The sequence below is a fragment of the Ischnura elegans genome (assembly GCF_921293095.1).
Source record: "Ischnura elegans chromosome 13 unlocalized genomic scaffold, ioIscEleg1.1 SUPER_13_unloc_1, whole genome shotgun sequence".
NCBI classification, from domain to species: domain Eukaryota; kingdom Metazoa; phylum Arthropoda; class Insecta; order Odonata; family Coenagrionidae; genus Ischnura; species Ischnura elegans.
In genome coordinates this window covers 10,584,951-10,651,852 of record NW_025791657.1, presented here as the reverse complement: position 1 = coordinate 10,651,852, position 66,902 = coordinate 10,584,951, and the positions used below count along the sequence as shown (strand labels likewise).

General features: G+C 36.7%; 3 protein-coding genes across 3 annotated transcripts; 1 reads left to right on the top strand and 2 right to left on the bottom strand.

The window, feature by feature from the left end:
* Positions 1-23,577: 23,577 nt before the first annotated feature.
* LOC124172252 (putative nuclease HARBI1) lies at positions 23,578-26,851 on the top strand. Its single transcript, XM_046551671.1, has 4 exons — positions 23,578-24,990; positions 25,561-25,708; positions 25,999-26,137; positions 26,425-26,851. The coding sequence occupies exons 1-4, from the start codon at positions 24,869-24,871 to the stop codon at positions 26,805-26,807; spliced, it is 792 nt and encodes a 263-aa protein (XP_046407627.1). The 5' UTR covers positions 23,578-24,868; the 3' UTR covers positions 26,808-26,851.
* A 1,842-nt stretch (positions 26,852-28,693) lies between these two features.
* On the bottom strand, positions 28,694-36,803 carry LOC124172054. Its single transcript, XM_046551461.1, has 5 exons — positions 36,723-36,803; positions 30,614-30,772; positions 30,211-30,402; positions 29,699-29,900; positions 28,694-29,563 (listed from the first exon to the last, which is right to left on the bottom strand). The coding sequence occupies exons 1-5, from the start codon at positions 36,801-36,803 to the stop codon at positions 29,370-29,372; spliced, it is 828 nt and encodes a 275-aa protein (XP_046407417.1). The 3' UTR covers positions 28,694-29,369.
* On the bottom strand, positions 36,318-54,453 carry LOC124172350 (oocyte zinc finger protein XlCOF6-like). The gene is made up of 2 exons (XM_046551798.1): positions 54,387-54,453; positions 36,318-41,099 (listed from the first exon to the last, which is right to left on the bottom strand). The coding sequence occupies exons 1-2, from the start codon at positions 54,415-54,417 to the stop codon at positions 38,632-38,634; spliced, it is 2,499 nt and encodes an 832-aa protein (XP_046407754.1). The 5' UTR covers positions 54,418-54,453; the 3' UTR covers positions 36,318-38,631.
* Positions 54,454-66,902: the final 12,449 nt, after the last annotated feature.

The following is a 66,902-nucleotide window of genomic DNA, read 5'->3' as shown; positions in this document are numbered from 1 at the left end:
AAGTAAACAAAGACGTAAATGTGAAGGTTATCGCTGAGCTAAATATATGCTTCTGCAATTCATTCTGAAGGTACGCTATATAAAATGAAACGTATTGCGACATTAATGATTAATTCATTATTAATAAACCATTAAGCGTATTAGTTATTTATATTTACGTAGCATTAGCCTCTTATTCTTCCATATGTGATCCATATTTTTCGGTAAATGATCGTTTTCTTATATAGTAATTATTTTTTACGGAGTGATTAGCTTAAATGAGACGTAAAAATAACTACTTACTCAAAAATAGAAAAATATGTAGCATCGTATATGTTGCTGATAAACTATATGCTTCCATAAATTGCCATTTAAGAATCTCATAACATTTGTTGTGATTAATAAATTTTCCCTCAGCGTTGGCAATATTTGAAATCTGCCTCTATAGTAGCGTGTTGCATGCGTGAGGGCACCCAGACTGGGAGTGAAGCCCTTAAATTTAGTGAGCTTAATCATATTAAAAAAACGTATGATAGCACTGATAGGGAAGAATGCGACACACGGGCATGGAGACTTGCAGGAAATACTAATCATTTTCGATATTGAGGTAATACTAACATTAGCGTAGCAGACTCCAAGTGTAACTAAGTTGAGTATGTCACAAAATAGAATCATTGGTTATTTCAGCAACAGAATTCATCAGAAAGCCATGTAGATGAAGAAAAAAATAGTCAATCTGTAGATTCAAGTAATCTTTCTTCCTTTGACCCGATCCCATCAACCTCAAAATCTCCTTCCACATCTACTAAGGGTGCGATTCATAGACGACACTGAAATTGCTCACTTTACAAAGTCTCTCTTTACGGTAAAGTGAGACTTTAGCTAAAGTTCGTTTCAGAGTCGTCCCAAGGATCTCACTTTATAAAGTGGCACTTTATGCCTGTTCTACACGCTCGGATCAGCTCATCCGGCTTAGCTCAGCCAAATAGCTCAGCGCGAACCCATTCTTAACGAGAGGCTTAAGTCGACCCCTCGCCATCTGATGGCAATAACTGAAAGCTTAAGAACACTGGAGAATCGGCGAGCGCTGAAGCATTTTATGGAAAAATTTCTAGCAAAGCAGATAATTACCGGATTTATTTTGGCAGATCAGTGTATTCCCGAGTTATTATATGTGGTACTTCTACGCAAGGATATGAATTTAGAATAATTCAGATGATTTTTCGTCGGCTAGGGCGATAATACTTCCTCAGGTTTTGTTACAGGTTAAGTAGAAAATTTTGAAGTTTTTACATCAAAAAAAGTCCTAAATGTATATTTGGTATATTATGACTCCGTTAATTAAATATTACGACTGTTTTGGATCATCAATGGAATGGCTATGAAGGTGACCGCGAGAAGATTGCAAGAACGCTGACGAGAAGGCGACGACGGTAAAGGCTTTCAAATTTCTTGTTCACTGTGAACGTATTATAATATTCCAGTAAGGACGTTGGTCTCATCCACAATCCCATTTCGAGCATGCGCCGCTAACTTTGTCATTTATGAGCTCAGTGAGAAGAACCACACTCAGAAGAGAACCGAACGCAACCAAATACACGCGCCATGTGAGAGAGAGTTGATGACAATAGCGCAGCGTTTAACTTAAGCTGGGGGTCCGAGGCGAGATGATCCGACCCCCTCGGCTGAGCCGTGGCAACGTCTCTACACGGCAAGATCAGCCGCCAGGACGGCTGATCCTAGGCGCTGAGCCGAGCGTGTAGAACCGGCATTAGCTCCTAAAGTCTCGATCGTGCATTGAAATTTTGAGTGTTGGCAATGAACGCTGCGAAAAAGTGAAGAAAAAGATGACACACGATATTAAATGCGTACTTGTTTACGTGTTTCTGGCCAAAGAGCTCTATGTTTCTGGCGACTGGGTTTTCGTGTTGTATATTGCTAAGATTTATTAAGCAGCATTTTCTCGTTTTCTCATATTATGTGCAAATGTTAATGAATACTGCGTCATTGAAAGATTTTCCCCACTAGCTTTTTTGTACGTTAATGACTGAGTTGGCTGAATAAAAGCTCACTTTTAATTAGCTTCGTGCATTGGTAATGCCCTTCCATGTATCCAGCGAAGTAAATATTCAAATGCTGATATTTTCACGTCATTGTATGATCATTTTCTATGATTAACTGCATACGGTTGTTTGGACTACATGTTAGTCGAAGTTTGATGGTGTACGTTCATTGAAGGTGGGTGAAATAGTAAAATTCTCTCGCGTTAACTTGAAACTACCAATTAATTTGAAGATTTACCGATCAGTGGTTGTCTCAGTTGGACGCATATTTTGAATGAGGTATGGGTGTTTGTTGAATTATTTTGTGCTTACCAATATTTTAATTCTTGGAATGTTGACCTAAGGGGTTACATATTTTAGAGAAATGGACGAGAAGTTACATTCAAGAATATCTATACCATCAAAACCAATGAATGAATGGCCACGCAATGAAACATGTTGATAGTGAGAATGGACTTATATCAATAAATATCTCTTTGTCTACTTTAAAAGATGCCTCGACATATGTGAATACCTAACCCGAGTATCCATTCACGAATTTTGCAGTAAAAATGTCAGTGAAGTCCGTGATGCTGTGTAAATAACATTTCATAACAATTCTACATCCTCGAGAAAACATTGTTTTGCTGCTGATAATATGACTATGAAGGAAAGTACGTTTTACTTTTAATTGCTGCCTTTCATGACGAGATCTTATATCATCATTGTAAACATTCAAATGCATAGTCGAAAAACGAAACAGAAACTCGACTCTAGTTTCAAAATCACAGAAACATGTTAAACTTGATATGGAGGCATACGGAAAGAGTACATAAAGCAAATATTGAATGAAAACGCTTAAAATGCAATGCAAGGTGTAGAAACTAGCATTTGGCTGGCCAAACGATATGAAAATCAAGTCTTTGTTTACGAAGGCTATTGACGCCAATGTAAACAGAATTTTGCTATCATATTCAAGTATCTTTAAGGAAAAGTCTAGAATATAAACGTATAAATAACCTAAGAACTTAACAATTTACTTGTATATAAAATCAACATAAATTATGTCAACCTGTTCAACCACGTACTGTGTTGTAATTATCACACGACCGATAGAGTTAAACTTCAAAATATAAGTAAATGGGTCATCTCCATCAATACCGTCTCGATATATATTCAGGGAAAAGACATATATTACTTGTCTGGTTATTTCTTGAAACGCGCCAGTTTGCTGCTGTGTTTTCATCAAAAATTAAGTTCATATTCATTTCCGTATCCCAAATATCTTCATATTTCAACTTCAATAACAGCCGGTGCAGCCATATTTATTCATCCGTAAAGGACACTTTAGCCCTAAAGTGAGCTCCGGTTGGGCACTTTACGGTAAAGTGACGATTCGGCCATTTTTCTTCTAAAGTGGCGTTTATGAAACGGAAAAAGCAGACTTTAGCCCGGCTAAAGTATACTTTAGCCTAAAGTGCCGTCTATGAATCGCACCCTAAGAGTGTTTCAACACTTATTTCCACTTCTAATCCACTTTCCATAATTATTCAGACAGTCTCAATTTCTAATCCCCACTCAAGCTCACTCCCTCAAATCAAACTACCACACCAAGCACCATTGTTTCAATTCTAAAGACGAGGCGGACGACCCTAAAGCAAGTCTTGCATAATATCCCAAGAGGAAAAGCTTATACAGCCTGTATGTGCGACTACATAGTATGTGCAGCAAAATGGCCCAACTTATGTGGCCATTTCCTCTTGGGATTTTAGCCTGAAATTAGCTCTGAGCTCTATTTTGTGTTTGTGTAAACTTTCCAGCATATTGTTTTTCATTGAAAGTTATTCTGTACCATAAGGATTACTACTGCTGTGCTGAATCCGCTTTCCATAACCTAACACTCATACATGTTTCTATCTCCCTGCACATTTTAATCAACTTTAACACTAGAACTACCGATGGAGTCATTTTGACTCCTCGCCATTTTTATTTCTCTGCCCTGTCTAAAATTTTCCGAATTCCGGCCTGAAATTCCGTGACTTTTATTCATTTTTGACAGAAAATAAGGCTTTGCGGTTAAAATTATTTTATAAAATAAAATAGTCCACGTTTTTCAAAATTTACCTTTGACTACCAAAGGGAGTCATTTTGACTCCCTAATGTATTTTGCTTGTCTTTTCACCAAATAGTAATATTTATTCAATTGTTTATCTCTTTTTATGTTAATAATAATTAATTGAAATCAATCAATGGCTTGAATATACATTTTTTTTCCTTTTGGCCCATATTTGCGAGACTTTGAAAGCATTTCTTATTTTACGGGTCTGTGTTTGGATCTACAAACTATGTGTATGTCCTGATATTATTTTACCTTGCGATAAAGTGGTGAATATGCAATTCATAGCATTTTCAAATTCATGTGTTTAGAATCCGTCGTTTGTGCCCCTTTTCCCTTACACTTTCCTTCTCGCCGCCCACCTTTGCCGCCGCCCGCTAATACTGTGTATTGCGCTGCAGCACTATTATTTCAGCCTTGACGGCGTGGAAGTTGATTTTCAAATATGAAAAAGTACCTTTGATATACTGATTCCCCAGAAAAATAGATACACTGATGAACCAGGAAAATAAATCAGTAGAATGAAATAAAGTTACCGTCCTAGCACGTTCTGACAGCGCTGGCTGCCGGGTGCCGCACAGGAAAACCGTGTGCTGTCCTTTGCATTAGTCAATCCAGTGAACTCTCGAGTGGACTGCAAAACTCCTATGAAGCAAGGATTTCATTCTTCCTGACTGGCAGTATGGCTAGAAGAAGTAGTTGAAGGCGTGAAGAAGTCCTATCTATGTTGCATTCTATACCGGAAGGTGAATCGGAACGCGAAACAAAAGATCATTTCGGCTGTGACGAAGTCGAGGATTTTATTCCTCAAAACGTTTCTAGCGAGTCTGAAGATTCAGACAAAACGTGTGCGAAATATAAGCAGTAATTTACATTTACTTCCCCTATCATAGGTAGTTACAAAAAAAGGTATTATCTATGATTATCTATGATCTCACATAAAGCGATGTACAATTGTGGAACCACGCAGGCAAAATTACGAAGATTTCACTCTTTCCGATGTGGAGCAAGTTGCATGTATAGCCATATTTTATGCCCGTGGAATATCAGGTACAAATGATCACTCTACTGAGAGTATTTGGTCAAACGACTGGGGAATATCATTTTCTACAACGAACGACTAGGTTTGTTAACATTTGGTAATGTCTAAGATTTGATGAGAAATCTAACCGATTCCAGCGGCTCAAAACTGTCAAGTTTGCCCTCTTTTCAAGAGTGTACGATAGTTTCATAGAGAATTACATTGCTTATTACACACCTGGTCCGTACATTATAGTTGATGAACAACTTTTTTCCAGTATAATTAGGTATATTTAACTCTGTACATTCCTTATAATTCGGACAAATATGCCCATGAATATTGGGTACCTATTGATAAGGATAGCAAATATCTTGCAAACGCCTTCCCTTATGTTGGAAAAGGTAATTCACTTCATGCAGATTGCCGTTTAGCAGTACTGAAGCTATTGCAACCCTTTCTGAAAAAGGGCGAAATGTTACGGTATATAATTACTTTACCTCAGTCAAACTCGCTGAACAGCAAAAAATCCAGGGTAATAGCATTGTGGGAAAGGTAAATAAAAGAGAACAGAAGAACCAAAAGAGATGAAATCACAAATATACCACAAGAACGTCTACTCAGTGACAGCCTATCCACTCGTTGGAAAATACTCCCGACTTAGCAGGTATTCATAGATAGTGTGCAATGAGACTACCTTAAACATTTCGCCCAAGACGTTTTAGAAAAAGCTCGTTACAGAGTTGGCTCCTCATGTTAGATGTACATAAAAGCGATACGTGTCCAATGCCGTAGATTCTTCTGACGGGTTTCTGCAAAATAAGTATTTCCAGGCAAAACCAAAGTGCAAAAATAATCGATCAGTTGGGAATTGTATGACCTGCCAAAAGTCTTTGTGTGGGCAACGAAAATGAACGACAATGCTTGAACTCTAAAGCACCTTAGACAAATGCGTGGTGTTATCAACAGCAATTTTTTTCTTTATTTAATTATCTTCCCAACTTCCATGTAGCCTAAGTAATATTTTTGATCATTCAAACAATATCATAAAATGTGTTGAAAAGTCTACGTTTGCTGTTTTATCCATTTCCTTTATTAACATTCTGTTAAAACAACATAACATGTAAGAAAAAAGAATTTCAAAGCAACACTGTCGAATTTCGCATTTTTTTATTTATATTTTTTTGTTAAAGCGACGTCTAAAATATTGCAATAATCAACAAAAATGATAAACTAATACAATGTATCAATAAAAACAGAGATAAACTGCAAAAATAAACAATTACAAGGTAGGAGTCAAAATGACTCCATTCGGTAGTTCTAGGGGGGTGTCAAGTCCGGTATTCCTAGTGTTAATTATACCAAGGGCAAAAATTAATGCTGGAAGATAGGAGCAATGAGAGAAATGCCCATTTTTCAAAGTTCAAGTTGAAAAAATTCCAGTAATGAAAAGAAAATTAGAAGATGAATAGGAATGGAGGGAGGTTCAAGATGTGAAAAAGATAAAATAGAATTTGATCTACATAGGGGATTTAGTATCCAATAAGACCTGCAAGAATATCCTCAAAGCAGTGCATATATACTTCATGCCCAATTCTAATTTCTAGTAATTAAATATGGGGAAGAAACAATATAATTGTTACAAAAAATTTACTCTCCTATTAAAAAAAATCTAATTAGCCTCTTGCTTAATCCTATTGCCCCTATGAAAAAATTGTATAAAACCTGTATAAAATTGTATAAAAATTTTGTATACATTCTGTATAGAATTATATACAAGTTGTATACAGTCTCTATACAGATTGTATAAAATCTCTATACAGATTTTATACAGTCTGTATACGTTATATACAAAAATGAGTGTATACAATTTGTATAAAAATATACATTTTATACAAATTATATACAGGCTGTATAAGAATTGTATATGGGCTGTATAAAATTGTATATGGGCTGAATAAGAATTGCATACGGATTGTATGAAAGAAGACCTACCCTATGAAAAAATTGTATAAAACCTGTATAAAATTGTATAAAATTTTTGTATACATTCTGTATAGAATGTTATACAAGTTGTATACAGTCTCAATACAGATTGTATAAATTCTCTATACAAATGTTATACAGTCTGTGTACAAGTTATATACAAAAATGAGTGTACATATACAATTTGTATAAAAATATGCATTTTTACTCAAATTACATACACGCTGTATTAGAATTGTACATGGGCTGTTTAAGAATTAAACATGGGCAGCATAAGAATTGTACATGGGCTGTATACGGGCTGAATAAGAATTGTATACAAACTGTATGAAAGAAGACCTAGGAATACCTCATCCAAAATAGGTGGAGTAATACTACCCATTTTCTTCCTCATTTCATCTCAGGTCATAAAGATAAAAATTATTCCAACAGACCATTTCCCTTACCACACTTCCTCTAGGAACCCACATGCATACAAAGGCATAAATAAAAATGGAGTGAATGCTGTCCAAAATATAACATTATAATCCTTTAAACATTGTTAAACTGAAAACTAACCAACCATTCAATACCAGATTTTTAAATGATAAATAGGGGATTCTCAAGTTAAACAGTGGAAATTAAGAATAGCATGTAATTAATTCAAAGTAAAACATCACTTACTCATAAAAAATTAATCGTCTACAAGGTACTTCCCACACAGCACACGGACACCTTTAAGACACGTTTAGGTTAGGACTGAATTTCGTTCGATACTAGTATCTAAATAATAGGTCCAGACAAGAATTTAAATAAATTAGGCTTCAATTCCATACACAATATTTATTGGGCTTCTTTGGTGAAATAATACAACACAAGAAACTACATAAGTATTATGTACTTAATTTTCTTCTCCCCCTGCAACCGTGTTGTTGCTGTCACTTGGCGTGCCTTAGTGAGTTTCTGATAGCCACCTCCACATCTTTTTCAGGGACTGACATGCTCTCCTGCACTGCTACTGTAGTAATGAAGTATATAAAAATTTCATTGTAGCAAGAAATTGTCTCTTGTAGGTAACAAGCAGATTACATAAGACAGGAAACTACAGTCTTATTTGTCTCGAGTTTAACATTCTTAAGGTTTCAAAATTAGGAAACCTGTCCATTTTAGGCCGTAAACATTTTAGAAACTTTCCTTTGGATTTTTCTTCTTCTTAAAAAAGAAAAGATTTTAAGTAAAAATATTAATATATTACATATTTATAAATGAAAGTTATAAAATATACTAGTAATACATATATTATAATTAAGAACATTTTTCATAGAGCAATTGTTGCACGACAGATCCGAACGACAGAATACAACGAACAACTAAAATGCAAGAATTTCCAAATGAATTGCTGCTACAATATTTTAAATCACCACTTTCAGTCCTGTACATCAACATCATGAAGCCACTTTTAACTAGAAATTACGTCCAAAGAATTTCAGGGAGAAAGGGTACATACCTTAATGTTTTCCGTAGGGGTGAAATTGTCTCTTCTTATCGCCAAAATACACCTCTTCTTCAATCCATGAAGATCAATAGGAAAGGTAAAAACTTGAACTTTGGGTCTAGTCCTGAGTTTCCTTCGCATACCGGTACCACACACGAGAAAGGCATATTTAACAAAAATGCCTCACAAACAAGTTTCTGAAGCCCACCGAATGAAATTCATTCATTCATTCATTCATTCATTTATTTACGGGATAACCCATTAACATATTCATACATATAGTTTTACATATGATAAACAATACAAAATACTGAACACACATGCAGTAAACCCAGAAAAAGAAGAAAAAAAAATCTATACAGAATTGCACATCAATGAATAAAACATGTAGAGAGATACAACAAAATAAAATTTAAAGTATAAACATGTTCTCCAGTAAAAAAGTTCATCTTTGCCACAGGTGACATTTGAATCTGGAAAAGGACATAGAGAAATCGTAACTTTGGCCGAGTCTATTAAAATTCCTCATCATTCTAGATAGCGGGGAGTTAAAGGCATAATTTGTTCTATGATAGTTAATAACAAATGGGTGCGGATTTCTGGAATTATGTCGGGGTGCGTTAAAATTTACTAAAGAAAGAAGAAGGGAACAGTCAATATAAGAATTAATAATTTTGTAAAGGAATAGGGCATCAATGGAGGAACGCCTGTCAGATAAGGATTTCAGATTTAAAAGGGATAGAAGATATGAAGTATTGTAATCAGAATGAGGTATTCCTAATTTGAAATTAATAAATTTGAGAAATTTGTTTTGGACCCGTTCAAGCCGTATTGAGTCTGTGTTATAATAAGGTGACCAGTTTACAATAGAGTATTCTAATTTTGAGCGTACCAGAGCTATATAAATAGTCCTTAAAGCATGAAGATTGTTAAATTTTAGACAGGTTCTCTTTATGAAACCTAAATTCTTTAGGGCATCGCAGACAGTTCGGTCTAGATGTACCTTGAATGAGAGCTGGCTGTCAAACCAAACACCTAAATCGCAGACAGCAGTAGGTCTACCTAGTACAGTGGAATTAATGGTATACTCATGATAATAGGGCGTGCAAGAGTGATGGAAAGTCATTACGCTACATTTTGGTACATTGAGTGATAACTCATTTGCATCAGCCCACTGCACTAGTAGGTCAATGTTTTTCTGTAGCACATGAGAATCCTGCAGGGAAGCAATATGCTTATAAATCTTTAAGTCATCAGCAAAGAGCAGGAAGTTAACGTCATCGAATATATTATGAATATCATTTATAAAAAGACAAAATAGTAAAGGTCCTAGATGACTGCCCTGAGGTACACCAGATAGACAGGGAAACGGCTCAGAAAAAACATGATTAATACGGACCATTAGAGATCTGGATTTTAGGTAGTTCTCAAACCAGCTTAAGAGCTTGCCATGAATACCTAAGGAATACAATTTGGATATCAATAACTTATGGTTCACTCGATCAAAAGCCTTACTGAAGTCAGTGTATATCACATCAGTTTGATAATTGGACTCCAAACCACTAACTATAAAATCTTGGAGCACCAATAGATTGGTTGAGGTTGATCAACCACGCATAAAGCCATGTTGCTGTGGTACTATAATATTTTTGAAATGAGGAGTAATTCGAGAAACCAGAATTTTCTCCATGATTTTAGGTACACAGGAGAGAGTTACTACAGGTCGATAATTACTAATATCAGTTTTATCACCAGTCTTAAATATAGGTGTAATGTAGCTTAATTTCCAGTAAGAGGGGAAAAGACCATTATCTAATGAATGGTTGAAGAGCAGGGTGAGTGGAAATGTGAGTGATTGCGAGCAATTCTTAAGAAATATCGGTGGAATACCATCTGGCCCTGATGATTTGTTGATATCCAAATTTACTAACACATTCAACACTTCTGAAGAAGTAATTTTAAGAAATCCCAAATTAATAGATTGAGTGTCGCTAGGTACAGAACTTGCACTATTTAGGGTAGTGTATACTTGGGAAAAATAGTCAGCAAAGAGGTTAGCAGAAGACTTTGGGTCAGAAGAATGAACATCTCCATGGTGCATTTGTTTAGGTAATTGATCCGACCCAGACAAGGTTTTGACATATTTCCAGTAATACTTCATGTTGCAATTTATGGAATCCTCAATCATAACTATATGATCATGATGACACTTCTTAATAAGATTTTTGCACTGAGATCGTAGATTGGAGTAAGATAAATAGTCAACCCTTGAATGTGATGATTTGTATATTTTATGGGCTTTCTTCTTGGCAATAATCTTTTCCTTCAGCTCTTTAGTAAACCAGGATGGAAATCTATTCTTACTTTTTTTTTAGATTAATTAGAGGCACAAACTGATTAACTGCACTGTTCAAAATTGAATAAAATTCCATCACAGCATTATCAACAGACATTGACAATAAGGGTAACCAGTTAACAGCAAAGAAATAGTCGTTGAGTAGAGCATAGTTGGCCTTCCTAAAGTTAAAGAATGAAATATCACAAGAATCAGGTACAACATTAGAATCAACATTAAAAGCACATTGAAGTGGTGGATGGTGAACATCAGCAGTTACAAGTGGATCATCACATTCAATAGAAATATCATTAATGTTTGAGAGACAAAGATCCAAAATGCGTCCATTTACATTAATCACCGAGTTATGCTGAGACAAACCCAGAAACTGAAGCGATTCGTACACAAGTTTCCCAGTGGACGAGTACCAGTCTGGGAAAATACCTGAATTACTTGAAGGTAAGATATTGTCCGGGAGGTTGTAATCACCAAATACTAATACAAAGGAATCCGGATATTTCTGCAAGTACCTGTCAATCTGCTCTAGACACTATGGACACTATGGACATATGGACGCCCGCTGGTGACATTGAATCTTCCAAGTGGCATTGAATGACTAGTGTTGATGCATCTCCAAGAATCTTGTTTAAAACGCGATTCATGATCTTTAGAAGCAATTGAACTCTTGAATGTGGAACATTATTTTGGTCCCCTACTAAGTTCATTTTTCGACAAATTTTTGACGCCTCGGTTGAAAATTTTCCAAGTGGCATTGAATGGCTAACATTGATGGATCTCCAAGAATCTTGTTTAAAACGCGATTCATGATCTTTAGAAGCAATTGAACTCTTGAATGTGGAACATTATTTTGGTCCCCTACTAAGTTCATTTTTGGACTTAAATTTTTGACGCCTCGGTTGAAAATTTTCCAAGTGGCATTGAATGCCTAGCGTTGATGCACCACCGAGAATCTTGTTTAAAACGCGATTCATGATCTTTAGAAGCAATTGAACTCTCGAATGTGGAACATTATTTTGGTCCCCTACTAAGTTGATTTTTGGACTTCAGTTTTTGAGGCCTACTTTGAATTACTGTTATACAAATTGTATACATTGTGTACAAATTGTATATGCTGTATACAGCATCCCAGACGGCACAGAACCCTCCGTATCTAATTCGTATGTACATAGTACCCATTGACTAAGGGGATACTGTGCCGCTCCGTCGCTTTTCGTCAATGGATAATTTCCATTCGCGGCCTGTCGACGAAGCGCGTACGCAGCATGTGAATGTCCGCTACTAAGCACGTACGATTGGATACGAAGCGCGCAGGAACACGGCACTCAGGCTAATCTCAATCGATTAGGTCGAAATTAGATATATCGTAACTCGCACGATCGAAAAATGTATCGAACGCTACACAATCGATAGCTACCGACCGTAGCGAGAACCTTGATACGAATCATTATGAATTGTAAGTTCTCAATAGGTAAATAACACCATATCATAAATTCTAATTACCATGAAAGACTCACGACCGACAAAGTTTTTGTCGGTTGTGAGTTTTTCATGGTAATTAGAATTCATGATATAGTATTATTTACCCATTGAGAACTTACAAAACTTATTCGGCCACTTAAATAACTGCGAAAAATGAGATTCTCAAGGCTGATTCACGCATCCCCAGCATCCAGCATTCTTAAGTGGCTCGTACTTACTTGGAAACCTTGAGATGTTAATAAGAGTAAATTCTTATTAATTTTGACACTAAATAAGACATCACATAGCCCACGAGCATTAAAAAGCTTGCCCTAAAGCCTGACGAAATAAAATTTTTAAATAAAAATTGCCGATGAAACAGGATTGCTGACACATCTGCTATTAGTATGATTGAATTCATCAAAATGCAAGCAAAAATTAACGTATAGTTCAGTCTAAGCTACTAAAACTTACCCATATCAGGCGCTAAAGTATTTGAAAAATTATTTGGGATGAGTAAAAGTATCTAGGTCACTGCAGTATAAAATGTATCAACCTATTAAAAATATGAAAGTCCTGCCAAACCACCAGCATAAACGCTTGTAAAATAAAACATGGTATCTCTTAGATCACACCTCCGATTTTATACTTACTTTGCATGAAGTCACCACCACAAGAAATTTTAAAGAGGCAGGAAAGAAAAAACCCACAGAAATACAATACATATATTATGTATTTTCTATTGTCAACCACAATAATATTTCCAATTTTCTCTTCTATCCCACATCTAATTTAGCGAAACAATTACTCTTATTCTCTTTCGAATAGAAAATTATTTAAAAGAGGACTGGTCGATACATAAAAACTATCTTCAATACTTTCTCCGCTGAACGTCCACTATCACAGCATCAACTTGCACAAATCAAATCCACATCCACAAATATGTCACTTCTGCCACAATGTCTGTATTATGTATTTTCTATTGTCAACCACAATAATATTTCCAATTTTCTCTTCTATCCCACATCTAATTTAGCGAAACAATTACTCTTATTCTCTTTCGAATAAAAATTATTTAAAAGAGGACTGGTCGATACATAAAAACTATCTTCAATACTTTCTCCGATGAACGTCCACTATCACTGCAACAACTTACACAAATCAAATCCACATCTACAAATATGTCACTTCTGCCACAATGTCTGTCTTCTTGGCGACAGGTAACAGTGAAGCAATGGTACCTTCCTCCAATCTGAGCACCTTCAATTCAGCAAGAATTTTCTCCTCGTCTTCTCGTCCAAGGCCACAGATTACTTTCTGATATCACAATGGTGCGATGTGAAACTCACACACCTAAAATTAATAAATAATAAAATACCATGTAACTTATTAGGTCAAATCATTTCCAATTTTTGGTATTTCTGCATGAGAAATCAAATTACTAGGCTCGTAAATATAGTAAATATTTGTATGCCTGATATTTTTATTGTTTTACACTATAGCATAAGATAATTTGAAATGATGAAAGCCGACGTGTAATACACCATAGGGCAAGCTAAGAAGCAATATTCGATCCTATAAACTTGGCAGCTTATTCCTAGTTTCTCCTTTTAACCACACGTTCACCGAATGAATTAAGACAAAAAAGACAACTAAAATGCAAGAATTTTCAAAATAATTGCTGCTACAATATTTTCAATCACCATTTTTAATACTGAATAGTACTATAGTACTGAATAGTTCGGGATGTTGATGCCACTTCTAACTTAAAATTACATCCAAATAATTACAGCGAGAAACAGTACATACCTCACAGCTTTTCGTAGGGGTGAAATGTTTTCTTCTTATTGCCCAAATGCACTTCTTCTTCAACTCAGGATCTTTTGGAAAGCTAAAACCTTGAACCATGTCCCGAAGTTTCCATTACGTCATCCCGACAATAAACACACGAAAGGCATTTTTAACAAAAATATCTCACAAACACGTTTCTGAAGCCCAGTGAATGAAATTAAAGAATAAGGGAAACTTCACTATTACCAGACACTCTACTTTTCACAAACTTAACCACAAAAATCCCTGAAATGTGGTAAGACGTTACGTGAACGACGCGATCTCCAACGGCTTGTGAAGACATGTGATCTTTCTAGGAGGATATGGCACGATGGCACCAGATGGCACCACCCGCGAAAGAAAATAGTCCCAGACCGAATACAGTTTTATCGATGAGATACAATTTTATCGATGCATATGAATTTGCCAGTCCTCTTGCATCTTTTTTCGTCATTATAGGAAATAAAGAAACAAAACCTTTTTAGTAACTTCCTAAGCGCGATTTTTGTATCTTGATGGTCCACCCTCGTATTCAGGTACGAAAACTTCCTGTGCCGTCTTGGATGTGAATTAATACAGTTTATACAATTTGTATACAATGTATACAAATTGTATACAACCTGTATAAACTGTATAGAAATTTTATACGGTTTTATACAATTTTTTCATAGGGGTGGTTCAATCTAAGACTCATCTTGGTTTCTCAAAGATGCTGTTATAAAATTAATGCTACTCTAATCCATAAGGTTTGTCACTATTTTAGGTGAACATTTAAATTTATCTTATACAAGGTCAAAGTTATATAAAAATAGCATCAGTAACATGCATCTTGGCATTGAATTGTCTTTATTTTCAAAGAAAAGACCAACACATAGTATCGTTGATGTACTGCAATAGAAATAACGTTATACAAGGAGTTGGTATACATCACATTCATGGATCACATTAATGTGAAGTTGAGAAGGTAGAGCATATCATAGAAACATAAAGTTTTGTATGCCATAATGGATTTATTATTGAATATTGAGTATTAACAACCATTATGGATGGCAAACCTGTGATCCTCATTAATCATTTTCATAAAAGACAAATAATGCAAGCAACCATCAAATTTATGAGTAATTCCATTCCCATTGGCAGAAAGTAATCTCCGCTGCATACCACTGCGGACATACCTACACCTATGTAGGGAAAACAAATAGAAAAAGAAGCAGAAATGGTATAAGCAGAGGAAAAGTAAGAAAAAGTAGCAGTTGAAGGAGTAAAAACATTGCTTTTACCACATGGTGATTAATTTTGTCTACCATGGTCTCATTACAGCTTACCATTTTAGAGGTCTCACCTTGAACATGTTACACTGTAACGAAACCATGGTCAGACACAATAAATCACCATGTGGAATTAGTAAAGTTTTTATTCCTTCATCTCTTATGATAAAGCATTTCCACCGAGTTACACCCACTACTATTAACTATAGTAAGAATAAACCTAGACCACACATGAAAGACTGTCATTCAGACTCCTGCTTATTGTACAGTGGGTGTGCCTTGGGAGGTTCAGTATGAAGAGTGCCAAAAAAAATGTTTCAGCACATTTGAAGAGAAAAAGTGGCTTGGACATCAAAACTGTTGGTATTGAACACCAATGTTTGTTGGAAACCCCTAAACATTGATGTAACTGTTTCGATTAGTTTTAGATTATGAAAGATTAGAAGATGGGTTAAGTGAAACAAGGTACATACCAAGCTTGTAGTGATAAAAAGTCACCAAGGAGTCAAGCAGTTTATCCTGCAATCTGAAGGCCTGGTTACACGGTACATAAACACATAGTTAATGCGTGAAATCATGAACGATTTTGGTGGACCGGAACAGAACATATACAACTGGATGAACCACATAGAACAGGTTCTATTTTCTGTTCCTGCGTCCACACAAGTTTGGTGGTTATACAGTGCATTTTCATGTTCATTCGCGCATTCAATCATTTAGGCATTAACTTGAGCATGTTAATGTATCACGTAACCAGGCTTTACAGATGGTAGACTTCCTAGTAGATCTAAGAATTATTATTTATACATAGATTAGTATTCTGAGAAAAATGCACACCAGAGTATTTCCATTGAAATAATTAGTCAACCAAACAACCACTGAACAGCATCCTTTGGATTAGTATTTTAAATATTACGATTTAGAAGGGGTTGTCCAGAAGCCTCACCCAAATTTGAACCTGGGAGAATCTGGTTGAGTTAGTCTGAAAAATTAAAAATACATCAGTAACAGAAAAGCAACATATCAAAACCTTCAGATTAAAAAATTGAACAGAAACCATTAAAATCAAAGCAAAGTAAGATGAGTCAAAATAATCTTATTCTAACATGCCTCCCATTCCTAAGGCTATTCATTGCTATTTGAGGATCTATTGCTTTGGGGATATATTGCTATAGAACATGGCAGATATGCATGGTTTCAATTAGTATAATCATGGATATATAATAATTATATTCTATTTTGGAAAACCAGTTATGTAAGTCAATGTAAGAAGCTCATTAGGCTACTCATTGACACTAAAATATCATTCAGCAGGTAATGGGTTACAATGTAAATTTCTAAAAAGTAATTGACCCTAGTTGCTTCAAAATAAAATATTATTACATCACATGAACTCACCACTTGCATATTAATCAAATGATATATGTTATAATATAAATAATCCCTTTCCTTTAACACTACATGATTTTTTTGGAGATGCCACCATGGCAATGTGAGTTCCATCTATTATTCTGATTTTCATAGGGAATACATACATCACATATAACCAGTAAAAACCAACCACTTAATGCATGACGCGTACATACTTGCCTAAGAAATATAGCATTCAGTCTACTGCGTTCACTATTCACGGATGTTCATAATTTTTTAAACCAAGTTAGTATATACCTACGCCAGCGCCAAGATATTGAATGTTGGCTATGGTCCACGGTCACCCATCGTTAAACCCACACAGCACATCGTTGCCAGAGGACGTCCGCTGCGCGTCCGTCGCGTCCTCTCAGTGTCCGCGGATTTTCAGGACAGCCAGAGGACATCCGCCGGCTGTCCTGGCCATCCGTCCGCACACTGTCCTATCTTGGATGTCCAGCGGACGTCCAGCTAGTGTCCCATTATGCAGGGTTTCGGAGTTTTGGTTTCCTCACTCACCTCCTCAAGGAGGAACTCCGAGAGAAAGTCTCGAGATCCTCCTCCGAGTAGGGAGTGTAGGAGAAGGGAGAAAGAAAAAAACTCTCTCTCGTTTCTGAAGCCAGAATACTTCCTCCCGATCGAGGAAGAGGAAATTTTTCGTGGAGGAAGAGTTATTTTGAGGATTATTTTAGGTAACCAAGTGTAATCCTCTTGTTGGAGTGTGGACTCTGGGAGGAAATTATAAACTATTTAACGAAAAAAAAAATTTGACATTTTTACCGTTTCTATAGTTTAAGAACAACAAATGTACGCTATTTTTAAGTTTTACATTGTTTATAACAATTAATTAAGTTTAAACAAAGTTAGCAACAATTTAAGTAACATTTACGAGCGTTAAAAATTTCTACATGCCTTACGGGTTAAACAACAACAATTGAACGGACTTATGACTCTCTACATTATTTATAACAATTTTTAAAGTTTTAACAAATTTAGCAACAATTTTAGCAATTTTCAAAAAATTAAAAATTTCCGCATGTTGTACGGTTGAGAAGCGTTGGATGAACAATAAACCCGTACTCTTTCATGATTATAAAAATTACTTAAATTTAGCAACTTTTACAAAAATTAACAACAGGAATAATGGAATTTATCGATTTTTACTGAAATTTTATATTATGTACCAATGTCCTGCCGACGTCGCGTAGCCGTCTCGGGGACATTCCATTCCTGCAGGTTAAATGAACTCTTTCAACTTATTGATTAATTAATATTTACTCTCTAGGGATTAAAAAATCTCAGAGGCGATTGATTGGAAAGTATTTTAATGAAACATAACGCTTTAAATTCATTTTAATTTTTAATGGTAAGAATTCTCCTAAAATTATCACGGCATCGATGGCCTCATTCCCAGATTAGACATTGTAATTGTCCAATTTAAGGATAGGCAATAGAAGGTAAGTACTGCCGTACCTTTACTTTATATTGAAATTCTAGATTTTTTGGTGGCGAACGAATTTTGAATCTACCGCTACTCCGCGATACAGATTCTCCACATTCCTCCGTTCCTCCTTTCCAACAGAGGAACCGGAATGGAACACCGGAGACAGCATGGTGGTTTGGCGGTTACAAAGATGCAGCTACATGTATTCCAAGTAAGTTTGATGTGACATCCAAATAATTTTTTCTTGGCGTTCACTGTCGGCAGTATAGTGTTTCCGCATGCTCCTTATATTTCTTATAACTCAGCCTGTAACATCTCGAGGAAAAATATGGCTCTGCTTGGAACAACATGACCGTCTCGGTAAAACCGTTACTTGGCAACTAAAGGTAGCGTCTTTTTCCGTTGTTCATGGTGAAATTTTCGCTTTTGTTCCTTGTTTACATGATATAATTTAAAGTGGAAGTTCTTGTACTATAGTCTCTGTACGCGAGAACGTATAGGAAATAATGTAAGTGCTAGCGTATAAAATAGAACCTGTTGTTTTGATAACGTAGGCTACGGCTGAATTTGTTGTCCGAACGGTCCGTTTGGTTCCGTTCCTAAATCAAATCAAGTAGGGTTCTTGGCAATAAATATAACTAGGAATTGACCCACATCTCGTGATATTAAAATATATATATATATAACTAGGAATTGTACTTACGTGTAACCGGGGGATTTTGCAACACGCATATATGATTAATAGGTTTCACGTAAATTATTAATTCTTTGAAATCGGAGTACACCGTGTGATTTCTTTTGATATGTATATTCACGCACGCATCGAAAAAGAACATGTTATGATAGGATGTTAGAGCGTAGGTTTCCGCGGCGATGGTTTGATCTCTGCATTTCTCCAGGGTTTTCTTCCGCGTCAGATTGTTGGTTGACAACAGTTTCGCTGGCTATCCTGCCAGCGTCTTCAGGTCGAAGGGTTATGATAGGATATGGCGATTAAGGTTATGATAGGATAACCACCAATGTTTAGCCTTTTTACAAAAAGTTTTTATACTCTTTATCTGTTTGATGGAACTAGGTTAATAATTAAAAATTTTAGGTCCTAAATAAATAAATGATCTATTATGTCAGTAAAGATAAGGCTTAGGGATTAAAAAATTACAATGCCGACGTAACTTTTATAGCGTTTAATATATTTTTTCTGCCCAACTTTGCTAACCTACTAAATTATAAACTAATTTAACTACAAACTAAGTAACTGTGCTATTAGTCATCCATGCATTTAATTTAGTGGAAACTATAGGACGACTGTAAGAAACTTGGGATGAATCTAAACAAGGTCTAATTATAAGTGATATATTGTGTAAACAAACCTTACGGCTATGTTACATGGTTCATTTATTTGCTCAAACTGCTGCATGAAATCTTATACCCAGAAAATAGAACTTGTGCATCTTTTCGTACAGCCATCGGTACACATTTTGGTGTAGAGTATCGTGAACCTGATATATTTACCTGGAGGCATTTACTGACTATAGCTTTCATGTAGTGGAGTTGAATAAAAATACCTTATCTGTATTTTATTTAGTTCCTATTTCTATTTATAAGTTTGTATGTCTCTCTTCTTATAATTGTCTGTATACTTATTTGTCTTCATTCTTTACAGATGTTGCTCTGAACCAGGACGATACAGCCACCAATTCTAGTGTGGAAGTTACAGTGAAGAGTTGGCTGGAACATGCTAAAGCAAGGCATGAGAGAGAGGTGTAAGTATTCGTTTGATTATTATATAGGTTTGGGCAAGGAGGAATAATTTTGGTCTGGATACTTTTTTCGCAAGTTGCTCCTGTTAAGGGAGCTCATATAAAGTAAATTTAAATAATTATTGAACATCTTGTAATACAAGGTTCACCCTTCCATGCTAAAGGTAGAGAAAATAGTATTGTTATGTATTATTTTCAGATGCAGATTCCACTACCAAGTAATTCAAACATTTGAAAACAATTTTTGTTCTGCATATGGGAGGTATAATTACCAAAAACATGGTTGAAAAGGATCTCATGCTCTATAAAAGTTCGATGTATAACACCTGTAGAACTTAAGAATGGGATAACTTATTCAACAGGGATGGTAGTTGCACAGTACTACAGAAGCTACTATTTTCTAGTAGCTCTAGCTAACTAAGATGTTTTGAAGTAGGTGTTGTTGTAGGAGCTATAGAAATTTCAGTAGCTCACAGCAGGCTTTAGCTGCTATTCACCTGTTATGTCTCTGTCGAAATGTGAATATTGCCAGTGAGCTAGGTTTTCACTTTTGCCTCGATACCAGACTACATTAGAAGATCTATTTTAATTATTAAGATTGGAAGAATTCGGAGATCTAAATCATGGAATGGCCTTAACTACAGCAAGTTTTTGCTAGTTTTTCAAAGTTTCTATTTTTTTTTTAAGTTGCATCTCGGCCAATGCAGCTAAGTGGTTTGTGTGCCAAATCAGTGTGGCTGTTTTCACACTAATCCCAAGAGATCTAGTCCACTTAAACTTCCTCCTTTAAATTTTCTAGTTTCCTTTACTCCTATATCATATTCAGCTCCTCTGCATTAGTCTTCCTTAGCTCCAGCTTATGTAACACAATTCACTCTAGTGTAGTCATAATCTTCAAGCAGAGACCAATTGTTCAGAAATATTATCCTCCATTTGAATGCTTTTTCCAATATCTTTTTCGAGACCTCTACTTAGCTGTCTGGCAAGGATGGATCAAAGAATTTTTTTCTAGATGGTGCATCAGGGTCTAACAGGCAAACAGTCTTCTCATATTTGGGATTAAAATCTAGTTCAACAATTGTTCTATGAAAAATGTTCTTAATCATAATGTATACATTACTAACATATTAATATTTTTACTCAAAATCTTTTCTTATTTAAGAACAAGAAAAAGTTAAAGAAAAGTTTGTAAAATGTATTCAGCCTCTAATGGACAGGTTTCCTAATTTTGAAACCTTAAGAATGTTAAACACGTGACTAATAAGACTGTAGCGTCCTGTCTTATGTAATCTGCTTGTTACGTACAAGATACAATTTCTTGCTACAATGAAATGTTTATATACTTCATTATTACAGGAGCAGTGCAGGAGAGCATGACCGCTGAAAAAGATGTGGAGGTTGCCATCCAAAACTGGCTAAGGCACGCCAAGGAGCGGTTGCAGGGGAAGAAGAAAATTTAATAATATGTATGTAGTTTCTTGCATTGTATTATTTTAAGAAGCCAAATAAATATTGTGCATGGAATTGATGCCTTATTTGTTTAAATTCTTGTCTGGACCTATTATTTATTTGTATCGAACAAAATGCAATCCTAACCTAAACGTGTCCTCAAGGTGTCCAGAGCGGACAATTTCAGGTCGTCCATAGGCCACCTTTTTTACTGACATGCGGACTTGCAGCGGACATCATTTTGTATGAATTCGGCTGTCCGTAGGATGTCCATAGGCCACTTGGCGGACAATCACCGGATGTCCGAAAGGTGTCCGTGTGCTGTGTGGGAAGAGATAGTCATTTATAGTTTTTGTCACCTCTTCCACACTCCGGCACAAAAAGCTTCTCTCCATGTTCATATATGCATCATAAGCTATGTATGGCACTTATTGTCCAACAGCATTGAATGTAAGAGTAGCCAATACCTGTAATGAAATGAGGGTTTATCTTGAGGCAAAGTTGAACATTTGTCGACACACACGGTTACATGCGCGAGTGAGAAACATCCTTAATGTATTTTCATGGTTATATATTCGGCTATTTTAAGTTAGAGATAAGCTAATATGTAATGAGGCCCATATTACACAATTAAATACAAGATACCAATACTCGGAATTAGTAACACAATAAAACTATAGTAATCAACGTCCCGTCAAAAGAAACTAATGACCGAGGATATTTTTCGCAAAACTACCATTCTAATACGAAAGATCAAAGCCAAATTTGAAGAACAATAAATAAACTTATCCTAAAATAGCGAAATACGGTAACGGAAGGACATTTGCACTGTTAAAACACTTTTAAACGAATTATTCAGGATGAACGGTAAAACAATTCAATTGCACTTATCGAGTTTGAGTAAATAATCATTCCAGCAAGGCACAATTTGCTTCTCAACAACCAGAAGTTGACTCTCCACCACATATCCCACTCGGCAGAAATGAAAATGTAGAGAAAACAACAAGTGAACGTATTTACATTGTACGCGCTTTGCGTACGGCATTATTTGTTTTGGGGGCAAATTCAAATACACCAATTTAAACTGAGTGAAAAGGAAATCAGAAGCCTTTTTCGCCTCAGTGAAGACTGAAGCAATCTCTGATTGATGCCATACATCTCCGAAGCTTCACGGACATCAGCTGTAAGTAATGTAAACAAAGTAAGTACACATGTTTCATGTATGAATATTTATTGTTTTTAATCATAGAAATTTTACACCGATTTCTGGTTGTGATCCAAAGTTAAATAAGATGTGAAACGTGAAGAAGTCTAACTTAATTACCGCTGTTCTAACTTGCAATATCTTAATAAATTGAGGACATTATTATGCTAAGTTGGAGTGCAAAAGTTTAATAAATCATTAAAAAAGATCATGTTTCATGTAAAGAAGGAGAATGAGGAACTCCGAAAAGCGATGTGCTGGCATCATGACATTAATTTTAAAGGCGTCTCCTCTTCTCCTGAAATTACGCTGTGCTCTCTCCGCAATTAAATCCTCGTCTTCAAAATTCTCATGCGCGTGCATTAACATCATAAAGTCCGCCATGTTGTTTACTTGGTATCCATCGTAGTCAATCCTTCGTAATCATCTCGACCGATAGCTACCGAGTCAGATAATTACGAAGGGTTTTTACAAGTGAAATTTTTACGAGTGATTCAAACACACCAAAACTCCGAATCGCTCGTAATTGTACCACGTGACTCCTTGGTTACGTGCTCGGAATAATTACGAGCGATTCAAACACAACCCCCCTGGTCAGTAGAGGTGGGAATTTCGGTTCATTTTGTGGATTCGGTTCATGGGATTTGATTCTTGGCAATGATTCGGTTCTTTAAATCGTTCATAATGAACCGAATGAACCGTGTGATTCTCGAATCCATGGGGGGTGTGCTTGAATCGCTCGAGATTAATTCCGATACGTAACCAAGGACTCGCCCGGAAAATTTCGATACGGAATGTGATTTGGTGTACTTGAAACGCTCGAGATGAGATTTTGCTCGGGATCTGCTGATTCCGTGTCGGTATGAAAGCCGAGTGGTCGTAGTTAGGTGAGATTTATAATTACGTATCGGAATCTAAAACAATATGGCGGATGGTATGGTAAATTTTTGGCTAATGAGAGAACTAGAGGAGGAAGAAGGGGGAGTTTTGAGAAGAAGGAGATATTTCAGAGGAAGAGAAGATGCCTTCAGCTTGAGCAACGGCGAATTCAAGAGCCTTTTTCGTCTCTCAAAGCCAATGGCGAGAGATTTAATAGAATCTCTCGCAGACGTTATCCCGGAGGGAGGAAGATCATCATCGCTTTCCGTTGAAACAAAGGTAAGTAACATTCTGCTGCTGAAAAAGCTCCGGGGTTTTATGTTTCTTTACAAGTATATATTTCTTTACGTAATGTATTCCATTCATCTTGAGTTCAAAAGTTTTCTATGACATTCCTAAATTTTAAAAGCATATACATTGCCATAACTTCATCTTATCATGCCCTTTATGATTATTTCACTACATTCATGGCTGCTCGTGTGATTTATATGCTGCAAAATTATGTTTTTTTCTAAGACCATATAATTTCACGTTTGAATGTACCGCCGAACGTGTTGACAAACACGGCACGATCCTCGAAAGTATCTGTGGTCAGTTTACCGTGTTTCCTGTTGTTGTTCAGCAATTTCCGAGGACGTGCATTGAATTACATTTAGTAATGTTTGGTCTCCGAAATATTCTTGGAATAGTCCATCTTATTAAAGCTTATCGTCAAAGTTAAGTTGTAAAAAGTTGGCCTCTAAACATATTAATATTACATTTTGTCAATGTTTCAATTATAGTTCAATGAGTAGGATTTTATTTTAATAGACCAGCTGCTTCTTCTTAGATCTGTTTTCTCGTAGAATTTTTAATTGTTTTGAAATGAATTGTTTAAATGTTATGCGTATTTATTTTTAAAGGGATCGGTAAGTCGTATTTTCACTTCTTGTTGTGCTGTGGTAAGTATGTTTTTAAAACTCACTGCCCTAGTGATGAGGTGGTTTTTCATCAATCACCATACATTTTTCAGAATTAATGCAAATTGGGAAGAGTCACTTGCTTCTGCGGTCATGTAACGAAGGACAATAGTTTTGTTTAAGTCAACCTCAGTCACCATTACTTATAGCTTACTTATTTCAAGGTGTTGGCAGCACTACGATTTTATGCCACTGGCTCATACCAGTCTTGTATTGCGCAAGACTGTACAACGGCAATGTCTAGATCAAGGGTCAGCAGGGTCATTAATGAAGTCACCAGTGGCATAAATGACCACCTCTTCAATCGTTGGGTGAAGCTTGACCTAAGTCATGATGCAGTGGCTAGGACAAGGCAGAGGTAATGCATTTCACTTGTACTATATGTTTAAGTAGAGCATTTTCTTTCTTGAATGTTTGTAATAATGCCCTTCTTTAGATGAGTTCTAAGTAATTGTCACTGTCAAGGGTCATTAGAGTCACAAATGAGGTCACCAATGCCATAAATGACCACCTATTTAATCGTTGGGTGAAGCTTGATCTATATCGCTACCCAAGTCATTGACCACCCATGAAAACCATTTCTCCTAACCCTTCAGCAGATTGTAAGTTAAAACATTAAAACCCATCAAAATCTGTATTAAAAAGGAAGGGAAAATGTCAAGCACAATCAAGGAAAGTGCATTGAAATGTGATGTGAATGATTTCGTTTAACTAACAAGCATGAATTATATGCATAAAAACCTACCAGATTTAATAAGATTATACATGCTGTGATATTGTTTGTATTATTACATGTCTTCTCTTATGCTATTGCAATATTTTTCTGTTAGTAAGTGATTCAGAATATGTACTTTAAAATCTTATTACATATTAAGAGATAAATAATTTTTGTATGAATCTCATTCGCAGTAGTATCAATTCATTTCAGATTTTATGAAAAATATGGATTTCCGGGGGTTATTGGTGTGGTTGATTGTACCCACGTTGCCATTGTGGCACCCCCTCATAACCACCCAGTATTTAAAGAGAAAGATTACTTTAACCATAAAAGATATCACTCTTTGAATGTACAAGTGGTAAGACTATGTTTTTATGGCAGCTTCAACATATATATGTAATGAGCAGTTTAATTTTCCTTGCAATTTCTAGTTACTTATGTATATTTTTCAAAGATAGTCATAGTGTTACTATTAACTGGCCATGTTTGCCGAGAAAAAAACTATCCTTGGTCTTGATTAAAACTTACTGAAATTCATTATTTGAATGGAATTGGTAATATTTTTAATTGTAAGTCTCACTCTTCTTATGGCTCAATCAAGTACAATACCTGAAATGCTAATTTAGATGCATGAAATTATTTTTCTAGGTGTGTGACACGGACCTTAAAATAACAAATATCAACTCACGGTACTGTGGCTCGACTCATGATGCTTACATCATCTCTCATTCTGCTTTAAAGCCAGCCCTCACTCAAGCATATGAGCGGTACAATGTGTGGCTCTTGGGTAATAGACATGCCTATTTTTCCATGTTTCTCAGTCATGATTTGAATGGGTGTATCTTAATCTTTTTATTTTATTTGTAATTTTGAGGTAAACATTCCTACTCGGTGGTTACATAATATGTACTATTCATTACATCATTGTTATCATATTTACTAAGCAATATTGGATTCAAACCATCAGATATGCCCTTTGGAATTTTATCACACTTTCAAAATAGAAGATTTTAATTTCTTCGACTATTAGGTTAGTGACACAAGAATTAACTTGGTCTGTAATTATTTCTATAGGTGACTGTGGATACCCTGTTGCCCCCTGGCTGATGACACCTGTCCCAGGTTATTTTGCTCCTAACACCCCAGAGGACAACTTCAACCGTTCCTTGACGAGAGCACGCAGCACGGTTGAAAGGTGCATAGGGGTATTAAAGAGCAGGTGGAGATGCCTCTTGAAACATAGAGTATTACACTATTTGCCGGACAAAGTGAGCAGAATTGTCAATAGCTGTGCTGTACTGCACAACATGTGTGTCGAAGAAGGTTTGCCCCTAAATGCTGAAGACATGGTAGAGTTGGAGGAATTAGGAGTTGATGTAGTCCCTGACCAAAATGTACTTGGGAATCAGCGAGGGCGGGACATAAGAAACAGGCTAATTGCCACTCATTTTACTTGAATGTTAATTTCTTCATTGTTCACTTTTGATTTTACTTTTTACTGCCTGTATACATAGTTTTTTGGCACTTTTTTGTCCAAATAGTGCTTATTTATTTATTTTTATTTATTTATTCGCTCCAGGACATGCAGTTACATGTATAGAACAAGTCAAAATATATACAAGTACCAGTCAAGTATTCCACTTCAACGAAATAAATTCATCCACAGAATAGAAGGAATTACTAAGGAGGTATTTATACAGTTGGGATTTGAACAGTGAAAAGGGTTTTGTTTCCCTAAATTTATGTGGACGGCAGTTGAACAATTTCACCCCTGCATAAAGGGGTTTTTACTAAAGAGGGTGAGGCTATGAGTGACCACCCTAAAATCCCTGGACGCTCTGGTGTTATGATTATGAACATCAGCATTAATTTCAATTCCAAAGAAACTTTTATGGAGACAGACAAAAATAACAGTAGAATATATATACAGACTAGGTAATGTTAGTATTCCTAGGGATTTAAAGTGTGTCCGGCAACTACTTCTCCCTGGAGTGTTGCTTAAGATCCTGATGGCCAATTTTTGAAGTTTAAAAAGCCTCGTAGTATGGTGAGAATGGCCCCAAACTACTATTCCATATTTCAATCGGCTATGAACATGGGCATGGAAGACCAAAAGGGCTGATTTAATATCTGAGAGAGCTTTAATTCTTCTTAATAAATAACAACCGGTTGCCACTTTGGTGCAAAGATTGTCTATATGCACTTCCCAAGATAATGTTTCGTGAACATACAGACCTAGGTACCTAGTTTCTGCCGAAGAGCATAAAATTTTACCATTTAGCCTGAGAAGAGGAGTACAAATTCTTTCCCTCTGAGGAGTACGAAATTGTATAAAAGTAGATTTTTTTTTCATTGATAAGAACTCTATTATCAACACACCACTTATTCATTAAACTGATATTATGTTGCACTTCATATTGTTTATTTAAATATTTCTAGCGATGATTACCTTACTAATTATCCTACTATTGTTATCTATCCATGGTTTTCATTTATTTTGTTATTGCACTCATGTTAGAGTGCATTTGATATCATGAATCATTCCATTCAGTGGGATCATCATTTGAAGTTGTCTGCAGTATATGTTTACATTTTACAAGGCTTAGTGTTCAATCAAAAATTATCTATATCCCATGCATAAAGTAAACAAATGAGTAGGATATACTTTAGGCTCTAGCTATATATTTTAACTAGAATTTCTACACCGAAAGGTATAGGGTCAATAATTATTGATTTGGTGTACTTCACAATTCTGTTCCATCGATTACACTCAGATTTTTATAGGAAAATGGTGTCACTAAAATTTAATAGAGATGTGTAATGTGGAATAGGGTTGATCAGGATGATATGTAAAAAGTCTCAATTTGAACCCATCTTCACTGCTGGAATACCTTCAACAAAAAAATAATAAAATGGAACTGGGCTGTTCAGAATATGAAGGTGTTTCTCCGCATGTGTGATCAAGTGCAATCCAATGTTCTTGTGATGTGAATAGCTCTTCATCACAAAACCTTTTACTTAATGTAGCCTTCCCAAAAAGTGCTGTCATTTCTCTATCCTGTGACGTATTTCTCTTTCCTGTCGTGCATACTCAAGGTATTATAATTATAGAGGCAAGTAAGACTTGCTAATTGAAAGATAATTTTACCTTGAATGTATACTTGTGTTAAATGCATAAGTTGCCATTGTTATTTGCATTCTTTATGGTGCTTCTTATTTTTTCACTTGGATCCCTTTGAGTGATACCTATTATGATCATTGCATGTTTAAAATAACTAGCTATCAATGGTCTATACAAAAAATTTATTGTCTGCTTGCATAACTACGAACTTTTTTGTGGTCATATCATTGCATGTAATGCATGGTTTCTTCAGCATTATGAAGTATCAAGTCTTGAACTAATTGCCTGTTAAGCATTCACCTCTATCTTAATTTTGCAGAAGTTCATACTATACATAGCCAGAAATTATTTTGTGTAATTCCACACCTAATCATTACATACACTAACTAACTTTCATAGCTACCAAATGTTAATCACTAAGTAGAAGTTCTAGAAGCTTGGTTGATTTATATAAAGAATAATTGTAGACTTAAGCAAAATTACTTTATTATAATAGATAGATGCCTAACATTTACTGCACTTTGTGATGAAAAATATCTGTATTCAGTGACTCTAAATTATAAATAAAATGCAATTGCATACTGTATTTACAGTGAGTCAAATAAAAACTCTTGGTTAATTTAGAGATTTCATTTAATGTCACCTTTCCCAGAAACACTCTCAATTATTTTTACCCTATTATTCCTGGCGTTATGTATACTTACTTTTTCTATGGAATATTATTAGAGAAAAAGTTACTTAAATGAATACATATGGTTATTGAGAATTCAATATGCATGGATATATACAATATAGTTAGTGGTTATAGGAGAGGACTTCATATTAAATAATTAATAACCCAATGATAGAACTAAATTTTATATTAAATTCACAATAAAATACAACACTTAGTACATATCTAAAAATTAATGTTATCAATCTTCGCCTCGATTCTCTTCAACGTCTCTAATTTCTCTCTTTCTATGGATAGTAATTCCTGATGAAATTTTTTTGCCTCTTCTATTTCCTTTTCCCTCAGGAGAAAACTCTTCTCCTTTAGGGAAATGAGCTTCTCCTGCATGTATTTAAAATTTTCTACATTGGTGTTGGTACCTGAAATAAATTATTTTGTAAATAATACAATATTTAGAAAAAGATCACTGCAGGTTCTTCAAGTTTATAATGTTAATGTGGAGTAATGTTTAAACCAATTGATAAAATGAGCTTGTCCGTAAAAAAATCACTTACTCTTGCCACAGGGTTTGTTATGTGTCTTCGTGGCTGAGGAGGATGGAGGAGGATCGGCATTTATTTGGTGATGGATTGATGTGGCAGATGGATATTCAGGGAGCAAGGGAACAGATGAAGTGGAAGGGCCAGGATCATTTTCACTGAAACTTAATTGAGGGGTTGGAGGGGATGCTGAATCTATAGAAATTTCTTTAGAGTTCTGAAATGGAAGGAGTAAAGTGCGAATTAAATGCGCCCTGAAAACAATATGAATATGTATGCAATTAGGTTGTTCGCACTATATCTTACAAAACTTCTTTTTGTCCACTGTTAAACATTCATTTCAATTAACAATTTACTTTTATAAGGTGCTCGACTTAAAAATGAGAATATATTAATAGTATCGAAATTAATATACTACATGGTATAATAGCACTTTACACTAATGATAGCAATTTCAGTATGATATTGCAGAACTAACATTTTTATTGATAATGCATCATTGAAAGGACAACTTTAAAAAACCTCACCTCATCAAAAATAATCAGTGACTCCTTAATAGTCTGGTGACCATGAATGGCATTCGATCCGATGATGTTTGCCACCCGCCTCTGGAACTCACTCAGTTCCAGAGCCACTGGAGGCCCAACCCCAGTGTGAGCAATGTCATTTATAAGGGCTGCTGCCTTGCCCTTTGCTGCGGATTTGATATCTTGCCAAGACTGTAAAGAGATATGTCTGTCATGATACCACTATGATGTTCAATTAATAGCTGTTAACATTATCGCTAAACAAATTTGAGCAACGCTTCATTAATCGAAAACATCTTTATCATTTATGAGTCGAAAAATTTAAAAACACGCCGCGTCGATGATTCGTGGTTAAAAATGAAAAAAATCGCGACATATGCTTTCATTCAATTTTCAAACTAACCTTTCTCCACTCCTTCCATGACCTCTTCGGTCCCGCACACCCATTTAAAGTATGCGTCACCTCCTCCCAAAGTTTTGCGGCGTCTTTGGCCGTAAAAGTGCTTTTTAATCTTCCTTTTCTAATGTTTTCGTTTTCTAAAAAGTAAATAGTGATGTAGAACTATATATTACGAGCAGTAAAATAAAAATTAGTTGTATTTACTTACCTTCAACAAATTGAAGAAGGATTTCCTTCTGCTGCTTCGTGATTTTCATTTTTAATATGAGCGGTATCTGGCTTTCTGCTGTCAATTGTTTTGTAAATATTTTTTGACACGGCCTTAACAACGTCTGTATTTACGTCCTCAACCCGACGTTGCCACGTCTATCGCTCGGGTTGAATCTAGACAGCAACCCTCGAAACCGACAATCGGTTTGAAAATTTCAAGCACACCAAATCCCGAGCAAAAAGATTCCGGCACGGAATGAGAGATCGGGATTATTCCGTGCCGGAATTGATCTCGAGCGATTCAAGCACACCCCCCCATACCTCGAATCCATGAATCTCGAATCCTTGTAAATCTGTCGATTACTGCATTTCAAATCTTATGAGTGAATACTATCATACTAAATCTAGGTGTCTCAATAAAAATAGCAAATAATTAACTAATATAAAAACTAAAAATCCATAAATTAACATGAAAATTTTAAAAAATCGCTCAGAAACTAAATTAAACGAATGAGGATGAGTTGTAACCGTGATTTCTAAAATTATAAGACAGAAAAAAAATAAGCCTTCACATAATTATTTTTGAAGTTATTAGCGGTGTTCTAACCTATTATAAGGTCATTGAAACATTACCGTTATATTTTGAAGGAGTTGTGCTCCAATTTGTGATCAGGCGTTTGACAAGGTGTTTCAAAGTTATCTACTCTGTTAATAAATTCTGGTAAATTGAAATTGTATTTTTGAAATTAGTGGTACCTATTCCAATTTGCGAACACCAGTAGATTCAGCGGATCTGAATCTTCGCCACAATAGGGAAATTGCATACTTTTTATAAACAGTATGCTGATATACTACAGTAAACACTTAGTACCGCAATATACTTTTCTCCGCTTAAAATTCAGTTTATACACTAGAAAATGACTCCCAAAAGTCTCCCAAGTTTCGCGGGCTAAAAAATACCGCCCCCACTAATCTTAGGCCGTGACGTCATAGCTCAGTAGGAGTCCAAGATCCAAGCCCAGTAACTGCAGGTTTGGAAGAGCCACGTTGCGTTTAAAGGAGAACATGGCTGAAATAAGGAAAAATTACAAGTGGTGCATTGTTCCTCTGTGCAATAACACCCCAGAAAACATTTTCGTCTGCATTCCCACGGAGGAAATTAGAAGAATAGCCTCGATGCATGCCGGCTGTCGGGATGAGCGCTACGGAAAAATGAGAGTATAATTAACGGAATGATAAACCCGTGTGCTACGTGAGCGAAGATAACTTTAATATATATAATATTTCCATATTTCATCGACTGAATAACTTGAAAGTGAGATTTTTCGATAATCCGGGCGCCGTAGAATAAAAACTCAACTTCTCAACAAAAATCGAGATAGGTGTTTCTCGATGGTTACGATGGACTCAAATTATTTATGGCACTTGTTCAATTTCAGTTACGGAAGGACATAGAAAATTTCATGATGTTTAAAATCAAGGGAGGAAATATGAAAATATAGAGCAACGTTGATCCTCATGCATTCGAGTGTCAGCCAAGAAGACAGCGTTTTCTTCTACTGTCGGCGTCAAAACGATGTGTCGCTGTATTTTGAAAATTTATATCCTGGCTTCACTGCATGCTATGATAATGAACTATACGTCATTTTAAAGGAAATTTTATCCTAAATTCTGATTTATTTTATTACAAAAAAATTGAAAAATGTAGACACGGCCAGTGCAATAAATGACTGAAAATTAGCCGTTTTGTCAACTTCATGAACTTTGCAACTCAACCTAAGGAAAACTACTACGTCTACAGCATTCATCCTCCACATTAATTTACACTCATCAGTGCGGATTACTAAAATGGCTTTTGGGTATTTTTAGAACTTACATTTTTTGTTATAAATTAATGAAAATATTTAAACATTATCTTGTCACATTGTTTACCCCGAAAGATAAAGGAAGTTGTAGATGGAAAAAGAATGGAATCCAGAGGTGGTCACAAAAAATGAATCGCAGCATTCTTTGATTTTATTCTACGCCGTTGCTTGCTTTTCAGAAAAAGTTGAGATAGGACTGATGTGCACCACAGGGGAAATGGGGTGTTTGAGGGAAAGTCAAACCCAAAGTTGCCCAAAGAATGTGCAGTTCTATGTTGCTCTTTCCCCAGTTAAAACCAAATAGAAATTGGATTGAGATGATATTTTCACCACGGGTTCCAGTGATAGTGAGAGTGCAGGTGATCATGGTCATCGTCGAAGGTCATCCCTCTAGGATTTCCGATACGGAATTTTTAAGTGACAACCCATCGCAATGACGATGAGCTCGCCTTTAGAGTAGGTTTCAGACATATCGTGAGAAAAGCTCCCAAAATGTATTAAAGGCTCTGCTTGGAAAATATTCACATTTTAATGCTAATTTAGGAAGGATTTCATTACAAAAGTAACTTATTAACAGCTGTTGTGTTTATTATATTGATCGAAGTGCGATTGACCGATTCTTTCTGCAGAATAGGAAGTGGCTTCGGGGTTTTGAGTCACAAGATGGTAGATTGTGTTGGAAGTTCGTCTATATTATCCCTACTAAATTGAAACAATAATAGTCTGGCTTCCTCAGAGCTTCCTGTCGCCCTCCAGGCAAGGTATTTTTAAGTTGAAAGTATCATCGACAGCTTCGAGGTGGAAATAAGTTCACCATAAGACCCTACCGGACTGCCAAAAGAATACACATTTCACATGAGTATACGCCTTCGCCAATATTATACGCAAGTCTCACTTTGTTAAGAACTATAAAACATTTCAGATGCGCATCAGCTACCTTTCCATTTCTCGGCATCGACTTTCTGCGCCGACGAAGTCTACAGTTTCACTAAAATACCCTGTTATCATGATGGAATCAGTAACAGGAAGCTTGCTAGGATCAGCCTAAGAATAACCATATTCCTTCATCTTTACGCAATCTATCGCTTTCAATGGAGGAGAAATAGATCAAATAATAGCCCTGAAGTCACAATGAACAACTCCGACACGTTTGCACTTCAATAAATGAATCATAACCACGCCGTCGCATGTATTCAAGTATGCAACCTCTACTATGGCCGTGCCTCGTCGTACTTAACTATGACGTCACTTTTCTACCAGCCAATCATCGGGCGTTTTCGCTTCTCACTTGCATTTGAAAATTCTCGTGAACTTTGATGCATTAAATATCGCTAACCACGTCATAAAATAATAAAAAAACTTTCACCCAGGTATGACAACATATATTTTTATATAATTTTGGGGCTATTGATTATATCTGAAATATATGCAAGTTCCCTATTACCATTTCTTTAAACAATACTTTATGAAATAAAAGGAAAATTATGTCGTTATTGTTTTTCAGTAAAATCAATTCGTGTGTTTCTTATTCAATATTTGTCTTACCTTTTACACTTTAGACCTGAATGAATAAGGAAAATAGGCCTTGTCCAGAAGCGATGCCCTGAAAGGAAGCCATAAAAGGAAGGCCAAAAGTTAAATCTAGTATTGTGACTGATGCACCAGAAAAAACGCCATGCGCTAGAAAAAGCCACAAGATAAATGAAGAAAAACATAAATAGAAGTTTAAAAGAAAATGAAAAGCTCAAAAATGCTTTCATAAAACTCCATTTCTGAATCCGACCCTAATGATATTGAAGAATTATGTGAGGAATCAGGATTTTCTGATGAAAAATTTGCAGATCTCGAGGACTTCCAACATATCAAAAATTGAACTACAAAGTTTTATATCAGTGAAATTTACTATGAATAAGGACATTAAGTGTTTTGTTTAATACTTCGAACCCTGCCGCGTGAACGGCGGTGAAAAATACAAGAACTGCCATGAGAAAAAATACCCCTGGACCGGGAATAGAACCACGGACCTTTGGCTTTCCGGGCCAATGCGCAGACCACTACGCTATTCAGGTTCTTTAATTCCCATGGCAATTATACCGAGGCTCATGGCACTAGGTGTTAGCCCATTAGCCTAATTGCCATGGGAATTAAAGAACCTGGATAGCGTAGTTGTCTGCGCATTGGCCCGGAAAGCCAAAGGTCCGTGGTTCGATTCCCGGTCCAGGGGAATTTTTTTCTCATGGCAATTCTTGTATATTTCACCGCCGTTAACGCGGCAGGGTTCGAAATATTACACATACCGCTTTGCGCGGCTTTAGCGCAGGTTTGAGGCTCTCAACCGGTTGTGGCTTCTTGGAAGTCTTTTCTCCCTCGCGTTGCCATCCTTGATGGACCGCGAGGGCCTAACACCTAGTGCCATGAGCCTCGGTATAATTGCCATGGGAATTAAAGAACCTGGATAGCGTAGTGGTCTGCGCATTGGCCCGGAAAGCCAAAGGTCCGTGGTTCGATTCCCGATCCAGGGGAATTTTTTCTCATGGCAATTCTTGTATAAGTGTTTCGTTGCTTAAGTGTTTTAAAATGAACCTGATATTCATGAGGTGAAATATCTGACGGAGGATTCGAACTCTAGGAAGTTTATATGTGCAGACCCTGTGCGGTATGAAATGGACAAGATAGATTATGTGATTATGTAGAGGCTATCACAACCACTGATGTCTTGATAGCAGCTTGAAAAAACAACTTAAAGTGTGCACCTGAGTAAACTTAAATGTAAGTTTTGTAATGAGTGGACCTAAGCTTTCTCTATATTAATGCAGGTCCTCTCCTTATTTATAATAAAACTACATGTAAATAGCTCAATATTCACTACAAAGATCTTATTATAATATTTACAATTTATTATTGTTATACAGTTAATAATTTCATCCCAAGTTTTTAGATCCAAAGTACACTATGGGTAGGTCCACGGTAAACTGTCTGCAATGTACCTTGATTCTAAAATCATATTTTTTAAATTGATTTTAAATATTATAAATATTTACTACAGCTTTTGAAAAAATACACGTTCCAAGAGATGAAATTTAGTATTGTGACTTGATTTTACTAATAATAGGCAATAAAAAATAACAAACTAAAAATAGGTACAAGGTACACCACACCCCCCCCTACAATAGAACCAATCATGCTGCGATGTGCTCTTTCAGGCAGCATGTTGTAATTCTACTTGGGTGTACTCCCAGGGCATGGTTACTTTTAAAACTGGAGATCGCTACAATGACTTCAACAGGTACAAAAATATAATTTCCAAGTCATAACAAAATATTGAAGAATTATTTGCAAGTTATTCGGATGAAAGTGTTAACTTTGACAAGTGAGGATGTATCACACAAGGGTGTGAGAAAAATAACTGGTATGATTTCAAGCACTCAACCACCAAAACCATTGCATTACTCCTCACAACCAATTATATATGCAAGAGGAACAGTAACCTCATTCCTTTCCTTTTCGACAACCAATTCATCATGCAAAGGGATCTCAACTTTTCTTGGATTGAAACATGTCCTCCTCGAAGACATGCACTAAAGCTTACGCAATCAAAATATGGAAGGATATTTAATTAAAATACAGTGAAATTTGAATAATACTTTATCTCATTAGGATACAATTACTTTTGGGTACATTCACCAAAGAGAGAATTTCCCCGCAGTTTCAGAACTTCGCCGCAGTAAAATCATTTGCCCACTCTGGAATTTGTAATGTGTACCACCAAATTCTGTCAGGCAAACAAAGCTAGGCATGAACAATTTGTTTTTACCATTTGAAATCCACACAAGAAGACAACACGACACTCACCTCACCATTCCAACACAAAAACAATGATCCGTTTCACAAAGATCATCACTTTTTCCCTACATCTTTGGGGTATTTTTCATAACAAAACCTAATTTTCTTGACAGTTCCAAGACAATATAAACTCTTTTATTGTTTTTGCCTGACATGAAAGTATGATTTGGTTCGATGATGATAGTCAAAAATACCCTGTATTTCACCAGATTTATCTTTCCAATTAAGAAGTCCACTATGTAGAATCGCTCAATACATTTCACTTCCCTTAACATGGTTATTGCTTTAAGACTGATTCTCAAGAGAGAAAACTATGTATTTGCTCAAGCAATCTTTCTGCTTTTCCTCAACTATGGTAATAGCGAAAACTCATTCCAACTCTTCATAAGCATTATACCATTATATTGTTTTTATTTACTGCGATATCGTATGTGAAATATTTAAGCTAATCATTTGTCCTGATGGGAAATCCTGCAAAGATGCACTGCTGTAGCCAATGCATTGCCTATTGTCAGAGGTCAGTTCACAAGATTATTTTCGTTTCTGCAGAGAATATCTTTCATTGCGAAGTAAGGATTTGAATTCAATTAATTTTGCATAAAAATTCATAACTTTTCTCTCTTGATTGCGTTTGTATCTTTATATTTCCTTAGTTTCAGGGTAAGATAGTAACTTCTAACAACCTTTCGTTTGAAGTCTCAGTTTTCAAAGCATGTTCATCTGATGTGGCTCATCATCAACTAATTCCTTGAAAGTGATGTTGCTCTCCTAATTATGTATTAAATTCTTAAAAAATAGTATCACCTTCTCCGTATGTCTAAGACCAGAAATCTTAAAACCCTTTGGTCCCAAGCTTTCTGAATTTGAGGTCTTCAACTCTATAAAATTATCTCTTCATTATTAAATATCTTCCAGATTGATTCCTTCCCTGAATTGATATCCAAACTTCATGCTCATTTCTAGTAAACTTCTTCAAGATTGGCTTCAATTTCTGAACCCAGAGCTGTTGTGAGATACATCTACCTCATGGTATATCCAGTTAATTCATGGTATATCTCAATGTGTGGCATGTTTAATTTAGTGATCGTATTGTTCTCCTATGATGAGCAGATTGTACATTTGAGTCACATCAGCTGTTTTTAAATTTTCTAGGATATGCATTCTATCATCTATCCTCCATTGCAACAGACTGCTTTCACTGATATTTGATGCATGTGCATCTTATGCACTAAAGGTATTCTAAACTTTGAAGGAATTCATTTCCAATATGTCATATTTTAACTGATATTATTTTACTTCTGTTTTCATTCATTTTATAAATATATACCCATGTACCCATAAGTAAAAGTTATCAAGATCATTAAGTTATAAACTGGCAAAGTGCCAATTAATTTAAGTACAGCAAACATGCATAACGATAATTTTCTTAAATACACTGAGTATGTTTGTAATATGGCTGCATTCACTTACATAGTTTCTTTCAGTTGTCATAGCATTGTTTAAGTTACATTATGCAATGCATAAAAAATACTGCTGACATCTTTATTCTAACTTTACGCACTGAACCCTCGACATCACAGATGTGTCAAAACATATGTGCATCATCCATAAGGAAAAGTCAATCAGCTGGTAAAAATATTGAAGCACCTGAAGCAAACTCTGAAAGATAAATATCTCATAACTGTGTGAGCATGCCAGTGCATGACTCCTTGTACAGAGAGATCTGATCATATTAACCATGAATAAGGTATCTCTAGTTTGTGTATGCGTACGTATTTGGAAAGGATGCTATTCCTAGAGAAAGACTTATCACAAACATTACAATAATGGGGTTTCTCTCCTGTAGGTACAAGCATGTATTTTCTGAGGGTAGAACTTTGAATGAAAACCTTTGTGCAGTAAATATATGAAAAATGTTTCTCTTCTGAGCGTGTTGGTAAGTGTATGATGAGACTCTCCTCTCTAGTGAAAGACTTAGAGCTATAATTAAATGAAATGTTTCTCTCCTGAATGTTTCCACATGTGATTGGCGAGAGAAGAACTCAAAGTCTTGCACCAAATCTTGCAAGAAGACTTGCAGCAAATCTTGCATGTGAATGGTCTCTAGCATGTGTGTGTGTGCAAGTGTAGGACGAGTCTGTCCTTTCTAGAGAAAGACTTGGCGCAATCGTTACATGAAAAAGGTTTGTCTCCTGTGTGTGATTGTAAGTGTATGGTGAGAGTGTCCTTTCTGGAGAAAGATTTAGCGCAATAATTGCAGGAAAATGGCTTCTCTCCTGTGTGTGTAAACATGTGCTTGGTGAGATGAGAATTCGAGATGAAAGATTTGCTACATATCTTGCACGAGAAAGGTTTCTCTCCTGTGTGAGTCCAGGTGTGTAGAGTGAGTTGGCGCTTTTGAGAGAAAGACTCGGCGCAATAGCTGCATGAAAAAGGCTTCTCTCCCGAGTGGCAACGGAGATGGTCGGTGAGATTAGAATTCCTAGTAAAAGACTTGCCGCAAATCTTGCACGCAAATGGTTTCTCTCCTTTGTGTACGCGCAAGTGCATCATGAGTCTGTCCTTTCTAGAGAAAGACTTGGCGCAATCTTTACATGAAAAAGGTTTGTCTCCAGTGTGTGATTGTAAGTGTATGGTGAGAGTGTCCTTTCTGGAGAAAGATTTAGCACAATAATTGCAGGAAAATGGCTTCTCTCCTGTGTGTGTAAACATGTGCTTGGTGAGATGAGAATTGGAGATGAAAGATTTGCAACATATTTTGCACGAGAAAGGTTTCTCTCCCGTGTGAGTCCAGGTGTGTAGAGTGAGTTGGCTCTTTTGAGAGAAAGACTCGGCGCAATAGCTGCATGAAAAAGGCTTCTCTCCCGAGTGGCAACGGAGATGGTTGGTGAGATTAGAATTCCTAGTAAAAGACTTGCCGCAAATCTTGCACGCAAATGGTTTCTCTCCTGAGTGTACCTGTGAATGCATCATGAGTGCGTTCTTTCTGGAGAATGATTTAGCGCAATCTTTACATGAAAAAGGTTTGTTTCCCGTGTGTGTTTGCAGGTGTATGGCGAGAGTGTGCTTTCTGGAGAAAGATTTAGCGCAATAATAGCAGGAAAATGGCTTCTCTCCTGTGTGTGTAAACATGTGATTGGTGAGATGAGAATTCGATATGAAGGATTTGCAACATATCTTGCACGAGAAAGGTTTCTCTCCTGTGTGAGTCCAAGTGTGTAGAGTGAGTTGGCTCTTATGAGAGAAAGACTCGGCACAATAGTTGCATGAATAAGGCTTCTCTCCCGAGTGGCAACGGAGATGGTCAGTGAGATGAGATTTCCTAGCAAAAGACTTGTCGCAAATCTTACATGCAAATGGTTTCTCTCCTGTGTGTACGCGCAAGTGTAAAGTGAGTTTGCTTCTAGTAGAGAAAGACTTTGCGCAATCACTGCATGAAAAAGGCTTCTCCTTTTTGTGTGAACGCAAGTGCATCACGAGTGCGTCCTTTCTAGAGAAAGTTTTGGCACAATCATTGCATGAAAAAGGTTTCTCCTTTGCGTGCATACTTATGTGTTTATTGAGGTTAGCAGTATTAGAGAAAGACTTGCATATTCCACATGGATAATGTTTTGTCCCTGTGTGTGCATGCATGTGATTGTTAAGACTGCGAATCAGAGCAAAAGACTTATTGCACACACTGCAACAGTATGGCCCTCCTTTTGTACCTCCTAGTGTATGATTTTGAAGGTTTCCAGTGCAAGAGGTGGACTCTGAGGACATATTCTGTGTGTTTGCTTTCCCATCTCCATCAAAACTTCTCAATCCTCCCACAGTTTTCTTCTCTCCTAGTCCACCAGAGATTTTTAAAACAGGCATAATTACTTTTTGCATTGGCCCTACACCTTTCCTTTTCGATCCTTTCAATGTCTCAGAGGTGGATGACTCACAAGAATTATTACTTTCTTCACTTGATGCAGGGATTGTGAAAGACTCACTTTTTTCCATAGATGATTCTGCATCAAGATTCAAATTGCTTTTTACAAAATGAATTTCCATGTGTTTGATCAGATCATCATTGGTGTTGAATTCATATCTGCAGTTGAAACAATGATACACCTTTTCCTGTGATGGGTAACTGTTCCCAAGATTTTTGATTGAGCAGTTCTCTTGTACCTCTCCTCTGTCTCTCACGACAGCCTCATCTTCAATTGTGCTGTTCTCCCTGGTAAATGTAAGGGTGTCCATGACATTTGGTGCATCAACGCCATGTCTTTCCCCAACAAAAGTCATTGTTGCTCCATCTCCACTGTTTTTAGATGCTGGAATACATTGGGTATAACACTGTCCATCATCAAGAAGTGAACAAGATGTTATCTTATCAGGAAGAACAGTGCCACATTTTTCCAAGTCTCCATCTAATGCATTCCTTCCTTCCCCTTCATGGGATGGCCCATTTATTGATTCAATGAGAGTCACTGAGCATGACGAAGTATTGCAGTCATTGCCAAGATCAACCCTTACATTTCTTTCCTTCAGCATACATGAACTGAATTTTGTTTCCATTTGCACTTCGTGAGCAGTTGACAGCCCTAGAAAAGAAATTATTATTACAACTTTCAGAGTCAGAGGGGAAATCTAAGACTCGCTGACCTAATTTTTAAAAGACATTTGATGGATAGAGACATCCAGTTAATTGTTTTGCTGGTTGCTATGCAAGTAGAAAAGGTGTCAGTCTTTTTCACTCAATTAAATATTGTTACATTTTTGTCTGAACTGGAAAGGCGGGCATTAATAGCTATCACATGTCTACCTTAACATTTTTGAAGAAAAAAGAAATCAGGCTCTTTTGAAAATTTGATCAATTATAAGACAAACATTTTTGTGTAGTGATTTGGTGTTACCAAAGGTGATATTTAATAATGGAAATAATTTTTCACATAAGGAATACTTTAGTATGGACCAATGCTTTTTAATGGTAAATCTATTAGAATCACTTTAAATGATAAAATTTTGTAGCCATTCAAATGTAGGCCAATAAATATATTGAGTTCTTTATCCTCTTACACAAGATCACAATAACAGATTTAAATCTTTTAATAACATAATTCCTTGAATGATGAAATTGCTCCTGAAATGCAATCTGAGTTTGCTCTGAACATGTACTACTTATAATACCCATTAGTAAATATTTTTCATTATTTACTTAGCATTTGATATCACATATTCTCTGGATGGGGCCCCAATTTGTGCATTTTTATTTCCGAATTCATAGCACATTTTTGGTGAAAAAGAAGGATTACATCCACCATGAATCAAGTCTAGTCAATAATCACATCTAAATCTAATTAAAATGTCAACTTCAATAAAGAATGTAAATAATTTCCTTATATTTAAATATTTTCCTTTTCCTTCCATTTGTGGACCACAGTTTCAAAAGAATGTTATAAGGGTAACATTTACATTTTTCAAGGCTGACTAATCAATAATCATTATCATGTAGGTGTCGAGTGACACTCGACCACTGTGCTTTTCTGTTCAAGGTATAAAAAAAATTCATTCTAAATGGACTACACGTATACAGGCTAGACGCATTGTGAGCAAAAGATTAAAGTATAAAGCAGTACATATAAAGCCACAAGAGTTTAAAAAAAATAAATTCTATACAGTCATAGGACATTATACAGACTGTCCCAAGGGTTGTGTGTCATTTTTGACCTGTAATTTTAGTAACTTTGCATCGAGCAATATTCATGAAAATTGGCACACTTAAGGGGAAAGGTCATAAGTTTTTCTGAGTGTATGTAAAATGTTAAAATTTTGAACTTTTGACCTCACAATTTGGGTCCAAACCAAAAATTTGAATTTGCCTTATGGGGTTTCAATGTTAAATAAATCGATATAGGAAAAAGTCTGAATTTCTTTGACCAAGATGTCAATCCTTAGGTTTTCGGACACAAGAAACCCAAAAATAACAATTTTATTAACGAGAATTCAACCGTTGGCCCAGTAAGATCACCAGCAAGGTCATAAGGGTGGTAAAAAGAATAGCATACCAACAAAGGTGTTGATCCATGGGTTTTAAACGGTGCCCAAGACATTGGTAATGTCCAAATACCCGTATTATTCACTAATTGTCCTCTGAGGGTCACAATGGGGGTCAAAGGTCATACAACTAAACGTCGGGCCATAATTACAACCAACGTGTCAAACCATAGGTTTTGAAGGGTGCCAAAGTTAGTTAGGCACTTCATAGATTCATGTTGTTGATTTTTTGACCTCCGAAGGTCATAATGGGGGTCAACGGTCATAGAGTCAAACATCGGGCCATCATTACAACCAATGTGTCGAAACATAGGTTTTAAAGGGTGCCAAAGTTGGTTTTTGCAGTTCATAGATCCGTATAAAAGATTATTTTGACCTCCGAAAACCTTAATGGGGGTCGAAGGTCATAGAGAAAATATGCAACGCGCTAACCCTCCCTTCCTTCTGAGATTTTTCCATTTCCTTAGCAGTCTTTTCCGACAGGCCTCCCATGCCGTCTTAGTTTCACGCCGCAGTTGATTATTTATTTCTCTAAACATTCTTTTGTTATGCCGCCCAAAGTGAAAGACAAAACTCCATTTAAAAAGATATCGGCTATGTCCAAAACCATAGGGTTAAACATTAAAAAAATGGATAAATCCAGCCTTTATTTTGATTGCATCATGCAATGTGATAATAGGTAATTTGACGATTAAAGAGAAATTTCTTAAAAAGGCCAAAATTAATAGGAAAATAAGCTGAAATGTGAACATGGAGTTTTAATTGTGCTAGTCAACCATCCAATTGCAGAAATGGTTTCGATTGCCATGCTTTTCTTCTCAAGGCTCCTGCACCATTACACTTACTAGAGCTTCAAGTTTAGAATATTTAAAGTTCGTTATAATGCACACGTGGAATTGTCCAGTACACACTGCATGGACAATAGTGTGCAGCGGCAAATGCATCTTAATGAAGATGCCGAGACGAAGCCACAACTGCCTGTCTCTGAGATTGTTGGGTGTTCAACAATCTCATCAAAGCAGAGACATACCCAACCAATTTGCAAGTTTGAATGTGAAGTGAGGTCCTGATAAATTTGCTGCTGGTAATGTTTGCAGGACGACGAACAGGCAAGGGGAGCTGTGGTCTTTACAGTCTAACTAGGACTTTTTTCTAAACAACTTGTTTAATATATTTTTAGGACTTTCATGGGAAAAAATCGTAACCCCTTACTTGAGCGTCACCAATGGAGGTCTAATAAATGAAAAGCGGCATAAATGGGTATTGCTATTTGCTTGGTAATCTTTAAAACCAATGGGATTTCAGCGTGGTAATCGAGAAAGTCCTATGTGGCATTTGGCCTCCTTAGGACCTTCTTTGAAGAGAGATATAGTGGAAGACTGTGGTCACAGAGTCGGGAAAAAGGATGTCTACAGAAATAATCAACAATGGCGTGAAACTAAGAGGTCAAGAGAGGCTTATTGGAAAGGAAAGTGGATATGTGTACTATGCCACTCACTTGGTCACCCTTCAAAACCTTTGGTTGGGGACATTAGTTTTCCCATTATTTCAAAACATACCTCTATAACCTTTGACCCCTTTTTGATCCTTGCTGGTAAAAAAATCGACAATATGGATCTACGAACTGCTAAATTGATTTGGCACCCTTTAAAACCCATGGTTCCACACTTTGGCTGTCATGATGGCCCGACGTTTAACTCTGACTTTTGACAATAGCAGCAAACTGCCCCACATAAGTTATCAATATTGAGTTGTGCTTTATCTTAGCCTCATTGATTTCCTTTATAGGGTTTACTTCTGAATTCCACATTACATCCACTTCTTTTCCATTGCAATGTATTTTCTGGCATAATTCACTGTTTAACCTAACCAAGCAAAGTTGCTAAGCCCGCAAAAATAAATGAATAAAGCAGAGTGTGCTCTTTTGTTTCATGCTAATTCTGTAAATTAAATATCAATCAGAACCCAAGCCTATGTATACAATCATTACACTGAGATAGTTTTCACATTTTTTTCAGGTTTTCATGGTCTTAATGTCGTCAATTACACGGTCCGTTAATAAGAAAACAATAAGACGATCACCAGCCATATATTAACACAAAATTAACACACGTAACAGATGCCGTACATGTAAACGCAGCCATGAAAAGTGATATCTGTTATGACGTCACCTATCATTTGCAAAATTCAGGGCTGACTAAAGGCCCAACCCAACGGCACTCTTGCTCGGACACCGAATACCATGGCCTACGTTAATATGCGAATGCCCTTGTGACCTTCTTCCGTGGTGACACTGGAAGTCCTTTTTTAATTCCTAGCTGGGAGATAGTTTTTTGTACACATTCTTATTACTGCACAGTAACCAAATTTCCCTTACCCAATTTTTTTTAATTGCAGAAAATATTTTATTGAAAATGTTTATAGAATGTAATAAATAAATAAAAAAATTATATATTTATAATGCTTTTGGTTTGAAATATATAAAGACAGAATAAATACCTGCTAAAACATGTTGTTTTTACTGTCACTTAATTATTCACATCAACGAGGTGAGCTCAATGTATTGAGAACTATTGCCATTGCAAAGCCTAGTTACCATAGAAATGTTTCCATAAGTCAAATTCCAATGGCAAACTCATATTTCAAAGCATACAACCTTTTTCCCCATTTTGTGTGGGAACCTAACTTAGAGTTACAAATCAGATAATTTTCGCACAGGGTTCTTTCTGGGTCTATTAGAAATGCAAGTTATTTCATTTGTCCTTTTTCGAATAAAAGTCCATCCCAAGCTATCACTGAGATTGAAATGCGTAGACAAAATAGCCAAAGAGGCTGTGAATATACTGGAGAGGACATAACTGGTCCCGAGCATTGACTGTGGCAGGAATGGGGGTGCTTGGGTAGGAAAGCCTATCATTTGCAAAACATACCTCTATGACCTTTGACCCCCTTTATGATCCTCGCTGGTAAGAAAAATCGACAATATGGATCTATGAACTGCAAAACTGATTTGGCACCCTTTAAAACCCATGGTTCCACACTTTGATTGTCATGATGGCCCGACGTTTAACTCTGACAATAATAATTACCCTAACTTTGACCAAAACGTTGATAATCCCATTAGAGTACAAGCTAAATATTTGGTGAAATATTCGGTCATGATCGAAGTTGCTAAGTTAAAATAAACTATCGAGTATGAACCCAGTAACCTTTTTTCTATCATTATGGGAAGGCTTCGTGAAAATATGCCTAGAATATCTTCCCAATCTATAAAATATTGTCAGTAACCACAGTTTGGTTGCGAAACTAGCTTAGCCAAAAATAACATTTTACAAATGTAATATATCTATCTATTATATATACAACCCGATGTGTGACATATACCTCACTCACTGACCACTGACTGACTCACTGACTGATTCATGTATACAAATTCCCGACCACTTCCGGACGTGCTGGGAGGACGAAATTTTTGCTGGAGGTGGGGAAAAAATATTAGAGATGTGCGAATAGTATCCGCGAATACTCGAATACCTCGAATATTAGAAAGTATTCGATATTCGAGGTTTCGAATAATTATGCGAAAAGTACCGCCTCGAATACCTCGAATACTTTGAATTTCGCGTCATACACTGTCGCACGCACGTCGTTGGTAGTTGACTCGGAAAAATGTAGAGAACTGTAGTCATTTAGTGCTCGCAGCGCCGTTTTACGCAAGTTGACGAATTTCATCAAATTCGTGGATTTTAGCGGTGAAAAGAGTTCGACGAGGGGAACCGAAAATGGTCGGGTGAAAAAATCTGAAAATCCCCGATTCCCCCCACTAGGAGAACCTCAGTGCCGTGGGATAGCAACCTTAGGGCATTTCCCACGATCCGCTATCCCCCTCCATTCAGCACTTGCCTCACCCACTCTGACGCTTTCCTCTTCTCCGAAATCAAACAAAAGGTCCCAGCTCGCGCAGGGATCGCATTACGAAGACCCCTGCTTCGAAAAAATATCGAGTTACGAGAACAATAAAAACGTGTTTCACGCCCTCCCCCCTTTTCTCACCCACTGACCTTTTTCTGGCTACCTGCTTCGAAGTTCCCCAATTCTGGATGTCAACTGCTGTGTGAGTACCGTGGGATACTTACATTAGCGCATTTCCCAAGATCCGGTATCCCTCTCCATTCAGCACTAGCCCCCCCCCTCTGAGGCTTTCCTCTTCTTCGAAATAAAAAAAGGTCACAGCTCGCGCAGGGATTACATTACGAAGACCTTAGCTTCGAAAAAATACCAAGTTACACGAGAACAATAGAAACGTGTTTCGGGCCCTCCCTTTTCTCCCCCACTGACCTTTTTTTCCTACCAGCTTCGAAGTTCCCCATTTCAGTGGAGGTCAACCGCTGCATGAGTCATCTATTAGCACAAAAGGTGTCTAAGAATGACTTTCGTCAATTGTTGTTACACCTTTATTGAATTGAAATATTAGTAATGTGCACGTAATTTCAAAAAGAATAAGACCAAACACGATGTATTTCTGAGTTTATTTAAGCATTTTACGCAAAGAAATAAATGTCAAAATACGACGGAGACTTTGCATTCTGGCGAAACTCGATATGAGCAGCAGAGCTTCTCGGAAGTTGATGCGGTATTTTTTTCCGAAAGCATATATCAAGTTACAATTAATGAGTGGTGCTATAAATCTTTATTGTTACAGTCGCAGACAAAGGGATATTTTCTCAGAATATTTGGTTTCTCCCTGATAGCAATTACAATTCATCTTCTTATCTCGTGAGAGCTCCCAAAGATGGACTGAAAATAATTGAAGAAAATCCGGTGGAATAGAGCTTGTATTTTGCAAAATGCCTCAGATTGTCAGCTAGCACTTGGCAGCAGAAGTGGGGGTAAAGCGATGTTAGTTGAATTAATGATATGCCCAATTGTTTCCATAAAATTAAAATATTCATTAATCAGCTAAATTCCTGTTCGAATCATTAAAAGGAAATCAAAATTACTCCCCAAAATCTTGTGTTGCCTGCTGCATAGGCAACCGAGTCAAACATTACAGCATTCATCATTTATTATTCGAGGTATTCGAATATTCGAGCAATGATTTAATATTCGAATTCGATATTCGAATTCGAGAAATCTGCTATTCGACCCATCTCTAAAAAATATTGATCGGAGGGAAAAATCCGAAAACCTAAAAATGTCGATTGGTTTTCGAGCTATATTGATCTGAATTAACCCATTTACGGCCAAAATTGCGAAAACGCAACATTATTGAGAAATGCAAAAAAATGTTTCAATTGAATTTTATTCACATAGAATTCGCTTTTTTCGATAAAAGTAAGATTAACTGATTTTTTGTGAGATTTTAATGACATTTAATAAGTATTTCGATATTTATAAAAGTACTCAAAATGTGTCAATTTTCAAGTCACCTGTTACGCATGATAAATAATTTTTCCTAAGAGTAACCATTCCCTTTATTAAGTTTTTTATTCGTCCATATGGACGTGAAAATTTCAATTAGATGTTAAAGCTTATATTTCGTCAGGGAGTCAACATTAAGTTAAAATCGGATCGGGAAAACAATGTTACATTTTCGCAACTTTGGCCGAATCCGGTATCTATAGGCAGTTACGTAACCCGCATTACCACACATTTCCGTCTAGTAGGAATATGCCGTTTTTAATGTCAGATATAATCCTTCATCTTTTTATGCCACGTATTTGACAGGTATCGTCCTTTTTGATACTTAAAATTCCTAGATATTATGTATTATTTAACCTAAATCCAATTTAAAATAGACATGCTTTACAGTTTGAAAGAAATGAGTCAAAGCGAATATTTTTACAGAAGATAACTTACATGCCAGCTTTTAATTGACAATTTTATCCATACAGATTAAATTATAACAAATAATAACTGTTTACGAAATACATGAAAGCATTTTGGGTGGAATGGAACACAAAAATTTGTACATTCATTCCGATTAAGTCCTTCCTTACTTCACGAATCAGCAATATCACTGACTTCCACAACAAGATATTGACCATTGGGTGTGGATTTGGTTCGGAAATCATTGAGCCAAAACATATTTAGATTAATAAAAAATAATCTACACTTTTCAGACCATTACTGTCTGGACAAAAATCACAGATTTGTAAATTATGACCTCAAATTGACGACTTGAATTAAAAATTATTACAATTCAGAATATTTGCGAAACATTTTTCAAATGAGAGCAAATGGTAGCTTAATTTGGTCACTAGAGTGCATGTTCTTTAAAAAACGAGCCTTTTAGACTTCGCTTTTAACTTTGGTGCTTATGTTATTCAGATGGCTTTACGGTTCAACCAGGCGATAGGAAATTACTTCCATCGAAAGCATCGAAAGGCTTGGAAGCAAGTTTTATTCTGAAATTTCTCAAGGTTATCCCTGAACCCTCTAATCATCGTATGTTTTTCGATAACTTCTTTTCATTGCGCGCTTTTATTGTTTTGAAAGAAAAAAGATTTTTTGTCACTGGAGCTATCCGTGAAAATATAACAGAGGAGTACCTAATAGAATATAGTAAAACTATTGGCGTAAAACCAAGAGGAACATGTAAACAAACATTTGATAAAGGTTTTAGTACTGTTCGATGGAATGATAACTAGATTGTCACTGTAGACAGCAATACAAGTTCTACGCCTCCATTGGGCACAGGGAAAGGTTTCAGCAAAAAAAGAAAATACTATTCTACAGCCTCGAGTTATTCGAGAGTATAGTACATATATGGGAGGTGTGGACCTACTTGATTATGCAAATGCAAATTACCCCACTAGAATTCTGGAGAAAAAAGGTCCAAGTTTATCAACTTACAGGACCGCGTTAGCACAAACGCCTGGAAATTGCACAGGTTATGCAACCAAAGTAAATGTTACTGGTAGACTTCAAATCGTTTCTAGCAGGGACGGATCTAAAAAGTAAAGTGAATGAGTCAGTAGATGATGTACCTCTACGCGATTCACGTCCATAAATATAGAAAAAGGTAGGGCATGTAATTCATCGTGGATTCATGAAGCATGAAAGGAAGAATTTGGTCAGAGAGTTCATAAAATGAGACCAGAAGTAGTTGCCGAAACGACAGTTAAAAAGCCAAACCATATATTATTGAACAAAATTTAGTGTTCCATTGCACCCAAAATTCTTGAGTATTTCGTAAATAGTCATTCATTGTTGTAATTCAATCTGCAATGATGAAATTAATACCAATGAAAAAATGTGAAATACATACTCTTCTGAGACAATATTCCCTTTGACTCATTTCTTTCAAACCGTAAAGCATGCATATTTTATTGTGGATTTAGGTCAAATAATACAATATCTCATTGGAAACATAATATATAAGGATTTTATTTATCCAATATGACGATATTTGTCATATGTGTGTCATAACAAGGCATAGGATTATATCTGACAGTAAAACCGGCACATTCCTAGGAAACGGCAATATATAGTAATGCGGGTAGCATAACCACCTATAGATACTGGATCCAGCCAAAGTTGCGAAAACGCAACATTTATTTTTTACCACAAGCAAATTTTTAAAAGGCCCATCTCTTCCATTTATTTTATTTAGCATGCTATTAGGTAAAATGAAGGGAAAAAATTATTTCTTTTCAAATATTTCTTTACTCGGCCGGAAATGGGTTAACATGGGAGACATATGGGACTAAAACCTTTTTCCTTTAATTGCGTATTTGTAAATGTCTCAGGAACACAAAATTTCTGTGACGAAAACTAGATTTTTGGGTTGATATTTTAGTATGGAATTCTTTGCCATATTTCTATTTAAAGCATTTTTTATAAGTTGTTAAAATTTCCAATGCTTTTATAATGGATTTAGGTCAAATAATACAATATCTCATTGGAAACATAATATCTAAGGATTTTATTTATCCAATATGACGATATTTGTCATATGTGTGTTTTTTACAATTTGTCATGTGTGGTCCTATGTTTGGATTTTTTTTTACCAACTTGCAATAATTGTAGGACAAAGTCCTCAATTGATAAGATACTAGATTTTTTGGTTAATTTTTTGTGTGGTTTTCTACGCAATATTTTATTTTTAGTATTTTTTTAAATTTTTTAAAATTTCCAATGCCTCTCTTATGGGTCTATCTTTGAATTTTTCTGACCAACTTATTGTTTAATTTAATGGGGTGCCACTGTCGCAAAACCATGCTTGCACTACAGCTAAAGAGCCGGAATTTTTAGAGAAGGAAGGCGATTACGCATAATACAGGAAACACACCTAAAGATCCCTGATAACCCCCTTGAATCCCCACAAAAAAATTCAAATTTGTTAATGAGATTTATTTTTAGGTAACCTATCACCCTACATGTATTTTTTGATTGATTCAGAAAGGCCAAGGAATGCGCTTTCTCCCTAAACAATTTCATTTTTCCAGGTTTAATTACGGATCCACAAAAAAACTTCAAAGTTTGTAATGTACATTTCATCATAAAATAGTAGTGTCAATTTGAAAATCAGAAAGAATATTACGATTTCGAAAGATCAACATAAGATTTTGCCAATTTTTACCAGACCGATATCTTTCAAACTTTGTAGTTACATACAACTATGCATTATGTTTCCATAAACATAAACATTCGATAAATGTTGCAGGAGATATAACAACGAAAAAATAAAAATGGGGGCACTACTAATTTTTTTCCGGGGAGAGGTTTACTTTTTATTGTATTACTCTCGAAATATGGATGTCATAGGGGTAACTTCTCACACATATGATCGTACAATGATGTAACCATATAATATTGTCATCTTTAAACCCCCTGAAAACCACTAAAAAATTAAAATCTGCATATAAGTAGCCTTTTCGGGTACTATTCGTCACAATTCCGCCGCTTTTCCAAGCCTTACCACTCATCGCTACGGAATTGATGTGGACGATTGATGACCCCTGGCAGTACAAAGATATAAACCCCTGGTATCCCCCTATAACCTCCAAAAAATAAAAAGGGGCCATTAAGTCTCCTATTTGGGAACTTCTCTCCAACATTACGCCGCACTACCCGTCCCCTCCGAGCTCTAGATACGGAATATTTGGTGAGGGCGGGCCACCGTACACCATATGGGAAAAAATACCTGAAAACCCCAATCACCTCCTGGAAGTTCGCCAGAAAAAAATAAAAAATTTTTAAAGTCACCTTTCCGAGTAGTATTTGTCACAATTCAGCCGGTGTTCAACACCCCTACGACTTATTAAAACCTCCGATATCCCCGTGAAACCTCCCAAAAAAGAATTTTCTGATATATCGCCTCTTCGGGTATTATCGTCAGAATTCCGCCACTGTTCCGGACCCCTAGGACTTATGTGCACGGAATTGATGAGAACGATTCGTGACCACTGGTAAAACACAAGTATAAAAACCCCGGTATTCAGTTGAAACCCCATGCGGAAAAATTAAAACTTGCCATAAAGTCTTCTTTTATCTTTCCAATCACCGCTACATAATCAATGTGGACGATTGGTGACCGCATGTATAACACACATTAAAGCCCCCGTATCCCTCTGGGCGCCCCCCTCGGTGGAGAGGACCCATTAGGAGGACTAAGTGGAGCAGCCGCAGGGGGGGGGCTTCCCAAGGTGGCGAAGCCGCCCCACAACGAGGAACGGCAAAGCCGTTCCAAGGAGTAACGTGCGTAGGCACGAAGGGGGGAGGGCTTCAGTAACCCTGGGGCAGCAAAGCCCTTCCGAGTATCAAGCGGTGCAGCCTCCACCCCTGGGAGGCGAAGCTGCCTCTCAACGAGGAACGGCAAAGCCGTTCTGTGGAATGAGCGCTTCCTTACCCCCTGGCCGGCAAAGCCGACCCCTAGCACTTTTAGGTCAGATTACTCGAATAAAAAATCTTCAAACACCCACCAAATTCGATGGCGGAGCCGGACCTGGGGTTCCTAAGGGGCGGAGCCCCTTAACAAGCGCGTCCAGAGCGAGTCTATTCCCCTGCAATCCTACTGGTAATTAATAATATTACATCCAATGGAAATCTTATGATAGCCGACCGGTCACAAAAATGGTAGGAAAGTATGTTCACCACGATATAAATTATCACCACGATATGGCTATTTGCATAGTTTAATATACACAGTAGTATGACGAACTATCAGTAAACTCCAACGACAATGTGGAAGTAAAATTTGCATTTTCATTTTATAAATCAGATGCCACATAAGCAATAGAATACTTGATTATATACATACACTCTTTGAGACTACGTCCAAAAATGGTGAAACCAAGATGGCGGAATTCTGACCACTCTTTAAACTCAAATATAGCACCTCGAGTGTATGTACAACCTCCTTGAAAACAACAGACTTCCGCCATTAAAATGAAAAATATCGGTCAATGTGTCGTCATATTGTACGGACCAATTACTACACCTCTAATACCCTTGTGTAGATAATTGCGTAGACTGAGTCTGCACCTGCCTGACCTTGAAACTTAATTAACATATTGAATTTGATCAGTCAATTGTAGTATCAATATCAACATTCTGATATTTTTAAGGCTTCACGGCAAAATTCAAGGCTTTTCCAGATTTTTTCATGGCAGACGAAATTCACGACTTATTTACAGTTTTAAGCTTTTCTCAGTTGAGTGGGAACCCTGTATAAGAGTGTCGAAATAAAGTTGGTAGAGGAATACTGTATTAAAGAGTGAAAATTAATATTGGTGTTGTATATTTTGACATTTACATATTGTACTTCTACCAAACAATGCCGGAAACGATTTCATACAGTCATTTCATTGAATTCCACCCACAGGTTTCATACAAATACTGCCCTTAGATATACAGGCACTGGTACCTCATGCTATGCACCCTTTAAAGATGATAAATTAGAAAATTTTTCCATGAAACCGGTCGTAATGGATAAACATTGACTAAATTAAGGAGGAGGTCTCATATGAATCCTTCACTACCATAAATGCTGTATGTCACTAAATCATAAATGAACTTTTACAAGCTAATGGCCTAACTAGTTACATACTTGATAGACATTGGCTGAAAAATATATTTTATATCAAAAGAACTTCTACTTCATACAATAATATTATTATAATTATGTAGAATATACCCCTCCTCCTATCTTGGCTCTGGTACAAATGCATGTGATAGGGCCTGTATCATCATATTAAGAATGACATTCGAGTGCCAAAACTAAAGTTGGTAGTAGAGTAGTGCATTAAAAGTTGAAATTACGTTTTTCATTGTATATCTAAACATGGACATTAGTCAGTCATTCCACCGAATTCCACCCAAAATTATTACAGAAACCCCACCCTGGTATCTCATGCAATTCACTCCTTTTGGATGATTAACTAGGAATTTATTTCCTAAACACTGGTTGTAAAGTATAATTAAAGTAAAAATAAAGTATAATACATTGATAAAATGAAAGAGGAGATTTCATATGAATCCTTCACCACCATAAATGCTCTATGTCACTCAATCATAAATGAAACTTTACTAGCCAATGGCTGAGGTAGTTGAATACTTACAGACGTCAGCAGGAAAAAAAATTTTTACATCAAAGGAACTTACACTTATTAAATATAAAAAAAATTATAATTATATAGAACACACTAAATTTTATGTTGTTAGAAATTGATAGCCACACAAAAATAAATAAAAATATTCTCTCCAAATCAAGTGACATGTAAAATAAAGAAAAAAGTTACACATCCATGTCTAACTTAGGTCCTTCATCCTTAAAAAAAGTTGTAACAAACTCTCCACCCATATAATTGTAAGCCCATGAGTGTACTCACCTGCAGCCTCGGTCGTGGAGTCATTGGTCATTTTCCAATTATCAATCAGTTTTTCATCCTCCGTAAACATGGGCTGAAAATAAGAATCAAGATATAAATCATGAATGCATAGGAGAATCAGGATTATTTTAGAAAATGATCAACTACAACTGAATTTAAAACAACATTTAAAATCAAAGTTTTAAGTTTTCCGGCATAGAAGTAAGGAAACAATTCATCAGATGCTACATATGGAGTATGTTTCTCTATGGAAGCTAGGCTTGGACATTGACAGCAGCAGAGAAGTCAAAAGTGGAAGCATTTGAAATGTGGTGCTACGGAAGAATGATGAAGATAAAATGGTTGACCGTGTGAGTAACCAGGAAGTGCTAAGGAGAGTGGGAGAAAAGAGAAACCTCCTTAAAACATAAAGCAGAAGAAGGGACAACTTAGTTGGCCACATTTTGAGGCACGATGGTCTGATGAAGACAATCGTTGAAGGACAAGTGGAAGGGAAAAAGGGCAAGGGACGGCCCCGAATGAGTTATATAGGACAGGTTATAAAGGATGTAAAAGAGAATAAATATGTAGCTATGAAGAGGTTAGCGGATAGGAGAGAGAAATGGAGAGCTGCGTCAAACCAATCTTAGGATTGCTGACTAATGATGATGAAGTTTTCTGGAGAAATATTTCATTTTACAAGTTAGAACTTGCTTTCTAACATTCACAGCAATCAAGACTTTCTCATTTCTTTCAACAAAGAGACAGCCATTGAATTATGTTCATTCTAGATTGAGAAATAACACTGCCATTGATGTAATCCTTTTTCTCATTTGTTATCATTGACTAAATATTCTAATGATTATCACAAAATTTTTAAATATTATTATCGCAGATAGTTATTCCATTTCCCAGCAGAAACTTAGCCAATGCCCAGAGAAGAAGATACTTTGAGAATACAACCAACCCTAATAAGGTTATAATTCCTGTGCTCCAAAGAATAAAGCCTAAATTTTGGAACAAGGCAATCTATTAGTTAAGTAACACATCACAGTCAAAAGAGTGTAGAAGCCGTACTTATTTAAAAAAACATTTGACTAATTGTTCACCCAACCTTGGTCTTAACCAAGGTCAGTACCACCTTAGGCCTACACCATTATCTGAAGAGGAATTGATTATCTACATATATAAAAGTAGTTAGTAATGCTACCACTAGATAGTGGTAGGCGATGCTAGTGAGGCCATCATTAGATGTAGGCATGAAGAATGGAATCGAATGATCATTTTGGAACATTGGGAGTGATATTGCACACCAAAGAATCTTCAGCAGAGAGGTGGAGATTTTCAAGGAAGATAATTTTATTATTAGTTAAGTTATGCAATTCCCTACAGGGCCTCATTCCTCACTAGTGTGACTACAGCTTCACAACTCCATTTCAGTCTCATCTGTCCTCGTCAGCTATTGGTGCTCTGAATGCATAGGATGTAGGTTTTATTTTACGTGCCAACTTAGCAAGTTTTCACTGAACCAGCCCATTCAGTTAACAGGGACTTGTGGCTGTCTCATATTATTGAAAAAATGGCACAATTGGACAATTAGACAACACATGATATAAATGTACCGCCAGGCATTTGCCCCGATTAAGTTCCACCTCTCTCCTCACATGAAAGTTGTTTAAATCTAATGATAGAACCTAAACGTCAGAGCGAAAACTATTCTGATATCTATGATATCTTCATTAGCAAATAAGTGTATTTTACTGCTAAATCCAGAGCCAAGGTCAGAGATGTATACAATGAACAAAAAGGAGCCAATTGCACTACCCTGCAGGACAAAAGATGCGTGTTTCTGATGAATGATGTTTGGAAAGTTCCAGGGAGGACTGAATTTTTTGTGATAGCAAACCTGCACTTAACATGAAAAAAGCTCACTTACCAAGTCATGAGTTGCCAGGGGGTCTACAGCATCATTTGAAATTCCAGCTGTATTCGGCGAGTTAAATGCAGGATAATTCCCTTCACTGAGGAGCTGTTCGTTTTCCTCTTTCACAGTGCACTAAAAGAGAGTGTTGAGTGTCACTCAATTAAAGCAATATAATAATCAAGATAAGTTAATTTTAAGCAAGATAAGTTAAATTATTGATAAAGTTATGCAATTTCCTCTTGAGCTTCATTTGTCACAAGAGTGCAACTATAGCTTCAGACCTCTATTTCAGTCTCATCTGTCCTCGTTATCTCCTGGTGCTCTGAAGGCAAAGGCTGCAGGTTGCTAATGAGCCAACCTTGCAAGTTTTCACAAACAGAGCTCAATCAGTTAAGTGGGATTTGCTGACATTGAGTTCTATGCCCCACAATTATCTCCTTACATGAAAGTTTTTTTAATTCCAACAACTGAGTTTAAAAGTCCGAGCAAACACTATTTTACAATTTATGACATATCCATCATGAAATAAATGTATTTTACTGCTTATTCAGGAGAAAAGGTCATTCATGCATGTAATGAAGAAAATGGAGCTGATTACACTACCTTGTGGGACAACAGATACGAGCTTCTGCTAAATGATGTTAGCAATGTTCCACAGAGGATAGAATTTGTATTGTAGTAAAACTGTGCTAAACAAGACTTCAGTACACTTACCATGTCATGAGTTGCAAGAGGGTCTACAGCATCATTTGAAATTCCAGCTGTATTCGGCGAGTTAAATGCAGGATAATTCCCTCCACTGAGGAGCTGCTCATTTTCCTCTTTCACATTAAACTAAAAGGGAATGTTGAGTGTCAATCAATAAAAGCAATATAATAACCTTTAAATAACTTTTAAATTGATAATAAAGAAAACCCTGTCCTTTACCGCTTGACCACATTACCTGGTCGAAACTGTACACCTGAGATTGTTACAACCAACTTTGAGTGGAATGACTCCATTTGCTAGCCTCAGCAGATGCTAGCAAACCTCTTCGCCAGACAAAGGTGTTGTAGATTTTGTTCTCCCAGTTTCACGACCGTAGATGTTTCAACATTTACAAGGTATGTGAAAGATGCCGAAGGTCTTGACTCCAAAATCGCATTTTGTTCTCCCATTTATTTCCTTTATTACTGGGAAATTGTCAGGCATTCCCAAAAATGGCAACATTGACACATTCCACATGCCTCCTGAAAACCTACGGAGCCAGCGTGTGAAGTTTAAAGACCTCTGGGGACTATCACATGCCTCATGAGTGTGGAGACACAAACACTGGTGAAACTGGAAGAACTATTGAAACCAAGACATCAGAGCACAAACGTTGAATAAGACTTAGATACCCAGAGGGATCTACAGTAGCCAACCACTGTATCGCATACGTAAGTTTAATGAAGCCAGATTTGTCTGCTAAGCAAATGGATATTGACAATGGCTAAAAACGAGATGATTGGAAAAGGACTCGAAAAGATTAGAATTAATGGACACGCAGGTTTCAAGATGAGCAGAACATGGTATCCCATCATTAAAGACATGGGAGGCGCAACCTTACTGTGAGAAGATTAGCAGGATTGTACAGCAAGGATAGAACAGGGTGAAAAAAGATAAGTGCGTTTAGGCTTTCAGACTTAGCAAAGACCTTGAAAGTAGACCAAATAATGTTAACATATATTGTAAAACTGGAAAGGTTGTACCACTGAAGCTCGTACATTTGAGGGTGACTTCCCATACAAATGAATACATTTATTCAAGGCAAACCCACTTTTGTCAAACTACTGAGAATTTTGCGCAACTGAAAAATATAGAGAGCAATCTTGAGACCTAGTCGTGTTCCACCAAATACTATTACTGTAATGGCCCAAAATTCGGAGGCCATTTATAAAATATTTCGCGAAGGACAGGGCTGTTTGCGAGGCAGAGGACGATGCACAAAGAGCCCTGTTTGTCACAAAATGGAAGATCCGGGAGGATGGAGAAGGAAGGCGATGACCGAAGGACTGGCAAATAAGAATAAACACCATTAATATAACGCTTGCAGGTTCAAACCTTTCGAGAAGGGGGGTTTTAGTTTAAAAGATATGTTTCCATGAAATACCCTCACCTTGGCTTTTTAGAACGTCTCTTCGTCATTTGAGAGACACTATATAAAGGTAAACTGAAAAGAATAGGTTGGTCTTCTTCTACTTTGGGGTGAAGTTTTGTTCACGGAAGGCATGATTGTGCACGTTGTGATTATATATTAAGTCTTTATCTTGCGCCTACTTGGCTCGTCAGTACCAGCTTCCCGGGCTCTTTTGCTTTCACTTTCTTCGTTCCTTGCCCTCACGCCCTCCTTGGTGGGCGACATTAGCCATAACTTCCACTAATTGCAAAATTCAAAATCCATTCCCCCTCCGGGAACTTGGGAGTTCCTTGCACTCTACCTCCAGCTAGGCCAGTTTTTGCCAGTCCGTCGGTAGACACCGCCCAGTATCTAGCCTTCTCCCTCCTCCTCCCGCCTCTCTGATCTGCCTCTGTCTCTGCCTGCCACCTCTCCGTGGGTTTTTGGTGCCACAGCCGCAACGAAAGGTAGAGTTCCTTTTTCTTTTTATTAAAATGTAATCCATGTGCTATCATTGATACCCGACGCCAAGGGCAAGAACCCACGTTAAACTCTTTCGGATTCGAGCCCCGGCTTTCCCTGGGGCCGGGTCGCTACATCATCTTGAAAGTAGACTAAATGTACTTCGCCATAGGCCTACTCAAAGGCACGAAATATCAGTGAAGATTAGCAGGATTGTGCATCAAGAATCAAATTACAGGAAAAAAGATAAGTGTATTTAGGCTTTCAGACTTAGCAAAGTGTATTACCTTGAAAGTGCAATGAATACAGTTCACAATAGGCCTACTCAATGGAATGAAAGACATTTCTGTAGGATGGTAAGTGATGTCTTACAACGAAGATAGACAGATGCAAATAGATACAGATCTCAAGGGTTTTGCTAGATATTGTACAACTGGAAAAGTTGCACAACAGAAAGTCACACATTTGAGGGTGACTTCCCATAAAAATTCATACATTTACTGAAGTCAAATACACTTTTGTCATACAACTGAGACTTTTGCTAAACTAAAGGTCATTCTACTCCAGTTTCACTGCAAATAGAATAAAACTTACCATCATATTGGGTCTGGGTAATTGGCACTCTTGCAAAGGAATGTATATTTCAATCCTTTGAACTGAGCATGCGAACTGTGAAGTTCCTTCACTTGAATCCCCAATGAATTCTTTTGTCTTAGGAGAAGACCCCGACTTTTCATCAGCTGTCTTCTCTTCATTGATACTCTGAGGAGAAATTAAAAGTGATAAACAGCGCACCTCCATTACAATCAACAAATAAGACATTCCCACCCAACAAATAAGCTATTCAGTAGAGCCAACATTTCAATGGCTATGTCTGCTATTGTCCTAAGGGCATTGAGTGAGGGATCAAAAATTTGTCCATGTGGTAATGAAAAAGGGACGATTTTGTGGTACTGATTTTGAGAATGAGTCTACAATGACTGACAAACCACTAAATGAACTTAGTGGACATTAAATGTACTTGATGTCTATTTCTAGAACTGAATGATCTCTAGGTGTTACTTACTTAGAAAGTATTAGAGAAGACCCACTAAAAGACTATAGAATGAACTAAACACATTCACTGGGGCACCAATTCACTCTAATTTGGTGAGGAGCACAGTTCTTTTTTTATCTTTTTGGTTTACGCCAATTAGCATCAAGAAGCTCTATGAACAACACGGGTATGACTCCAACTGGCATCAGCCCCACTAAATATATGTTAAAAGAGTACTTTGGTATATTAAAGGTGCAGTCGATTACAAGTTTTTCCAAGGAAAGATTTAAATTCCAATGTCATACAACTTGTGTATAGATATGAAAAAGCTAGTAGCCGTGCTCGACGATAACAGTTCCATATTCACTTACTGCAGAAACATGAGTACTGAAGAACGAAACACATCGAGGTTAAGTATTTCTCTAGGATCTTATTAAAAAATTTCAATGTAAAATATGTGATATCAATAGAAGAAAAGGCTGATATGTTAACTCCCTCAATTAGTCACAAGAATTGTCAAATTAGTGGGTGTCAATATAGCAATTTGGAGTTAGTAGGTTGTCAAACAATTCCTCATTTATGTTTCTTTCCTGACCAGTTGGAATTCAATTTTGTTGGAATTGAATATAAAAAGTCTAAGAGATGCCATACATGTTTCCTCTCACAAAACTGTTTGAAAAAGGAAACTTCACAATTTGGACTGTGAATGATAAAAACCTTACTTCCCAAATTATAACACCAAAAATTAAGAAACAGAATATAAATTATAAATAAATTTTATAAATGGTTTTTATATGCAAAAAACTTAAAACTTTTTATTCAAGAAGTGACATAGATGACATTCACAAAATATATAGCAACAAAATTAATCAAATATGATGTTAATACATTATTCTAGCATGGAAACTTACACAAAATTTCTACAGCGTATATATTGCAAAATAAAATTTGTTTCTAGTACTAGGCCACTTTTCCATTTATTGTACCAATCTTATGTTTATAAATAATCCTCGAGAATGCAAAATATTTTTCTAAAATGGTCTCCTTCTCCGACTTACTTTCATTCCCTGTAGAATCTCAACGGTAAAGTGAAAATTACAAAGTATGAAAGAGTGTGGTATAGCCTAGCAGGTAGATTGCCTTTTTAAGTTATAACCAATGCAGAATTTGAAGGACCTACTTTCTTAACAATGATTTATTTGAAAACATATAATTGAAGTAAAAGACAAAGTATCTTCAGTTGCCATGACTGAAACACTAACTGTAAGTTAATCAGCCCCTTGTTAAGGATTCACATTTTGGTAAGCACTGTTTGTGGAAAATTTAACTGGATTCACTGTCCCATCGACCATTTATGAGGACACCTATAATAATATATTCATATTCCCTAATATGTTTATGGGCCCAGGAACACCTATGGCTTAAATAGGATATTTTGAATAACAAAAATGAACTTAAAATGGCTGATGATGAAGGACTTAGCTACCATGTACCACTTATTAGGTGGAACTAATTATAACAATTGGAAAATCCCAAATGGATGTTATCCTATTCAAGAAAAAGTTCATTGAATTTGTGGAAAAGCCATTATCTACCAATCTTGCACCTTTTATTGGATCTAAGGAAGACGGTGAAGCTGATAAAGTTTTTAAACAAAAAGGACATACTTAAGTACACAGAAATGCTATAAAATGTAAAAGTCTTACTGTGCAGAAAGTATCAGAAAGCCACTTGGAATACATTAAGGGTAAAGCCACGGAATTTGAAGCCTGGGAGACATTTCAGATTATGTTAAATTTTAGATTTTCCTGGAGTATACCTGGGTGAGATATCCAAGATTTTTCAGATTATATTTGATGGGAAAAGTATCACAAGTCAAATACCACTGATGAAGAGATTGTTTTCGAAAAAGTTTAATCCACCTCAGGATAAATTGGAAGCTCGTCTCTTGACGTTTCATATAGCTAGAGTAAAATCGAAAATATCAGGAAAAATGATGAGAGGGAATGACATAATCTGCCACTTATTATTATTACCATGTCTAAGACATAAAATGCAGTTTGCACATCATTTGAGACCATCTCTCCTGAAGAGTTAACTTTACCTATTATAAAAGGTCAACTAATTGATGTGAAAGCTAAACAATGGAACAAGCAAGCAAAAGCCCATCTATGGAGACCAGCCAATTTCAGCATTTGCTGCCCAGTCAAAAGGAAAGTATACAAGAGCATAACATACTAAAAATACAATTAATGCTCAGGGAGATACACCTGTAGGCACATAGGCGGGTACAGTGGGGGAACGTGCACCCTGCCACCAGACCCTTATTATATGCAAGATTTTTAATGTGGTCTCATAATCATTGCATTTGTTTTGTATTACCAGGTATCTTTGCATCCCCCAGAACAAAATCCTGGATACGGCCTTGCTTGAGCCGCCTCTTCCCCCCGAGAAAGAAATTCTGGATCGGCCCCTGCACGGGCACATGGGTATAAACAAAATGATTTTCGAAATTCACAGAAAAACACCATCTTTCCCTTTCATGAGTCATGATTGTGGAGTTTCTGGACAAACGAGAGCTCAATGCAGAAAACATCAACAACCATTTCAACATTTTTGTGGGGAAAGCTAATCTGGCTGACTCCAGTGATCAAGGAAAAGAAGGAAAGGAAAAATTTGAAAGGAAAGCATGAAACATTGTAACAAACAACAAAATTGAAGAACCAACAGCAATAATGAATGCTCACCACCCTGAATTACAAGACTCAGATTTAAGAAACAAACAGATATTCGACTCATTAGCATCAGAGCCTCTGGCCAGCTTGAACATTGAAGCCTTTAATGTCAGTATTCAATATGTACCAATCAAAATAAAGAAACAGCTTCGTATTTGCCCAAATTAAAAGGGTAAAAAAATGTAAGAAGAAATGTGGAAGGAGAATGGAAGAACAAACCATTGTATGATGTTCTCATAGTTCCTGATATGGACATCAACCAAATCTCCATAGCTTAATTAGACATAAAAGTTGAGTTCGAATATGGGTCAAGGAAAATATTAGGTGTGAAACTAAGTTCTCGCGGCTGAGCTTAAAGCCACCGAGTGCATCCACCGGGTTGCGGATGGTGGGTGGACCTTTAGATATAGAGGTTAGCTGCAAGGTAAGCGAGTTCTCTCGTCGAATAAGCAGTCGTGGACAAAAAGCTGCGGTGTTTGAGGAGGTATTGGGCTACCCTTGGGTAAGGTAGACCATTTAAATGATACCAAAACCTGTGAAGATACCGTGACTTGGCGACTGGGGGCCGCCAACAGTTATGCCTCTCATCACCCGGGGGAGAGGGCAGCAGCTCTTCTTCACATGTGCGAAGGTGGAGACCATACTAGTCGGTACAGCGACACACATTCCACTACGGGCGTGGTAACATTTACTTTAACGGCTGTAGTACTGCGATGTGGAAGGCAAGGGGAAACCACCACATTATCATCCCGAGGAGTCGCAGCTACTCCACTCAATTTATATAATGACATGATGGAATTCTCTAGGGTAAATATTCCGGAGGTAAAGTAGTCCCCCATTCGGATCTCCGGGCGGGGACTACTCGAGAGGGTACATTGGTCAAAGGTGATAGAATGTTACGGATAGGAACATGGAACGTCAGATCACTACATACATGCGGTAAGCTAGAGAACTTGAAGGTGGAGATGCAAAGAATGAACCTCGACGTATTAGTCATCAGCGAAATGAAGTGGCCCCAGGAAAGAAACTTTTGGAGTGGAAGCTACAGAATGATGCACACAGGATCGCTAAATGGTAATGCTGGAGTAGGCATAATATTTAGAAAGAGCGCCGGGATGCGTGTTAAAAGCTACCTGCAGTTTAATGAAAGGATAGTAATGGTGAAGATAGATACAAAACCCATAGCTACTGTAGTGGTACAGGCTTACATGCCTATGTCAGATTATGAAGATGAAGAAGTAGAAGATGTCTACCAAGATATAGCGGAAGTTATCAAGCAGGTAAGAGGGAAAGAAAATATTATTATTTTAGGTGACTGGAACGCCGTGGTCGGTGAAGGTCAAGATGGAAAAATAACTGGGAAATATGGGTTAGGTAACTGAAATGAAAGAGGAGAAAGGCTACTTGAATTCCGTAAGGAGCACAGGCTGGTGGTTGCCAACACTTTATTCAAAACTCCCCTGCGAAGAAGATACACGTGGAAGATGCCAGGAGACCGTAGAAGATTCCAAATCGACTACATTCTAGTGAAACTAAGATTCAGGAACCAGGTCAAGGACTTCAAAAGTTATCCAGGGGCAGATATCGATAGTGACCATAACCTAGTTATGATGAAATGCCACCTTAAATTTAAAATGTTGAAGAAAGTCGTGAAAAACATAAGGCAGGTTAAAAAATTGAGGGAGGTTCAGCATCAACTGGCTTTTAAAGAGGCTGTAGAAAATAAAATAGGGGAGGATACGACCAACAAACCAATGGAAGAGAGTTGGAAAACCATTAGAAGTGGTCTGCATGTGGCAGCTGAGGAAGTTCTTGGTAAAAGAAGAGTTGTTATGAAAAAACCATGGATCATGTAGGAAGTATTAGATCTCATTGAAGAAAGAAGAAAATACAAGGCTGCGAAAACAGAGGAAGGGCAGATTCGTTACATGAGAATAAGGAACGAAATATGTCGTAAAGCGTGGAAGGCTAGAGAAACGTGGATGAAAAGCATTTGCAAAGACGTGCAAAACAATCTTAAACATGGAAAAGTAGAGGCCGCTTATAGGATAGTGAGGAACCACTTTAAGGAAAGGGGCGTAAGATGTAATACCCTGAGGGACAAAAACGGAGAACTATTGATTGAAAACGAAGAAAAACGGAAGAGATGGAAGGAATATCTGGAAGATTTGTACAAAGGAAGTCGCCTCAGAACGAATGCTATCGAAAACGAGAGGGAAGTGGATGCCTAGACATGGGAGCCCCAATTTTAAGATCGGAATTTGATGCGGCTGTAAGAGACCTCAGGATAAATAAAGCGTCTGGCATTGATGACATTCCTGCAGAACTAATTAAAAATTCAGGAGAAAAGACGTTGAACCAGCTATACAAAATCATTAGTGACATGTATACGACATGTGAGATACCAAAGGATTTCGAGAGAAACATTATAATCCCTATTCCTAAGAAGAAAACAGCGGAGAAGTGCAAAGATTTTAGGACCATAAGCCTTACTACACATGCATCAAAGATACTGACAAGGATCATCTATAGAAGAATAGAACGAAAAGCAGAAGAGTACCTTGATGAGGACCAATTTGGATTCAGAAAAAACAAAGGCACAAGGGAAGCAATATTGGCCCTAAGACTGCTCATAGAGAAGAGAATGGAAAAGAACAAGCCAACATTCGTTGCGTTTGTGGACTTAGAGAAAGCATTTGATAACGTGGATTGGAGCACAATGCTTGGAATCCTAAAGGAAATTGGGGTTCTTTATAATGACAGAAGAATCATCCACAGCTAATACAAAAACCAAATAGACGTGATAAAATCAGGGCCCAGCTGTGAAGAAGCAAGAATTAAGAAAGGAGTGCGACAAGGCTGTGCATTGTCACCCGTAATTTTCAACGTTTAAATTGAAAAAGCCATTAAGGAAATCAAAGAAAAGGCATTGGGAGTGAATATCCATGGAGAAAAAATAAGCATGCTAAGATTTGCCGATGACATAGCCGTTATAGCAGAAACAGAGAAGGATTTGAAAAATATTCTGGTTAATATGGGTAGGGTAATAAGTAGATATCAACTGAAAATAAGCACGAAGAAAACCAAGATCTTAGTATGCAGCAGAAGAGAAGAAGTCAAGACCAACATTAAAATAGGGAGGCAAAAACTGATAGAAGTGGATGAATTCTGTTATTTGGGAAGCAAGATAACTAGTGACGGGAGAAGCAAGAAAGAAATTATCAGCAGAATAGCCCAGGCGAAGAGAGCATTCCACAATAAGAGAGACCTGCTTACAGCGGGAAACTTAAATATGGATGTAAAGAAACAATTTATAAGAACCTACATCTGGAGTATGCTCCTATACGGAAGTGAGGCATGGACAATGACCGCAGTGGAGAAAGCAAGGATAGAGGCCTTTGAAATGTGGTGCTACAGAAGAATGATGAAAATCAAATGGATCGACCGAGTTAGTAACGAGGAAGTCCTAAGAAGGGTAGGAGAGAAGAGAAGCCTCATGAAAACCTTAATAAGAAGACGGAACAACCTTATAGGCCACATCTTGAGACATGATGGCCTGATGAAGACAATCGTCGAAGGACAGGTGGAAGGCAAGAATGGAAAAGGAAGACCTCGAACAAAATATATGGAACAAGTAAAGAGAGATGTGAAAGAGAAGAAATACGTAGGAGTGAAAAGATTAGCTGATAGGAGAACTGAGTGGAGAGCTGCGTCAAACCAATCCTAGGATTGTTGACCAGTGATGATGAATGATACAATGTAGCGAAAAACAGTTATATGACAAAATACAGAATTTTTAAAATAATTATGTCGTAAAATAATAATAAATTAAGGAACAAGACATATAATGGCGGAGGTGTAGCTTGCGCGTACCCACTTGCAGTTCGCGGCCATGCAGAGTCCCAGCCAACTAGTAGCTGGCAAGTGGCTCACATGTTTTAAGCAGTGAGTGTCGGCAGAGCATTCAAACTGCGCTTGGCACATAATGTATGAATTTTCCAGTCTAAAAGGCAAATTTGCGTAAAAATGTAATAAAAGTTCAGTCACCGCATCTATCTCGCATTTATTTGTGCACATCGCATCCATATCGCTTTTTCGAAACTCACCTGTCTCAAACGATGGTTAAAGTAAAGAAATATTTAAAAAACTCATATTTTGAAAAAAAAATTGTACTGATATTGTAAAACATAAGAACCTGACAACATATTATTGATCTAGGGTAAATTCCGTTATAAAAAAAGCT

Bases quoted from the DNA above. Each gene is read 5' to 3' on its own strand.
- LOC124172252 (XM_046551671.1), top strand. From the start codon at position 24,869: ATGTCTAGATCAAGGGTCAGCAGGGTCATTAATGAAGTCACCAGTGGC. The intron at 25,709-25,998 runs GTAAGACTATGT...TTATTTTTCTAG, and splicing joins ACTCTTTGAATGTACAAGTG to GTGTGTGACACGGACCTTAA. The intron at 26,138-26,424 runs GTAATAGACATG...TTATTTCTATAG, and splicing joins GTACAATGTGTGGCTCTTGG to GTGACTGTGGATACCCTGTT.
- LOC124172054 (XM_046551461.1), bottom strand. From the start codon at position 36,803: ATGTTAAGGGAAGTGAAATGTATTGAGCGATTCTACATAGTGGACTTC. The intron at 30,773-36,722 runs GTATTTTTGACT...CGTAATATATAG, and splicing joins TAAATCTGGTGAAATACAGG to TTCTACATCACTATTTACTT. The intron at 29,564-29,698 runs GTAAGTGATTTT...AATTTATTTCAG, and splicing joins TAACAAACCCTGTGGCAAGA to GTACCAACACCAATGTAGAA.
- LOC124172350 (XM_046551798.1), bottom strand. From the start codon at position 54,417: ATGACCAATGACTCCACGACCGAGGCTGCAG. The intron at 41,100-54,386 runs GTGAGTACACTC...TTTCTTTTCTAG, and splicing joins CTCCACGACCGAGGCTGCAG to GGCTGTCAACTGCTCACGAA.